Source organism: Rhagoletis pomonella, unplaced genomic scaffold (genome assembly GCF_013731165.1).
Source record: "Rhagoletis pomonella isolate Grant_MI unplaced genomic scaffold, Rhpom_1.0 Rhpom_scaffold_00006, whole genome shotgun sequence".
Classification (NCBI taxonomy): domain Eukaryota; kingdom Metazoa; phylum Arthropoda; class Insecta; order Diptera; family Tephritidae; genus Rhagoletis; species Rhagoletis pomonella.
The window spans coordinates 61,909,092-61,979,862 of record NW_023458560.1 but is presented as its reverse complement, the minus strand read 5'-3'; the positions used below and the strand labels follow the sequence as shown (position 1 = coordinate 61,979,862).

The 70,771-nt window shown below is 35.5% G+C and overlaps 7 protein-coding genes across 11 annotated transcripts; 3 read left to right on the top strand and 4 right to left on the bottom strand.

Moving 5' to 3' along the window:
- Positions 1–14,993: 14,993 nt before the first annotated feature.
- LOC118741071 (epidermal retinol dehydrogenase 2) lies at positions 14,994–32,246 on the top strand. Of its 2 annotated transcripts, none has more exons than XM_036472892.1 (6): positions 14,994–15,060; positions 21,090–21,156; positions 30,942–31,095; positions 31,172–31,326; positions 31,448–31,808; positions 31,886–32,246. In XM_036472892.1, the coding sequence occupies exons 2-6, from the start codon at positions 21,134–21,136 to the stop codon at positions 32,144–32,146; spliced, it is 954 nt and encodes a 317-aa protein (XP_036328785.1). In that variant the 5' UTR covers positions 14,994–15,060; positions 21,090–21,133; the 3' UTR covers positions 32,147–32,246. The 2 variants fall into 2 exon arrangements, with proteins under 2 accessions (XP_036328785.1, XP_036328787.1); XM_036472894.1 differs by lacking the exon at positions 14,994–15,060 and adding an exon at positions 15,112–15,154.
- Positions 32,247–35,466: 3,220 nt separating this feature from the next.
- LOC118741070 (rab3 GTPase-activating protein regulatory subunit) lies at positions 35,467–40,494 on the top strand. Its single transcript, XM_036472891.1, has 9 exons — positions 35,467–35,804; positions 35,874–36,180; positions 36,260–37,185; positions 37,254–38,115; positions 38,182–38,398; positions 38,472–38,599; positions 38,669–39,809; positions 39,881–40,078; positions 40,145–40,494. The coding sequence occupies exons 1-9, from the start codon at positions 35,729–35,731 to the stop codon at positions 40,319–40,321; spliced, it is 4,032 nt and encodes a 1,343-aa protein (XP_036328784.1). The 5' UTR covers positions 35,467–35,728; the 3' UTR covers positions 40,322–40,494.
- LOC118742017 (WD repeat-containing protein on Y chromosome) lies at positions 40,422–49,758 on the bottom strand. The gene is made up of 4 exons (XM_036473986.1): positions 49,161–49,758; positions 44,055–44,298; positions 43,785–43,956; positions 40,422–40,960 (listed from the first exon to the last, which is right to left on the bottom strand). Exons 1-4 carry the CDS (start codon positions 49,756–49,758, stop codon positions 40,598–40,600), a joined length of 1,377 nt encoding a protein of 458 aa, XP_036329879.1. The 3' UTR covers positions 40,422–40,597.
- A 984-nt stretch (positions 49,759–50,742) lies between these two features.
- On the bottom strand, positions 50,743–51,881 carry LOC118741067 (60S ribosomal protein L7). Its single transcript, XM_036472888.1, has 4 exons — positions 51,752–51,881; positions 51,394–51,690; positions 50,994–51,339; positions 50,743–50,936 (listed from the first exon to the last, which is right to left on the bottom strand). The coding sequence occupies exons 1-4, from the start codon at positions 51,760–51,762 to the stop codon at positions 50,823–50,825; spliced, it is 768 nt and encodes a 255-aa protein (XP_036328781.1). The 5' UTR covers positions 51,763–51,881; the 3' UTR covers positions 50,743–50,822.
- A 125-nt stretch (positions 51,882–52,006) lies between these two features.
- LOC118741068 (vesicle transport through interaction with t-SNAREs homolog 1A-like) lies at positions 52,007–53,052 on the top strand. The gene is made up of 2 exons (XM_036472889.1): positions 52,007–52,191; positions 52,252–53,052. Exons 1-2 carry the CDS (start codon positions 52,101–52,103, stop codon positions 52,845–52,847), a joined length of 687 nt encoding a protein of 228 aa, XP_036328782.1. The 5' UTR covers positions 52,007–52,100; the 3' UTR covers positions 52,848–53,052.
- A 353-nt stretch (positions 53,053–53,405) lies between these two features.
- On the bottom strand, positions 53,406–54,654 carry LOC118741069 (ras-related protein Rab-19). Its single transcript, XM_036472890.1, has 3 exons — positions 54,386–54,654; positions 54,202–54,281; positions 53,406–54,123 (listed from the first exon to the last, which is right to left on the bottom strand). The coding sequence occupies exons 1-3, from the start codon at positions 54,483–54,485 to the stop codon at positions 53,668–53,670; spliced, it is 636 nt and encodes a 211-aa protein (XP_036328783.1). The 5' UTR covers positions 54,486–54,654; the 3' UTR covers positions 53,406–53,667.
- Positions 54,655–61,608: 6,954 nt separating this feature from the next.
- LOC118741066 (zinc finger protein Xfin-like) lies at positions 61,609–67,033 on the bottom strand. Of its 4 annotated transcripts, none has more exons than XM_036472885.1 (5): positions 66,719–67,033; positions 65,155–66,664; positions 65,008–65,043; positions 64,560–64,943; positions 61,609–64,487 (listed from the first exon to the last, which is right to left on the bottom strand). In XM_036472885.1, the coding sequence occupies exons 2-5, from the start codon at positions 66,275–66,277 to the stop codon at positions 62,110–62,112; spliced, it is 3,921 nt and encodes a 1,306-aa protein (XP_036328778.1). In that variant the 5' UTR covers positions 66,278–66,664; positions 66,719–67,033; the 3' UTR covers positions 61,609–62,109. The 4 variants fall into 4 exon arrangements, with proteins under 4 accessions (XP_036328778.1, XP_036328779.1, XP_036328780.1 ...); XM_036472886.1 differs by having other exon boundaries at positions 65,155–66,423; positions 66,766–67,033; XM_036472887.1 differs by having other exon boundaries at positions 65,155–66,286; positions 66,766–67,033.
- Between the last annotated feature and the right edge of the window lie 3,738 nt (positions 67,034–70,771).

The window sequence follows — 70,771 nt, the reverse complement described above, 5'->3', positions numbered from 1 at the left end:
CCCAAATTTTTTCTAGAAATTCTAATTAAAAAATTTTAAATTTTGATGACCATTTTTTGAACTTCGTCGAAAATATGGGAGGAACCTTATGTATAAAAACCGATTTAAATTTTTGTTGCAGGGTGCCGAGAAAAACATTGTACCTACATTCCTGAAATAGACATTTTTTGTGATACGGTCTAGTGGACATATTCCGATTATTAGGTGGTAATTAAGGCCCTTGGGCCCTTGCTGGTACGCTCGAAAACTTTCGAGAACTTCCCGACATACATACATACGTCTCGGTCGCGTCAGAGTACCTATTTCTCTATCAAATCCAAGTGGGCTCCAGGCCATAACGATGATATGTATGTACATATGTATGTATGTACAAACTTCGTTCAATAAAATTATTTGCTTAAATCAGAGATTACACGATTTGTACATTTGTAGAGATTTGTACATTTTGACAGTTTCAGTGTGGCGTTGTTTGGATAATTTTTTATTAACTGAACTCATTCTCGATAAAAAAAAAGTTCTAGACAACACCACTCTGTGACTGTCAAAATGTACCTACATATGTACAAATCGTGTGATCCGTGCTTAAGAAGCCAACGTCCGCCATTGTTATATATGTATGTATGTAATCCATTTTGGGGCGTTCTTTGATCAAACAACTTATCTAATTTATTTATTATGTGAAGTGACTCCTCGAACATGTTTCTTTGCAGAAGAGGGAGGAGCATACAATAATACATGCATACACACACATATCGCGTTTATACATACATATGTAAGTACTAAAACAACATTAAATTTATGCCCCACCTACCAAAAGACACTCAATTTTAATTTATTTTAAGAAATATTGCATACTTATAGGCGATTGCATGCTGCACTTGTTTTTATCGCGATCAAACTGCCACACGCAATGATTGACTCAGGCGATTGAACTTTTCAAATCGTGGCATTATCCTTAAGTTATCGGTTTAATTATTTTTATGGATTTATTTATTTGTTCAACTGCGATAAAGCCACAGACTATACACACACGACTGAATACTTCAGAAATTATTTTCCACTTTTCTGCTGTTGTTTGTCATATTATTACCGCTTTTAGCTGCCACTGCAATGAAAAATCAACACAAAAAAAAAACAAAAAACGAAAATAGGGAAAATAAATTCATGTTGCCGAAGCGACATTGAAGTAACAGTACCAATGCCAACAAAACACCAGCAGCAGCACACACTCACTCACACATGCCTGCGATAACCCAATCGGCAAAATAAGTTGTAAAGCAGCATTCTAGGAGTACTTCCCTCTGACTAGTCTGGCGCATATTATGGGTATAATGATCTTCTATAAAATTACGCAAACTTCTTAATTCTTACGGCGTATTTACCTTTCGCATCGCATTGCTCTTTCGCATCGTATTACAGAGTAGCCCCCCTGAAGTCACACCAATTAAGGATGTCACTGGCCAAAATACATCGATGTATTTCTTTGATTCTATGCATCGAAATGTGCATCGATATTTTTCGATACATCAAAGGGCACACATGGATGCATCGTTTTCCATTAGATTTTTCAGATAATATTTCAAAACAAAATTTGTTATTAAAAAAATTTCAAACTAATTACTGCAACTAACCTAATTATGTTTCTAATGGAACTTTTTGAATCCATTTACATTTTTTGGTGAAAGTCACTTCCCTCTTTTGCATAATGGAAAAACTGAAATTGGGGTTCAATGTATTAGAAATTTCAGTTTTCAAAAAACATTGATACATCGGCTATTTAGACATCGAGTAGAAAATTTTCGATGCATCGCAGCAAAACATCAAAGTTTTCGATGCATGTTTTCGTGACATCCCTAATACTAATCCAAGCCTAGATACTATTTTTTGGGCTAATTCCTTACATCCCTTACTTGTATCCTTAGTCATTCCATGGTAAAATATGATACACTTCTAAAACATTTTGCCTTCCAATTACTCAAGCAACAAATTTTCCAACATTATTTGATAGATTTAGCTCATTCATAAACACTGCCAGGGGCAATCCCAACTTGCCGATCGCTTGGGCTCTGCGTGGGAGTGTGCGTATTTAGTATATTTGGAGTATTGTGTCCTACTAATTTTCTTGAATTTTTTTCTTCTCTTGATTTCTTAGTTTAATAATTACTGCTCGCTTTTCAATAAATCGATACGTTTATTTACCTGATTATAAAAAACGAGCACCATACTTTTAGTACTTTTACATTAGAGGTATTTTTATTTGGTTGCGTTTTTCATGTTCAAAAAAAGTACTGGAAGTTTATTAAAGTTTGTAGCTCATCAAAAAAAAAAAAAAAAGAATATTGAAGAGTTAAATTTTCTTTAAACCAAAAAATTAAGAAGAAATTTGTACTTTTATTTGCTTATGAATTATGTAATTACATGTAAATTTGTTTTCTTTATTTGTGTTCCATTGCTTTAAAACACAGCTCCTCATCTGCCTTCAAATGATAGGACCAGTTGAAGATTTACGAAGACGTTTACTTAGAACAGTGACGAACAGAGAGAGCTTTAACTCTATGCGTGCCCGTACATATAGAGAGCTTTAAAGAGTTCCGCACGCGGGTGCTGTTTTGGGTATCAATGACTTGTTTAGATGTAGTACTTCTCAACTTGCCGACTGGGAATGACACACTCAGGTACATTCATATATACATATATATGTATGTATGTATGTATGAATATTCACATATGCGCTCAATCTACGTCACTCAATTGCGCTACACGACGACCCTGTTTGAATGTATTCGTATTGGGTGCTGTACATGTAAACAACCAACTACTCCCCGGCCACAAAGTGCAGTTGAGTACAATGGCACTATTTTTTTTTTTACATAAAAAATGTTTGTTATGTGCTTTGAGTAGCTGATGTGTGCTTATTTTCACCGCAGTGGCTGCATTTTTCACTTCAATATTTATTTTGCTACGTACGGACGCGAATACTACGGACGAGGAGTACTTCAATTTGAAGGCTCTTATTTCCTGCGCTCACGAAACTCGACTGAAATTTGTTGATTTCTTGGCGCGTTACAAAGCTCTCAATTTGCATGTATGAATAACTAGGTATGTATGGATGTAGATAAATTTTTAGTTTATTGTTTTATAGTCTATTTTTAGGCGGAATAGATGCAACCAAACTTACCAGGCGTACATACATACATATGTATGTAGTGCCCTATGTGTGTGTTTATTGGCGAAATTAAGGTCCATGTAAGAAAATGTGTTCGTGAAAATACATATTTAATGTACACTTGTACATGCATATGTACATAATTATGATAACACTCGGCGTCATATTCGACTTTTTTCCAAATAGAAAATCAAACAAATGTATCCCAAAAACTCATACCTTATTTGATGGAATTAATTATCGCTTCAAATTTAACGCTATTTACTAATAACTGTAAGACTGTCACAGCAAATTGTTAGCTATTAAATCTTGTAGCGCTCAGCAACACTGCTCTAAGTGGTCGAAAAGAAGGAAAGAATCAAAAAAATAGCTTTTATAGTAGATATGACAATACCGTCACATTTGTCCCGAAAACAATTTGTGCCGAAAATGCCGGTACATATGTATATATACATATATACATACGTATGTATGCATTAGGGATGTTAGGGTATTTTTAGGTCCCGATTGTCCCGGTATTAGTCGATTAAAATCCCGCGATTGCTGAAAACAATTTTTTTTAATAGCCAAATAAATATTTTTCACAAATACCCCCTTTCAAGGGCAAAACAAGCATTATTGGTTGCGCTTTACGCGTTTGCAATACTATTTTGATACTATTTTTGATAATTTTTTTTATTTTTTTCTGACGGTGGCTCAAACTGCATGAGCTACAAATTTGCATACTCGACTTTTTTTTAAAGATTCTGATTTAAAAATTTTGCAGTTTTGTTGAAAATCTGGTGAATTTTCCTCAACTTTCTCCAAAGCTGGAAATTTCAATTTACTTGGTTATTGTTGAGGAATGAGCTATATTTTTATAAAAAAAATCACGAAATTTACCATGAAAATTATTTTGGTTATTGCAAAAAAAAACAAAAAAAATGCTTCTGTGTTTGTCAACTTTATGTTCGTTTTTTGTTGATTGAAAGGACTAATTTATTGCCTTAATAAATATTTGAATTACTACAAATTCTAAAAATTAAATGATTATTTATGAATTAAGAAATATATATTTTTTTATTTAAAACAGAAAAATCTAAAAATTAAAAGAAATTGAATTAGAAAAAAAAATTTAAAAAGAAAAAAATTCCGTTGGCCGAGGACTATAACCTGGGATCTCTAGAATGCTCACTCGGCCATTGCGACTGTTGGATCAGCGCGAGCAAAATGCATCTCCATTTCGGACATGCTGAAGTGCTTTTCTTTTAAAAGCTCTTTTCACTATAAATAATCGAAATATTTATAACGATATTGCCTACTACCTTGCAATTGTCTTACAAAAGACTATCTTAGCCAGAATTTCGGTGTAAATTTTATCCACACGTTTCTTTAATTCAGTACCAATATTAAAGCAACAATTTAGGAGCATTTCCGTCCCCTAGCATCCACCTTTACCGCTACATTCGCCATGTTGACTCATCGCTGTTTCACTTCAAAAAGAGCAAATATTTTAGTTTTCAAAATATTACTTTGTACGTAAAATCATAATAAAGATATAGTAAGGTAGAACCGGTGAGAGAAGCTTTTAGCATTTTTGACAACCTGGTAGGCAGATTTATATATTGAAAGTCCCGAAAATAAGTAATTATGGAATATGTATCCCGAAACTGAATAGTTGGCATTCAACAGAGACTTCAAATATAATATTTCAAACGCCTTTACCCAAATACAAGCATACATACATGTATGTATGTATGTACGTATGTGCATACCCAGTGGAAATTGCAGTGTATGGTAATCGATAAAATCAGGGCTTCGGAGCAAAGGTTTTTTTTCATCGCTCCCCTCTAGTTCCGCTCCGGTATTTTATTTCGCTCCGAGCTCCGCTCTTGCCCCACTCCCGCTCCCAGTAAAATTTATTTGTATTAATTTATTTACATATCGCGCCCTATCTGCCAAAAAAAGGTTGGCGAAGTTTTTTTGAAAATATTCTTTTTGATGAAGAAATGGATGATGCTATAGGAAAACTTTTGCATCCAAAAGAAAATTAAAAAAATTGCCAAATAAATAAAATAGAATGGAAAAACAATAATTTAAGTACGTTTATTAACTGAACATTTTTTTTTTGTTGAGCCTGAGGCCGTTAATATCAATAAAAACATTCCAATATAAATCGTTTCTAGGCCAGAAAAATATTGAAAATTTTTCTTTTTTTAGCTCTTTGCTCCAGCTCCACCCCACCTAAAATCCTTTGATCCTTGCTCCTTTGCTCCGCTCCACTCCGAAGCCCTGGGAAAAAATATGTAGTAAAACAGTGGTTTTCACATTCGAAAATACATTTTTCGCCCACGACGATGTCCTAAGAAAAGTGGGGCATTTGGCATTATCTAGTAATCGAGGAATGTATGCGATATAATATGAAATTTTTGGGAGGTTTTGGATACATTAGAATGCTGTTATAGAATCTACAACTCATAAGAAACACATTATACATTATTTATCATGCATGCAATGCATTACTACTTTTCCCACTGGGCTTGTATGGACATGTTAATGTGTATATGTAGCAACAATAGTTTTGTGTTGTAAGTACTCGTACGCTATTATTATTTCGTGTTTATTTAGTCAATATCAATCATCTTTGCTCGAGTATTCAATGAAACACTAAAGCGCAAGTTCCCACACCATTACTGGCATGGATACTTCAGTAATTTACAATGTTTTGTTTTATGACATTTCAACGCACTTAGTCAGTTTAGTTATAAAAAAAATCCCTAACGTGACAGAAAGTAAATGCATATTTTATTAATTAATAGAAATAACAATAAATTTAAGGAAAAATTAGATTAATCGCTACAATGCGCTACATAACACCCCGTGTTAAAATTATAACCGCACCAAATATTGACAAGTTTTACCACTAGATTTTTTTGTTATTTAATTTGATTGGAATTTCATTTCTTACATAAAATGTTGCCCTACCCGATGCCGAATGTGTATGATGTATGACACTCAACCCTGTAAAAGGGCATGTTTTTGCCTTCTTGTCCTTGTCTAACTCACGAATTTCATAAAATTTTCGTTTTAAACAACCATCTGATTTTCAGGGCAATCATCTCCCCTGACAAGGCTTCAAAGGGCAGAGAATGTGACTTTTGTTTGTCTTACAAGAGTGTACCATTTTAAGAAACGAACACCAAATTTTCTCACTGTTTGCCTTTATTTTAGAATCGAACACGAAAAGAGAAAGGGACAATCAAAAAGCAAAATTTTTTGGTAGAAACGAAATCACCTTTAGTTATATTATTTAAATAAATAATACTCCACAATTTTATTGTAATTATTAAATTTCCTGAGATTTCTTATTTCCAAAATTTAAAAAATGAGAATATTTTGAAATGTACAAAATTATTGAGATTTTAGAAATTTTCCAAAATTTTGAAAATTTTATTTATTCTGAAATCCATCCTAAAATGTAAAGATGTGAAACATCACAAATTGTTGAAAAACTCTTATGTTCATAGTTCTTGTGTATAAAACCTAGAAAATTCTTCGAATTGTAAGATATAATAACATTTTTGAAAAATTCCAAAAATTTTCCACTTTTCTGAACATTTATTTTGCGTTTTGTGTACTTCAGTACATACTATTTTAGTATGTTATTCACGATATATGTTTCAAAATTATTACCACCCCCCTTCCAAAGAGTTGCTGCTCGGTCCGCCCCTGGCCTTGCCTATATAGTAAGTGTTATTTCTTAGAATATTGGTGTCAAGTTGCCATTTTTTATCAATTATACTAAATTTAACTAAAATAACTCAATATGGATATCAAATGGAAGGTATTTTTGAGCAAAATAATAAAGAATTTGTTTTCGTAAACAGTAAACAGTCTTAATAACAATTTTTATCTTTCTTTGTATGTATGTATGTAAGTATACACAGTACATATAAACTCAAAATATGTACTCTTCTTCCGGCGCATTTCTTAATGGATATTTATTTAATTTATTAGATTCAGAAAGAAAATGTTTTTAAAATTGTTTCCAAAATAATCCCTTTATAGAATTCTGAGGAACTCAGTAGGCTACAATATTAACGATATTTTTTTGTTATCAACATTGTATTTTCAAAATATTTTTTCAATCATAAAAAATATTTATAAATTAAGCAATCTAAATGACCATTATGTCGTTCCCACGACAGTCGGGTCTACGTAACCGGAACGACCCAGATTTATATCTGGCCAAGGACTGTCACTCCAGCAACACTCCCCAAAAAGTCTTTGGGGAATTTGTATGCTGCTACAACAACAACAACAACCATTATGTAAGCGAATATCACGAGTTGTTTTTTTTTTAGTGTCACTCCCTCCTTCCAGCAGAAAAAAAAATGCCAAAGCATTATTCTTGCATTTATTTCAATCAATGGAGTTCAAGAAACAAGTACAATAAAAAATAAATCAAGTATTTGGGCCTTAAAACGTTTATTGAGGCGAAAAAGTACCGAAATTACTATTTTTTTCATTCTCACTCGAAAAAAATCATAATTTTTTTTAGTAACTTTGGGTACTTAACAAATATAATGTTTGTATTACACGCAATGGCATCAAATACAACATATCTGTGAAGTTGCAAGAGTGTGCAACCAAATAAAAAATAATAATGGCAGCATGTGGAATATCTGTCGCGGCTATTCTGTACGTCTTTGTAATTTTACGATTTTTTAACCGGCTTCAAAAAAAGGAGGACCGTATCAATTGGTCGGAATATATATATATATTTTTTTTTGTATGTTACCATAAAACTTTGGACCACGTTAGCCGATTTCTTTAATTATTTTTTTCCTCAGAGGTGGTTCCCATACCAATTTGTTAAGATCCGATCATTGGATCATGAAGAAATTAACGGTACTCTTAAATTTGTATATAAGAATTGAAGTGGGTTTTGGTTTTTGCTTAAAAATTACTTGTTTAGTTTTAATAATTTTAGATACTCCAAAATTGAAAAATTAAACGGTGAAAATGTTCTTCTTGCAAAAACGAACGAATCTAGTTTAATAAAACTAGTGTAACACCAAATGAAAAAAAAAATTACATTGAGTAAAAAATTACTATGATTTGTTAAACTAAAATACCATTTTCATAATTTTTATTGACACACTCGAAATTCATTATAAAATTGTCATTTACATGAAGAAAGTAATATATGTATATGTATATGTATGTGCATAAGGAATACTGTGTAAAAATCTCCCACACCAATATTTAATTACTTTTAAATTATATGACTTTTAAGTTAAGGCGTGCGAGTAAACGTGTTAGATGACTAAGTGTGGTGCCACGGGGCGTATACGTTACATACGCAACTACGGGTATATTTATGAGCAGTAGTAGTTATTTTTATTTTTTTTTTTATATGTAGTATATCTTTTTCAAATTTTCATTTAAATACAATTTCGCGTTGGCATCTTGTTCTTTATACAAATTTGAAGATAATGCACTTTCTAAGATAGGAGTATTATTATTTTCTAAGAAAAACACGTTTTAGTCGAAAAATGTAACAACTCGTGAGATTTGTTCATATGCACTCCGAGCAAAGCTTGGTCGATGATAAGAGTAACCTGATCTCAATGATCAATCAATGTTTTTCGCCTGAGAAATTTAAAAAAAAAAAACGGATATCAAATGAATGCCACTAAAACTTCTGTTTTGAGAAAATACATACTTATTTATAATGAAACTAAGAAATGTGGTTTGTTGAATACATACATATGTACGTACATAAATGACAAAGATTTATGCTTATGTAGGTACATATGTACATACACAAGTATATCTTGTGAAAAAGTGTAATTAACAGTAATTCAACAACTTAATGAATGGGCATCCATGAAGTTCAAGTTCAAAGTAATGTGTCTGCAGAATAATTGCTAGTCATCGCAGGCGAATAAGTGTTTAACAAAAATTGTAGATGAACGTCGTATTCCAACAATTCAAATTAAGATTATTTTGTATACTTAATTTAGACATTTTTTTTTTTTTTTGGAATGTGACACTCTTCCTGAAAACATCGATGTTTTAGCAATTACATACGTTTTAGGATAAGTAACCAAACCAGTATGTAACAAACTTTTACGTAGACATAAAATAGACTGAACGGAATTTACTATACATCTGCTATTCCCTATCTCATGTGCTGTTGATTGTTTTTTTTTTTTTGTTTTTTTTGACAACACTTTCAGCATAAACACAACTCACTTTGCTGGTGCATTCTGTTACATTCCTAACCTTGAAAAGTTCAAAAGTTGTAGCGATAAGCAACCATTCGGTAAACAGGAAATGTGAGTGGGCTACAAAGGAGTTACCTACAACAATTCAGTGAATGCTTAAGAGAAAAAGAAAACAACAACAAATAAGAAGCATACCATTCATGCAGTTACATATGTAGCCCAGGCAACCAAATAATAAAAGTTGTTTTTGGACCGACTTCAAAAACCGACTTCAATTCTCATATAAAAATTTAAGATTATCGTTAATTTCATCAAGTTCCAATGATCGATCTAAACCAAATTAGTGTGGGACCACCTTTGAGGTAACACCTTTCCTCTAAAAAAAAAAAATATAGAAATTGGTTAACGTGATCCAAAGTTATACGGTAACATACATAAAAAAATAAATATTCCGACGAATTGATAGCCTTCTCCTTTTTGTGAAGTCGGTTAAAAAGTAAATATGTGACATGTATAAGGTTAAGAATCAAAACTAGTTTAAGACTGAACCTAAGACGAACCTAAGATGAATACGAATACGAATATGACCACGAAGATGCATACGAAAACGAACAAAAAACCGAACACGGAGACAAAGGTGAAGACGAATAAAAAGACGACGACAAGGTACATCTTCATCGTCATCTTCAACTTCATCTCAATCATCATCTTCATCGCCATCTTCCTCTTCATCTTCACTCTTATCTTTATTTTTATCTTTGTATTAAACTTTTTCTATGTGTAGGAATATCCGTATCTTTGGTGTTTCCTTGCCTTTGTTTTCGATTCAGTCTTTGTTTTTGTCCTTGTATCTTTCTCTCTCTCTCTCTCTCTCTTTTCGTTCCCCATTAACTTTCATTGCAATCGTCCCCTGTCTATCCACGCGGTCGCCCATTCTTCGCGTCCTTCAAAAGTTTCAATAGTCTTCTTCTTGTGTGTTGGTGTTGGTTGATTTTGCCGACAGGGTGGTAAGATGATTTATTTTGGAACGAATTTCCGTCATCCCTTGTCAAGTTTGGTTTGCAGACAAACCGGTTTCGGCATTGTGCCATGTTCAGTGTCATTTTTCGGTAAAGCTCAACAGTCGTGTCCCATTTGGCCTAAAAGGTTTTGGGCCAACTGATTCCAATTAGATATCACTAGCGGGTACAGTGTTGACTACTTTCAGGACTGGGGCGTTTCTGTGCATTTGCTTAAAAAATACCCAAAAATTAAGTTTTATTTTCTGAGCAAAAAATAAAGCTCTGAAAAGAGTCATTAAGCTCGATTTTTTTAATAAAACTTAAAAAATTAAAATCATTGTCTATCACGTTTTTCATTCCAAATCTCATTGTTTAAAAATGACTTTTGCTAAAACTTTAAAATCAAAACTTATCAAGACATATTCTATGGGTTGAGAAAAAATTATTTTCTACTTTTAGGTCCTAAGGCCGTTCACTTGTAAATTTTATAAATGCCATAGAAATTTCTGTAGTTAAGTTTTACGAATGATTTAACTTTAACTTTCAAATAGCTAAACTTAACTTCATGCATATTGGAGTCATTAAGTCTGCTGGGTATTCCCCAAATACTGCAGAAGAAAATAAGTGCATAAGGTGCAAAAGCGTTGACAAGCTACGAGTACTGTGTGGCAAAGTGAATGTTGTTGCTTTGGCTGCTACTTGTTTAAAGGCGCTTTTTTGGTTTCTTAATAAAAAAACAAGGTGCTAATTGAAGTTGGTGTCATCGCTGACGTTGAGCAAGGTCGGTTTGGAGGAGGGCAACAGCATCTGGTTTGCTAAAATAAAATATGCACACATTTTCACTACGTAAGTAAGCTCATACGTTCACTGTAAGCATAAAAGCGTAAACTGCGAAGAGGAAGAGTTGGTAAATTCTTTTCTTGCTATGCATGTAAAAATTAAAAGATCAAATGGGGTCAATTCGAAAGTGAAATGGATAGCTCACATGTATGTGCGTACATTGGCGAAAACAAAAATTGGAACGCGACATTTTAAAAAGTTTTGGATATTTTTCTTGTGATTCTTTTCTGTACAAAAATTAGCAAAAATTCTACCGAATTTCATCAAAATTTCGAGCGAGAAAAAGTAAAAACCTTTAATGCAATTTTGTAAAAAATTTACCGACTTTTCCTAATTTTTCTACAAAGTTTAAAACTCGTACTTACATGGTTTTTGTTAGATAATACGCAATACTTTCATAAAAGTAGTAAGCATTAAATAAAGAAAAGAAAAATAGCCAAAACTTTTTAAAATGTCGCGCCTCTATTTATATGTTCGCCACCTTATGTATGTACATACATACTCATATTCTACATATACATATATATATAAAAAACTTATAACCCTATTTTTATATTTTGAAATCCAAAATATGTAGAGGTCGCTCAAAGCGCTAAAAATTTTCAATGTATACTATTTTATATGCGGGAAAAACAATTTTTCGTAGAAATGGTATAGAATTCTTGAAAATCAATATTATCAATCGGTGAAATTTTGGTTATCTTCAGGAGACTTCCAATAATAATACCCAATTGTTGATTTAACCATTGTTTAATATTAATTATTTTTTATAGGTCCCCTAAAATCCCATCAAGGCACCCATAAAAATCGGTACAACTGGGTATTATTGTTGGAAGTCTCCTGAGTAGAAACAGAGTTTTCCGATCGAAAAATATTGATTTTAAAGATTTATAGTATACCATTTGTACAAAACCTTGTTTTATCGCCCATATAATATATGGAAAATTTTTAGGCACTTTGAGCGACCTCTAAATATTTTTTGATTTCAAAATAAAAACTCAGGGGTATACATATTTTTTCCATATAGAACAATCCTAGGGAGTGAGAGCATTTAATGCGAAGAATAACAATGCAAAATTTCAAAATATATATTCCTTTTATACATAGATTTTCTAAGAGATCGGATGCATAACCAAAGCATAAATTGGTTGCTGGTATTGGGCTTGGAATATTTTGCTGAGGCTGAGTTCGAGCTCTTACTTAAACTGAACTCTTAATAAGGCCACTCAAGACATAAGGGACCTTTTGGATGAGCATAGGATCTGAACTCAAAATTAATCGAGTGGCTAAGCTTTCTATTGAAAAATTTAAGTAAATAGATAGGACAGCTAAACAAAAATAAACCTTGGAAAGGGTTTCAAAATCGTTTTCTTAGTTACCGTGGATGACAAAGCGGCTATCCAATAAAATTTTATAAAGCGAGGAATGAGTTAACACTTCGCTGGATATCAGGCCACGGTGTTACAAAAAAAAAAAAAAAAAAAAAAAAATTTTACGAACTTTTTAATCCACCTAGTACAGGTCGTCGAGCTGACCGAGTAATTAACGAAACTGTTGTCAAAATTTTTCCAACATCCTCAAATGCTCCACTTATTCTTAAAAAATCATTTTCATATGACTTCCGGCACTAAACAATTTTTAGCGCAGTTATTTAAAAACCAATTTTAAATTTTTATATGGCCTTAGAAAGAAGAATATTTGTACTATCTAAAGAAATAATAAGTTGTGTGAGCACATTGTAATATGTGAAAAATTTGTGGAATAAATCTGAAATTTAGACCAAACTTTATTTTTTCCCCCTTCTACCACATTTTTTGCCAAAATTTCACAAGAAAATAGTCTATTTTAGTCAATACTTCGGAAAGAATGTTTAATTACGAGTTAAACTAGGTACCATTCATTAAAATCAATACAAAAAATTATGAAGTTATGACATCTTGTATAAAGAGACAAATTCAAAATTCTCTAGGTAGTCGAACTATTAAAACCTCAAAGTGAATCCGATTTAACTGATTCAAATTTTCGGTGAAATTACATCGAAGTAATTTTGGAAAAATCATTACAAAATTCATATCTGCCCAAAATGTCTATTGATTTTTATAAATAGTACCTAGTTTTACTCGGAATTAAGCATTTTTTTCGAAATCATGACTAAAAGATCTTTTTTTGAAAAAAAAATATATAAAAATTGGTGTAAATTTCAGAATTACTTCAAAAATTTTAGACATATTTACAATGTGTTCACAAAACTTATTATTTCCTTAAATAGTACAAATATTCTTCTTTCCTAAACCATATAAAAACTGAAATTTGGGTGACAAATAACCGAGCTGAGAATTGTTTAGTGCGGGAAATCTTGTAAAAATGGTTTTTGAAGAATAAGTCCAGAATTTGAGGGCGTTAGAAAAATTTTAAACGCAGTTTCGTGAATTACTTGACCAGCCCTATGACCTGTATTAGGTCACTTAAAAAGTTCATAATCAGTGTTACACCGTGAACAACGTATCGGGCGAACAGGCGAGACCTTTTTCGAGACTTAAAGTCAGAGTCAAAAGTTAGTATATACATTGTTATAATATAATATGCACAATTATTTTAATGAAAAAATATGTACATAAATTTTTTATGAAAATATAGTTCATCCTATACCATAAACCACACAAATCAAAGTTTCACTATTTATATAAAATTCACTAAACTTAAAAAAAATACTCATCAAAATTGAGAACTTTTTATTAAGAATTTTTAGAAAATTTTGCGAGTATGCAGTAAGTATGATCAAAATCTTTTTATATGGAGGAAAATGCGCAAAACCCTACACAAAAGATATTCTAAAAAATCAACGATAATTTTTAGCGATTTGACATTTCCCGTTTTATTGGTCTAAAATTGAAATGAAAGATTCTGAATAAAAAGTTTTAAATTTTCGTGAATTTTATACAAAGTGTGAAACTTCGATTTATATGGTTTTTGTTGTAGAATGAACTATGCATATTTGTATAAAAAAGGTGTATGCTAACTTTTGACTCTAACTAACTGTATAACTTCTGAGTGCGTAAACTCCGGACGCAGTAAGTGGGTACTGAGGACCTTACAAGGGCCGGCCCTTGGTATATCATTTAGCTAGAAAGAGAATGAATCATCTAAACAGAACACAAACTATTCTCTGCGTATTCAATTGATAATTACCGAATGCATTCTCGTATACCTACTCGGAATTAGTCTATCGGAAGAGACGAAATGCAAGCTTTATCTTGTCGCCAATTTAAATTGATAATCCTTTAGAGAGAGCTTTGCCATCGAAATGCGCCTATGTGCATAAACATTAGGGTGTACCAATATAACATCCATCACAGTTATCAAATTGAGAATATGATTAGCATCGCGGGTTTAAGGGTAACCCTGAAGTCAACCTCAGTTTTAAAGTGCTATTAAAAATAAAACTAAATGACTACGCTAAAATTATGTTTGGCTATTAACATTTTGCAACCTATTGTAAGTGGCAAGTTGTTTTTGGTGATTTGGTGACAGCACGTTTTCTTGCTTCACTTACCACCGCCTTTGAGCTTGCAACCAACAGCTTTTTTATCTCGCTACAAGGAAGAAGCAGCGCAAGAGAAAAAGATATTAAAATAAAAAAATAAAAATAAAAAAAATATTGCACGAAAAGCTTGCTCTAAACAATGCTTGCCAAAAGCCAGTCGTCGCAATCTGCAGTTAAACCAGCGGGCACCAGCGCAGCTCAAAACAGTTTGCATCGAACGGCGGGCGATGCAAGTTCAGTTGGAAGTCATACAAAATAAACGTGTTAGTGTCAGTTATCGCGCCATTAAACAAATAAGTATGCATACATACATACATACATATACATAAGTATTCTTCCTCAAAAACGAGTCATCACAGACTTTGTGTGCAGAACTTCAGAATTTACATAAGTGAGTCAAAAAGTGAGGAGGTTTTTTTGCCTACAAACTTTGAACAAAAATTTAATGCGCAAAATACAACTAAAACCACTGCAGTGATTTATTACATTCTTTGCGAATGCGCGGCACATACATATATTCGAAAAAAGGAGAGGCAGAAGCAATAACAAAAAAAAAATGAGTGGCGCAAATACGAAATTAAAATTCAACGTATTTTGTTTTTAATTTATACTAAAACGAAAACAAAGAAACATATGTACATACATACATACATACATACAAACATATGTATGTAAAATTGCACATCCACGAATATCGATCATGCATTTCGTCTAACCGTGTCTGTCTGCCTCACTGTCTGCTTGCGGTTTTGTTACCCACTGGGGAAACCAGTAAAAGGTCCACATTTGCAGCAGCAACAACTACTACGTCCGTCCACCATCCGCAAAATCGGCACTTCCACTTCCGCATTTCAACAAAGCTTTTGTTTTGTATGTACGTTAAGGCATTTTTCAGTTGTAGCGAACGTGTGTGTGTTGTTGCTGCTGCGATAACTTAGTTAAGCGAGCAAGCGTTGTGGCGGTGGGTTGTGCTGCTGTTAATGTCTGGCACATTATGCAGGTATTTTCGTACACACAAAATGTGGCCTGTGTGTGCTATTTTGTAATAGAGAGCAATAGACGGCCGGCGAGTTTGCCTCATGAAAGCGTGTTGACAAATGGACAATCTGAAATTTTATTAAACAACCTGAAATTTTATTAAACAACCTGAAATTTTATCGAATGCTGCAATATATAAAAAAAAAAAAACGAGAAATATGTAGTGGCTATTGGCTTTAGAAGAAGTGTTGTCGAAAGTATCGCCACCCTCTTTTCTAATTTTGGTTGTTCGGAGATATTTAAATTCCAGTTGAAAATGTTTAATAATTCATGTTTGCAAGAACTAACTCCATTCCTCATTGTTAGCGCTCCAATTCCGGCTGCCTGCTCAAATCCTGGCGATAGTTCGGCGAGAGTACTATCACATTATACTCGTACATCGCTCTACGGATTGAGTCTGAAGACGGCGTAAGACATTATTTTTTTTTTTAATTGCGTTTATTTAAAATTTGCCTTAAAAATAGTTATAGTATATAAGGCATATAAAAGGTATTTAAATTATCTTTAAATTGGCATAAATACCAGGGACCGAACATAACAGTTATTGATGAAAACTGTCATGGAAAAATTCACTATGAAGGAAATGTTCTACAACTAAGTGAAACATACCCATCGATTTCGTTTTGCACCGAGACTCAACTTTGAAAATAAATTTTTATTTGCAATTTTTAAAAAAATAACAATTATATTTGATTTTTTATTATAAATCCAAAATAACAATTATTTTTGATTTTTATATTATATGGCTTAGATAACAGTTATTGAAGAGTTTTATTTATAAAAGTCATTAATAAAAATCAGTCAGTGACTTTTACTTTTAAAAGTCATTAATATAAATCAGTGACCGACTTTTATTTTTTAAATCAATCGTATAAAAGTCATTAACATTTTTCGCAGTTAAGAAGGTGTTGGAAAACAAAAGGTTACTACGACTTATTCAAATGACTTTTATAAGTATGATTGAAAAAGTAAAGATCAGTGACTGATTTTTATTTATGACTTTTATAAATAAAAGTCTTCGATAACTGTTATTTAAGGCACATAATTTAAAAATCAAAAATAACTGTTATTTGCAGATTATTTAAATAAAAATCATAAATAATTGTTATTTTCGATTTATAAAATAAAAGTCAGAAATAACGGTTATTTAAAGAGTAATTAAATAAAAGTCAAAAAGTAATTGTTAAAGAGTGATTTTTTTAATAAAAGTTGTAACTGTTACGGCCCCGGAGGTGACCTGCTCTACACCCCCAATGACTCTCTTACAGAAATTAAAAAGTGATAAAAAAAATTTTAGCAGAGATCGTCCGTCACCATTGTATTTTTGAGGTACTAGTTTTCGAAAAAAAAATTCAACGGATATATTGATAAATACACATTTAGAAAAACGCATAGGTACTTTGAGCGCTGAATAAGAAAATTTGGATTGTGTATGTATCAGCTGCAATGAAAATATACCTCAAACAAAATATTACTAAACTTGGCTCAATTTTTCAGCTGCTCCGTGTTAAAAGTTATTCTTCAATCTCAATGTTTCTTGAATTTTATGAATATATAAGTCATGGTTAGTTATCAGAATTCCTCACATGTACATATGTATGTACGCACACTACCCTGCGGGAAATTTATCTAACTTTAAGTTAACTTGAAGTTGATTAGGAAGAAACTAAAGGTCTTTATTATCTGTATATTTTCTTTGAGGAAAGCTAACTATATTTCTATGGCGATGGCCACGAAATAGTCAAGGTCACGAACCTCTGCATTATAATGTACTATGTCTACTAACTTGTACCTAACTACTTTTGCACATAAAATGTCAAGAAGAAAAAAAAATATACATTTTGTTTGTTTCTTTACTTGTATATATATATTTACTTTATTTTATTGCATTACTTATTTGCCTACATATTCTTTTTTAGGTGGTCCCATATTCGAACTGCGTCAGACTTAACTTGAAAATGATAATATAAAATTTCGATATTCCTTTTATTTGTCCTCAATTCGAAAAAGTATTTGTGAAGTGCAGAAAGAAAATTGATTCAAAATAAAATTCTTATTAGTATATCTATGTAGAAACTTGTGTAAAGAAAACAATCCCCCGATTACTCCTGCATTACTCCTTCAGTTAGTTTCAAGTTAGCTTTATGTAGTTTACTACAGGCTATACATTTTATAGAAATCCCGCAAGATGGCTAACTACAAGTTGGTTATTTTTTATCAATTGATAATTTTTTCTGCAGGGTAGACAACTGTGTAATATTACACCGTACGACAGTAAATTTTACACACACAAAAATCAATCAATTTACGAAGCTATATTCAAAATATAGTAAAATTGCGTGTTTAGTTTTTCGCTCTGACATTAGGAATTTTTTCAAGGGGCTTTGAACTTTTAAATATATGATTAATTCAAAAAATTATTTTAAAAATCCGGTGCAATGTAAATACCAATGTGGGTATCAAATAAAAGAAAAAATTCTGTTGAATCAAAAAATACTAAATTTTTTGGTGCATAATGGCAAATGGTTATGGAAAATGTCCTTTTAATATTTTGTCCTTGAATATCCTTGAAATTTTGCAAGATTTATTTTTGAAAAAATTTATGTTAAGGACTAATATACACGCCCTCACATCCTCTAATTTCGTCCTCCTAACTTTTTTTTGCTTAAAAAAATAAAATAAATTAAAAATCGCCCTTGTAAACCAAACAACTTTAATGTTTTTAAATTCTGCAGAGTTTTTTCTTTCATTTGGTACCCATATTGTTATACTACATTGCACCTATTGTTTTTTAATAATTTTTTGAGTTAATCATACTTTTAAAATGCCAAAGTCATTTTCAAAAACATCCTGATGTCAGAGTGAAAATTTAGAAACGTAGGTTTACTATATTTGGCCCATAGTGTCGAGTGTATGTAGTACATTGATTGTTTCGTGAGTTTTTAATTTTTTTTGTTTTTACCGCACGGTGTTATCGTAGAGTGGCCAAGACAACTAGGGTTGTCATATGCACTAAAGCAAGCCGTTGTACCAAAAAATTCTTCACCTAAGATATACAGTGGGGAACAGTGATGAGAGCATGGTGATTTTTGTTAAATATTTGCCTGGTTTTTAGAGTTAAACTTTTTTTGTGATTTTCTCGTAAAAATATGGTTCATGCTTTAACCAAAACCATCTAAATCAAACTTTCAAACTTTATACAGAGCTTAGAAAAATTTAACAAATTTTTATTAAAATTTTGAGCTTCAACTTCAAACTTTATACAGAGCTCAGAAAAATTTAACAAATTTTTATTAAAAATATGAGCTTTTTAATCTGATTTTTCAGAATTTTTTAAATATGCACTTTTGTAAATCTAATAGTTTTAGTATAATTAAGTGCATGTTTTAAGCTGCTGCAAAATCGCGTTGTTTTTTGAGAATTCTTTTTCGGCTTTTTGCACTTTTTTGCAATTTTGCAATACATGAATTTCTTATGGAAAAAAATTCGCAAGACCGTTTGCAAGGAAAATTGAATAAAATCGAAATTTACAAAACTGCATAGATACCCAATAAAATTCTAAAAAAACAGATTAAAAAGCTCAAAATTTTAAAGAAAATTTGTTAAATTTTTCTAAGTATAAAGTTTTAAAGTTTGATTTATATGTATGGTTTTGGTTAAAGCATGAACCATTTAAAAAAAATAACAAATAAATTTTAACTTTAAAAACCTTGCAAATATTTAACCAAAATCACCTTATACACATCACTGCTCCCCACTGTAGTTCCAAAACCTAAAACTTTTACTTCGATTTATTTGCTTATGAAAACGTGATTTCGACCATATTTCCCCATGGCTTTGGAAAAAAGTTTTCAACATTTCCACTTTTCCTTCCCACCTCTTCTTTCATGAGCAAACCGGCTTGGGGTGACATGCTTTGCAGCAACTCTAAATGCGGATCGTATCAGCGTTCAGAACTATTGTTCAAATTTTCTCATTTTAATTCGTCAATATTTTTTAGGTACGAACCTACAAACAAACATAAGAAAGTAGGTATGTATGTGTTGAAAAGGAGTTTTTTAGGCCTTAAGGTACTTATACCCGAAAGTCAACGTCTGCGACATCCACAAATCACATTTTTTGTTAAAACCAAACACGAATACGAAACGAAAAATACAAAGTTTAATTTCAAATCTATAGGAAGTTTTCTTTCAGCTCCCTCGATGTGCTCGCCTCGCACGTAAATATACTTAGTACAAAAAAGAACGAATAATTAAAGTGTCGCAATGGTGCACAGTGGCCGCCGCAACGTTTATTTACTTACAACATGCATACACAATTATCACGTCGGCAAAACCAGTTGTTGCATCAACACCACCGGCAGAAACGTTATTCGCCACTCTACGACGACAACATAGAAGCCAGTGGTGAAGTGAATGCTGCATTGCCCGGATAGTGTTTGGACAAGTTTTGGTTCGTCTAGCCACTACTTATTCGCTTACTCACACCCGTTTCCCCTTTTTTCAAAAACGTCTAAAATCGGATGCACCAAAATAGTGCTGATTTGCGCAAACCATAGTCGAACTAATAGCAAATTGCGTTAATTTTTTGTTTTTTTTGTTTTTATAACTGCACTCATATGTAGATGCATATCGCTACCTAAAAGTAAAAAGGTGCTAAGTCGCCTTTTATCCAATTTTGAATTTTTCAAGCATGCATAATGACAGATAATTACAGATAAGAAGGTTTTTTGTCTGTCCTGAACAATTTAAAAAAAAAACGGACTTAGCACCTTTTCTCCTTTAGGTAACGATATACTACATATGTATGTATGTATGTATCTACTCAGTCTTTCCTGCACTGCTAGAGCATAATCGTGTTAGTAGCACCGCCGCATTTTGCAATAACCACTTGCAATAATTGCTCTGACTTGGTCTTATCGACCCGTTTTTGTGCATTGCATTGCATTGCATTCGCGCAAATGGTTCTCTGTCTGCTTGTGCAAACGAAAGTGAACGCGCTTTTGCGGATAAAAGCCGACATATGCCGGCAGGAAAATATAAAAATAATAAATATATCTATTTGTATATAGGCATATGCAGTCCATATATATTATGCGTACATATGTATGTATGTATATATGTGTTGTTTCGTATAGTTAGACCACCGGTAGACGAAACCATATAAAAGTTAATCACGTGTGAATGCGCACCTCCGCTGCTGACCACGTTTTACAGTATATTCGTAATCAACATATTTATATGTAAATCAATATTAATCAATCATTTTGGTGTAAAACTTCGAAAAAGAAATAAATTAAATAAACAGTGGCACACAGCTATCGGAACGCAAGATGATTGAGCGTGAAGTCATACAGTAAGTATATAAACGCCATTTCAATGCTTAATATTACGAGTATACATAGTATGTGCGGTGACCATATTTATGAGAGCCGAATATGGGACAAAAAATAATTTTGCAAATTTTTTCCACAACAGCTTACAGATCTTAAAGCCTTCTTCAATGATCCTCGATGTATTAGCCCTGAAACAGTATCCTTTTAGTAACATCACAAATTTGTAGGATAATTTTCTCGAGATTTTTACCCGTAAAAATTAAAAAAAAAATCGTTAAATTTTAGTATAATAAAGTGCAATTTTAAGTTGCTAAGGCTTACCACAAATTTTTTGCATTTTTTATTTTTTTCTTTACGGTGTTACGCATTTTTTTCATGCAAAGTAAGTATGTTAGACCATTTTTTTGAAAGAGAAGCAAATGAGCAGCACTTTCCACTCGCATTTTATTATACTCAATCTTAATAAGTTTTTTCTAAAGATTCTAAAGATTAAAAAGTTTGAAATTTTGTTGAAATATTGCAGAATTAATTTTTATAGTTTTTTGCACAAAGTTGGAAATTTGGTGTTATATGACTTTTGTTAGGAAAGTGCTTTAATTTCATAAAATAAATAACAAAAACATTAAATAAACGAAGAAAAAATAGCCAAAACTAACTAAAATGTCGAGTCCTAATTTCTGTAATAATAACTGTTTATGGAGAAAATTACGATCACATACCAACATCACTTAAAACTCGTTCATAGGCATGCCATTTTAATGAGCTCTTAAGGCGTCGAAACACCGAATACGGTGCATATACAGGACATTAAAAGAAATACAGAACATTTGGCGTCCCGTATAAAATAAATAAATTACGAGGACAATGGGTCAAAAAAGAGGACTGTCCCGTATAATACAGGACGGATGGTCACCGTAGCTATAAGTGCAATTATGGATGTATATGTATGTATACATATTAGGGTGGTCTATAAAATATCAACATCATGAGCATCCGCGAAAATTTTAAAATTAAAAAAAAATAATAATTTTCTCTACCAGGATTTGAAAAGTTCAATTTTTTTACCGATGCCAAAAATTCTACCAATTTTCATCTTTTACCAGCTATAACTCGGCGAGAGCTGCTCACTCCATAAGCACATTTGTTTTTGTTTTGCCCTGAAGTATAGGCACATATACAAAGTTACACTTTAAATATAACAAAAAAAAAAATAAAAAATTGATCGCCCTCCCGCATGAACCAACGACTCCATATCACGCGATCAGTCATCGTTGTAGTTGTAATCGAATTTCAGAACAAAAGTTGTCGTAGCATTTTCATCGTCTTCTATCGCTTCGGAGTGGCTTTTTTAGCAATTTGATGTTTTTTATAAGCGATTTTAATTTTAATTTTGATTTATTACAAATTTATGATATAAAATTAAGTGCTTTGTGATTGGAACAAGTTTGTGCGTTTATTTGGTCTGCCAAAAGGCCGAAATTTGCGTGAAAAGTGGGTGGACATTTGTGGTCAGAACGTTGGCATTGAAAAATCGACCCGTGCTGATGATATGCGGTTATAAATAAAACACTTTCAATCATGGAAACCACATTTTATGAACTTTTTTTGCTAATTGTCATCAAGTTTCATTTCGTGTATTTTATAATAAATACCAATATAATCTCACTCGATCACCGCCTTTTTCGTTTTCTTTGTTTGTTTTCATTCTTAGGCAAATGTCAAAAACGCTCAGAAATTTACGTTTTTCATTCTTTTCCGATTGCATGATCTTGTAGTTGGTTCATGGCCCTCCCGTATGCCCTGGCACATAAAAACAATTCATTTGGAAGTGATTGAGTTTCATATGTTTCACAAACAAATATAGAATGAAAAAATAATAAAAAAAATTACAGCACTGAAAAAAATTTATATTTTAAATTGATTTAATATTCGTATATAGTGAAAGTGAACCCGAAATTTATTGAAAACAAAACACCTGGTGTCCATTAAAATGTGGAAGCGCGAGTTTTTTTTTGCAAAAATTCTGAATGCAAAGCGCAGGGTATGTTGTGCTTTGTAATTATTAAACGATTGGTGAAATATTACTTGCAACGCCATTTTGTAACTAGCGACCAAAACTTTTTTGGAAAACTACAAAGGGGGTATAGAAAAAGATTGCTTGACAATCTGGATTCAATCTAAAGCCTTTGGAGCATCACATCGCGTAAAGTTAATAGGATTGCAGACATTTTTCCAACGCCGGATAGCAGACAAAAAGAAATTTCGCGACTTTGAGAGAAAATGTCAACAAATGTCTGGCAAACCTCGCGCAGCCTGCCACAAAAAAAAAGTAAAAGTAAACATTAAAGATGGGCCAAGTCCAATGTCCTGTCCACACTTGATTGACGGTGCCTTCATTTAGGGTTTGAAATTGTTTGACTATTTGCAATGCATTCGCACACAAAATTTAGATGTTAATATTTTTAAAGACCACCCTAATGTTTAATGTGCTATATATATTTGATAAAATGAAATTAAAAAGTGGAGCAAATAAGTGTGTTAGATTACATTTTTTTATAGATACGACCCACTTATGAATCTTTATTACCATAAATTTAATTATATTTATTTAGGATATTCACTAATTTTTAGATTTTCTCACTATATGGTTACAATAATTTCGGTGCTTAAAGGCATATACCTAAGTCTTTTCGCCAGGGACCGGAAATAACTGTTAAATACCAATAGCATAAATAATTCATAAAAATTAAAGTAGCTTTGAAAAGCTTTATAAAGTGACATTTTCATACTCATTTTCGATTTACAAAGCATTTAAAGTCTTCTTTATTTTTATAAATTTGGGTTAAAAGATTTTAATTTATCGATCATTGCAAATCGTAATTTCTTGAATTGGTTTCGATAAAAAATAATCGTTAAATTTTTACTTTGGTTTTTCGATAAATTTAATCGCTATTTTCATGTTTAACTGTTATAATGGAGGCCGCCTGAAAAAAACGGTTATAATATGATCGAAAAAACACAAATCCGAATATAACAATTAGATTCAGGAGCCGAGAAGGCGTTCCAGTTTTGATTTAGTTCTGCACGAGAGCAAAATGTAATTATAAGAACGTTACCACGAAAGAGCCAAACGGGAGCATATAAGTATTGAGAACAAAAGATTCGGCAACGTTTCCGTAAAGAACAAAATCCGAGCAAAACTCTCGGAAACGTTCTCAAGAACAACAGAATGAGAACGAAACTTTCGGAAGCGTTTACAATGAGAACAAAATAAGAACGAAAGTATCGAGAACGTTTTTTATTGGGATCAAATAAGAACAAACGTCTTGGGAGCGTTCTGATAGTGAACAAAACGAGAACAAACGTTTTAAGAACTTAACGTTAAGAATGAGAGGTTTCAGTGAGAACCACGATTGTTAATTCTAAGCCAGTGTAAAGCTGGATCATATCAACTGCCAGATCGTTTGTCATTACGGTGAACTGTCCAACGGTAGAGCAATTTAATTTTATATGCAAGGAGAGTTCGTGTCTTAAGTCTTTCGTTTACTTTATTAGCATAATTACCTTCCAATTCGTTTTTGATTAATTTTAATATTCAAACATTTTAAACTATTTGAACGCTATGAGAAAAATTTAGTTCTCGTTTCCATTCTTCGCGAAAAGTTCAGAGAATATTTGTTCCCGATTCGTTCCCTGTCAGAAAGTCCCTGAGACTTTAGTTCCCAAATGGTTCTTCGAGAGAAAGTTCCTTAGACGTTTTTTTTTTTCGTTTTCTTCTTTGCCAGAACGTTCCGGTTATCCATTTTGTTCTCTTAGAAATATTCCCGAAAATATTGCTCGCATTTTATTTTCTTTTGGAACGTTTCACAGTGTTTTGTTCTTAAATATATAATTCTCGTTGATAACGTTCTTGACAGTTTTGTTCTCATTTCGGTTTTGGTTTTGAAGCGTTCGATCATACCTTTTGTTCTCTGTCCCTGATTACTAGACTGCGGATGATATGCAGAAAACGAAGCCTAAAATTTATATAAATTTATTTAATTTACTTATAGTTAAGTGGTACATATTTCTAGGCTTCGTTTTCTGCAAAAAAATTTAATTTTAACTGTCAAATTATATTTTTATAATAAACTAGCAAATACCTGGCATCCTTCACTGCGTCTTAAACGTATTTTCTGGAAATGTGTCTTTGGGCATACCATCCAAATGAGTCGCGACTTTTCAAAGACAGTTCTAAGCAAAGCCCTAAGTGCGTCCTTTTATACAATGATAACAAATATGGCTCAGTTTGCGTTGCTCATTCAACAAAATTAAAATAAAATTAACAAAATATTGTTAGCGATGTAAAATTTATATATATATATACATGTAGTATTTTATACGCTCAAACCAATTAATTTAAATTTCCATATTAAAATAGTATTATCTAACTATGCTGGCTAACTCGTAAATCGTTTGGCAATTTTATGTAGTATATTTCCACTAAATCATTTACGATCGAACCCCCCGACTACGCACAACTCATATGAATGACTATTTTTACCGGTAAATCAATAAGCATTCACTTTTCTATGCCCGCTTCTGCTAATTGAAATTACTAGCACGCTCGTGCTGAATTTATTACGCTGTACATTGGCGCTAAGTAACTACCTACCCACTCATAAAAATCTAAATAAACCAAGCAGCCGCGTACGTGTAAATACACTTAATAACAAATTTGTCCTATATTGCAGTTTGAACTTGAGAGTGCATAGGTATTATCTTAAAACTTAGCTAAGTACTTAACACACTTTCGATTTCCACGCCACTACCTATTCACTGCATGGCATTTCGTAATTCACATTTTCCGCAAGTGTTGCATACAAATTTGCTCATTAAAATTAAATGACGAATTATGTATGTATGCGCATGCGTGCAGGCAAATGCATTTACATATTATGTAAAAGAAGAACGATTAAATACACTTTGTCAGTCCATTAAAAAGGTTAATTGTTGCAAAATGTTATCATCTTCTATAAGGTTAATTACATTTCAAACCAATACAGAAATACTATTTTATACATAAACGCGGTTGCAATTGCCGATGCGAATGCATATTTAAACCATAAAAACCATTAAAAACAATTAAAAGCAAATTGCACTTGTTGCAACATCACTGCGGTATGTCTGTATGTCTGTTTGTGTGTGTGTGTGTCAATGTGCCAATGTTGTCATTTCACATCTGCACTCTGCTCACCATTATCATGACGTTGCGTGTGCATTTGTTTACGTTTCGTAAACATTTTTGCCGCCCACTTGTTGCGCCAATACGGGTAAGTGTCAGATTTGTAAAGTGAGTAGCCGTAGAGAGAGATAGGCTGTGAATGCACGCTTTTAATGCGGCCAAGAGTGGGATGACTGGCAGCAGCGTAGCCGGCCGGCTTTCTGTCAATTACCGGCAATCAACCACTAATAAATATTTGCTTAGTTTTCTTAGCCATAATATTTATTTGTTTTGGACTTAGATTTTCGTTGCTCGCGTTTGAATTGTTTTGTTAGACTTTTTAAGTTAGTTAGTGGTGTGAGAAGGTTAGCCTTTTTCTTTAACCATAACAAAATTCTGGCCGGTACTTATAAAAATAAATTGTCATACCAATTCTTAATTGACAAAATGTATTTGCCTGCGAATCTTAAAAAAAAAAAACCATTAAAAACCAGCCTTTGGAATGCTTGCTTAACTCAGGAGCTTAAACGTGGATTGTTGGGTTCGGCAAAGGATGAATTGATGCTTCTGGAATGAAACAAATTTATCTATATTTACGGTGACCAGATTTCTGTGGAAAAAAATCGGGACATATTTCTAAAGCATCGAATACGAACCTAAAACTTTGTGTTTAGAATAAAAAGATATAACATCTTTTAATACAGTTTTATTTAAAACAAAACAAAGAGAGCAACTTGCAAAATGATCGCAATAATGTACGCAATGGCGCGGTGGCGAGAATGTAAATAGGGAAGCAAATTTTAGCTACTTTTCTTTGTTTATAAAATGTTTATTATTTTTTTTATGAAAATATAACCGACTATCTAAAAAAACATGTATCTAAATCAAAATTTCAAACTTTGTAGAACATTTATAAAAATTCAACGTTTTTCTACAGAGAAAATCAGCAACACGTTCTTCAAAAAAATTTACCAAAAATTAACCGCCAAAGAATGCTAAAATGTCTCTTCCCTATTAATGTTTTCGTCACTGTATCTACACCTTAGTTTTTTTTTGAGGGAATTAGTATTATTTTTTTATAATTATTATTATAATTTCACTAAATTCAAGTTAGAATCGTTACATTAAAAAAAAATAAAAAAGAAAAACTTAACAAATAATTATACAAGTCATTTTTAAGCAAAAAACAAAACCGACTTAATTTCTCATATAAAAATTTAAGAGTACCGTTAATTTCTTAGCGATCCAATGATCGGACCTAAACCAAATTAGTGTGGCACCACCTTTCCTTATAGAAATCGGTTAACGTGGTCCAAAAATATGTGGTAACATATATAAAAAAAAATATATTCCGTTGAATTGATAACCACCTTTTTTTGAAGTCGGTTAAAAAAACTTAAAAAAAATTTAGCGAAGAATGATAGACTGCAATATATCGAGAGTACCAGGTTGACAAAATAAAACATAGCTAAAGATAGTATAAAATACGGATGCTGGCTATGTTTATGGCTCCCTTATATTCTATGTCCTTTGTGATAATGAAAGTGCTGTCACGTTTGAAAAATTGTTTTTGGGCGAGAGTACAGGGAAACTCGTATTAAATTAATAAAGAAAACACTGAAAATCGGGCCTTAAACGGTACAAATATGAAAAATGCGGACACTTATACGTCCTGACTTTTAAAAAATATTCAGCGGGACAATTTTCTCAAAATCGGTACTGTCCCTCCAAAATCGGTACGAATGGTCACCGTATCTATATTTCACATCGCCCACTATTTTTTTTTGAAAATGTAGACTATTTTTTGACACCAGAAGAAACAAAAAAAAAATATACGCAAATGCTGTTTTTGTTCTAATTCTAGTACCTGTTGGATGTGCCTTGAGCCATATTAAAAATCTTTACTGTTTTAAGAACGATTTACTGTGCATAGTAAAATTTCTTTGAGAAATACTTTCTTAGGTTTTCAAAAAAAAATAATAATAATACTAACAGCCGGCTTCACCAGCAATTTAAATGGAAAATTATTTATTATTTTCTGTCAATTTCTATATAACATTAAAAAAATTAAAATCATTATTCACTTAAATTGCTTTCGTAAAATTGGCTGCAAGAAATTTGCTTTAAACTGTATTTTTTTTTCTATAATTTGATTTCTTGGCGTACTGTGATATAGAAAAACAAAACCATAATCACAAGGCGAATTCATATAAGGTGGTGTTGTTAGAACAGCTGCTTTAATTCGCCTCGGTACACATATGTCAAAACTCCTTATGAGTTAGAGCGAAAGTAAGAGCGTTGGCATTTTCTTTTCCGCTTCCGCCTTGAGCGAAGAATAGCTGAAATTTGACATTTGTGTACCGAAAGCGAAAAGAAAATACATTTTAGTTTTTGTTTTTGTACTACCACTTTTAACTTATGTATATGAACTCGCCTTGCATATTTCTATTCACAAAATTTTTGCGTTTTTTCCTTTTTGCATACCTTGAAGTAATGTAGGTGTTTTGATTAGCAAAATTTAAAAATTTATTTAAAGCAAATCGGTTTCTCGGTACTAATCTAGTTGGCCAAAAATGTTTTTAAGGAATAATTTAAATAATAAATAACTTAATTTTTCATAGCACATAACTTTTCCTAACCCTTTTTCAAAACCAATTTAGCTTCACTTTCTCTTATCATCCGCAAATCATCGCGATTTTATAATCAATATATTTTTTTTTCTCCTCCGGTGGCAGACAAGTTTTATTACTGTAGATTTATTCGTTTTGCCAAGAACATTTTCACTGTTAGGGTGTCCATTTAGAACTATCTCAAAATTTTAAAATGAAAAAATTGCTAAATTTCAAAAATTACAAAATAGCTGCGTAGAATATTCTGCATGCTGCCATTTGGTTTTAGTATGGTGGCACACCCTTGAAACTTCACGGATATCATTGTATTTGATGCCAAATTCTATTGCGTCTAATATTTATGAACCTTCTATTTAGAAACTTCCCAAAGTTATAAAAAAAATAAATAAATAAATAAAAGAAATTTATATTTTTTATTTTAAAATTGTGCAAATACTTGATTTATTTTTTATTGTACTTATTTCTGGAATTCCAGTGGTTCAGTTTCAGGCGAGAGAAGGGAGTGACACAAAAAAAAAAGTAACTCGTGAATTTGCTCATATACTGAAGACCTCGCATCTGGAATATGTTTTATGCTGTCATAATTTGGAGCTTGGCACAGAGACTGTGAAGGTTTCCTATGTGGAAAATATATACTGAACTGCGGAATTTTATACGTCATTTTATTAATGTTATAAAAATTATTGCTGTGTTAGCAACAGCACATATCGTCGCCGCCACGGTAAAAGCTGCTAACTCCACTTTTCGGTCAAAGCAACTTTTTGATACTGACGGAAAGGGGGAAAATATACCTAAATGGTGGTAAAAGTCAATATTTTTATGGTATTTAGAATCGCTAAAAACTATCTATGCATGTGTAAGGCCGATGTCTGTACATTATACATAGATATTGAAGAAAAATTAATATGCGGGTCTTTATTAGAGCAACAGAAGCCAAATCAAAAATTTTTAGAAATTTTGTGTGTCTGTATGTTTGTACGCGCATCACTCGAAAACTAATGCATGGAATTGAATGCAGTTTTCACCGATGTATTAGCAATACATAGAGGTCTAACTTAAAATATAGAAAGGAAAAAAATTAGAGGGTTGCCAACTGCTTGAAAATTTCAGTTTACGTAATTTGATAATATGGCAATATGGCTGGCAAAAGAAAGAGATTTAATAAGGCTTACAGCCGAAAATATTTTTGTGGAAAGTTGCCACCTGTTTGAAAATTTTAATTCAATTTAATTGATGAGATAAATTGATTATTAGCAATATGGGTATCAAACTGAAGAGGTTTTGGAAATTTTACTGCCAAAAACATTTTTGAGGAGGGTTGCCACATGTTTGAATAATTTTATTCAATTAAATGGGTAAAATAAATCAAATATTACAATACGGGTATCAAAATAAATAGTTTTAAGAAATTGTACTGTCGTCAATATTTTTCAATTGGGTTGGAACCTATTTGAAAAATTTAATTCAGTTAAATCTATAAGATAAGGTAAATATTAAATTAATAAATATTTGAAGAAAGGACGCAATATGTAGCCTCGAGTTATTAGATTATAAATTAAATTTCCAGGAAAAAGTCGGTACATTACCTACTTTCTACATGCCTTCGAAAGTATATTAACTGAGACCCACATTCATAAGAAATAAAGAAGGCTTAATAAATCGAAAATTTTTATGAAAACCTATCCCTTTAAATATTGTTTTATTATTTATGAATGAGGCCATAACAGTTTTGGAAGGGAATAAGGCGCAATGAGACACGCCGGGTATTTGCTAGTTTAAAATATTTAAGTTTTCGATTAACTCTCAAAATGAAGAAAATTTATATGCATATTAAATGGCATTCCCCCGGAAACAAGACACGATTTTGAACATGGCATAACGGATAATTCTGTATGATTAGCTCAAAAACCCAATACTTGAAATAAATACACTTATTAATTTCCTAAAATTTTTTTTTTTTTTAATTTTCCAGCACAAACAAAGTATCGAAACGCATCATGGACGTTGTTCAGGACGTAAGCGAATTCTTTGTGGTATTCGTAAAAATACTTTTAGAATTATTGCAACGCCTTTTCGAAAAGATGATGAACAAAAAACTAAAAGACATAAGCGGTGAAATTATATTGGTAAAAAATATAAATACATATATTCACGGTGTTCAGCAAACTTTATTGCAATTATATTGCAAATATACTTTCGCAGATAACAGGCGCTGGACATGGTATTGGACGTGAATTGGCCTTGCATTACACCGCCTGGGGTAGTGTAGTAGTGTGTGTGGACATAAATGAGAAGAACAATGAAGAGACACTGAAGAAAGCTAAACGACTTATGCAGAACTCCGTCTACGCGTATACGTATGCTTTTTTATATTATTTTTAAAATTTTAAATTATTTATTTTATTTTTTTTACTGATAAAAGTGCCTATCTTCAGACGTTCATTAAACCCTTTTCTTGTTTTTTTTTTCTTCCTGCAGCTGTGATGTTTCCGATCGCGAAGCCGTTCTGAAGCTAGCCGCCAAAGTAGAAGCCGAAGTGGGACGTGTTTCGGTGTTGGTGAACAATGTCGGTATTATGCCAACACATCCGTTGGAACAACATACAGCCGAGGAGATAAAGCGCGTTTTCGATATAAATGTATTATCACATTTCTGGACACTCGAAGCATTTCTGCCGCAAATGAAGCAACAGGGACGTGGCCATATTATCTGCATTTCCTCGATTGCTGGCATTGTCGGACTGACCAATTTGGTGCCATACTGTGCTACAAAGTATGCGGTACGTGGCATGATGGAGGCGCTGCATGAGGAGATACGCGATGGACCCTACAAAGATTTTGTAAATTTTTTTTATAAAAATTTTGAATCTCACGAAAAAGAGCGAAGATATTTCAATGTATACCTCTTTCATTTTAGATAAAACTCACCGTTGTTTATCCCTATATGACCAACACTGGCCTTTGTAAACGTCCGAAAGTCAAATTTCCCTCAATGCTTGGTCTTCTAGATCCCAAGGAGGTGGCCAAGCATATAGTTGAGGCGCATCGCTCTAATGTCAATGAAACCACAATACCAACTAGTCTTCTGCATATCAACAATTGGTGTCGCCTACTGCCGTTACGTTGCGGTCTCTTGTTGAAGGATTATATAGACAGCGGGGTAGAGTCGGATCTGTGAGTGTAGGCGTTGCTGCGAGAACAAATAAATTTGTAAAGGACGTTTTTTTACTTGATTTTATATTATATTTAGTAGTTGCGGTTGTTTGTTGTAAGAGTTTCCAAAAAAAAAAAGTATTTTGTTAATAAAAATATGTAAATTAAACGTTGTGTTTTATACATAGATGAAAAAATGTATTAGAAAAAAATTGATCATAAAAAAAATACAACTGATGTAGATCAACATTTCTTTGTATAAAAGTACGTACATACATACGTGGGTAAATGATTGCCAAAGTTACTTTCGGCAGGTCTTGGAAAATCGGAATTGAAGTTTGAAATACAATTTCTTATAAATGCGACCATAGATTTTCTTTAAAGTCTCGGAGAATGTAACTAATTCACGAAATTCCTAAATTATTTTATTTTTACTGTTTATTTGCTAATAGCCATCATCGATTCGCCAACAGTTAGCGAGTGGCGAAACGAACGAACTCAATGAGGTACAACCAAACTCGCTATTGTCCATCCTTGCTAGCTAACTTTATTGTTGCTTTCACATGCAAAATTTTTCGTTGAGTGACCGGAAGAAGTGGCGAATCGATGACGGCTATGGGTAATTAAACGGTGTTACACTGATCATGAACATTTTAGAGATCGTAGGGCTGGTCGAGTATGGGTGGAGATTGGGTTGCGATCACGGCATTCATAAGTCGAGAATCGTGGAAAATGGTGACCGACTCTCTATGAATGCCGTTGATCTCTCGTCGGTACGTCGTTGAGTCCAAAGGTGGTTTGATGTGGTTGTAAACCATGTCCATATATTGGAGAAGATGCTTTCTGAACTGTCTTCTTCGTCCAGGTGGTGAAGAGGATCGCCGTTGATTTCGTTGGGGTTGAGGGTTGAAAATTAGGCTCCGTGAAGACCCAAGCGAGAAAGTTCGGAGAAAAAACCGTTTAAATACCTTCATACACAGGTAATCATTTCTATTGCCGGACTAGAGTCCGGCCGATTCCCAATTTCTGTCCGATGCCGATGCCGATTTCGTAAAAAAACTACCTGAATATAAATTCATTCAAGAACAAATGTTTTTATATACTTTTCTAATAACAATAGAAGAACATAAACAAATAACATTACAAATCAAATAATCATTCAAGAATCTATTGACTTATCTATGTACATACGTAAATATGTATTGAAAGTGGTATATCGCTTATGCATACATACGTATCATTGCAATACTTTGTTCCATAGTCTTTTTCTTATTCAATGTTAAAAAAATAGTTCATTTCTTTGTTGTACTCGCAGTAGTAAAAATATGCAGCTTCTGCTAACTATTAAGGTGTTGTATTGAATACAATTTTTGTAACGTAAAAAATTTAACAAGCCAGTGAAAAGAACCCGAAGGATTTAGGAATTCAGCGATTAATTCAAGGATAATCGTAACAATACTTACAGCAACGAGATGCCGATGCCGATTAATCGGTCGGACTCTATGCCGGACGCCAATATCAACAACACATGAGATCAGGGAAACTCCTTCCGGTGGTTGAGGAAGGTTCGAAATTAAACAATTACAATGATAGAACACCACCCTGTAGAACTCCGGGCTTCATCCTTCTTGGCTTGAATCATGATTCGATAATACAAGGTTCGATAAACTGACAGTTGTCTCTCTCGCACCGCTCCCTTAGCGATGGCACCGTGTCGCATCTTTGCAAATTTACTTGAAAAAAGTGTAGCTTTGCTGTGAAATAGAAGTATAAGCTTTTGTCCAATATGTTTATTTGTATATGCTTATGAAGCACCTTTAACTGATGAAAACATAAATTGTTTTTAAATTGGATGATTACATAAATCTCATAGTAATTTTATTTTAATTTTTAGTCCTTTGCAGTTTTTATACAGCTAAATAGCACATAAATTACGTAATTCACGTAGATATATTAAGATTTCGTCTAAAATGCCAGATTTCCTGCAAATATTTTAGAATTTACAAAAGGAATTTCACCACTAATTGCCTACTTTGCGTACTTTTCTACTACCATTTTCGCAACAAGGGATTGCATTCTTCCCCTTTCTCTGTCCTTCGTAAATGCAACCTTTTGAGCCGACGGCTCAGTCTCCGTGGAGAGAGAAGAGTCCAGAATGTTTTCTAGTAGTGTGGAATCACAAACGGTGGCCAACGTCTATAATAAGTTTGAAAACCTCTGACCTAGAATAACGGAAGTAAATTTATGGGAAAATTTTAAAATAAAAGATTTTTTATCCTCATCATGTACTAAAATCTTTGTGTTACCCTGTGTAACAAAGCTGTCAAAACCAATCAGCTGTGTATACAAAACAAAGAAAAAGAAACGAAACTATACGTCATTTTAGACCAGGGATACTATCGATAGTACCGCCACTCGATAGTTTTCAAAACGATAGTTGAAAACATTGATAGTATCGATAGTACTATCGTCGTGAGAGGTATTGAATTGAAATGCTAAATTGCTTGAAAATTAAATATTAAATTCATAAAATTTATAAAATACTTTGTGAATCAAAGAAATTATATAAAGTTGTTTAAATTTGGGTACATCAAAAAGAACTTCTTATAATAATAAAATAAACTTATTAATTTATGCGTCTGCATTATATATACTTATATACATACACATGCATCCACCTGAATAGCGACAGGCAAAATCTGAATTTATTTTTTATATGGAAAAATTAAATTCGGATTTTGTTTGCCCCTTTTGTCGTGCAAAGCAGAGAAATTGGCTATAAAAATACATTTTTAATACTACAAAACAAACAAAACAAAAGATATTCGTTTAAATTGACAACTCATACTTATAAAAGTGCAACTGAGATCAAATACGGAGGCGCATATCAAAAACCGGACAAAGGAATTTATTAACATTTTACCATATTATAAGAAAACGAATAAAGTACTGGTCAAAATAATAGCACCACAACATTTTTAGCAGTTTTGACAATTTTTTTTGTTTGTTTGTTTAGTGTCTACTAATTTTTTATAAAAGTTGTACAAAACATAAAAAACTGCAAAATCATAAAAATTTCAACCTTTTAATACGAATTTCTATACAAATTTTGTGTAAGCGGTTTTATATTTTATTAAATTTTACTATAACTCAGTGTAAGCTTATAGTTGCTAAAAATTCCAACAACCACAAATTTTTTTTGCCGACTGTATTGTTAATTTTCTTGGATAAAAAAAATAATAATGTCATGTTAAGAGATGTAAAGTTTCGCTAAAACCGACATCGATAGTTTTCAAAAACTATCGATATAGGCGACAGTTTTCAACTATCGATGCTATCGATAGTATACCAGCTCTACGTCATTTGTGCCACAAATTGGTGAATTTTTAACTTTCTTTGCTTGCAAATTTGTTAATAAACAATCTGGAGCACTCAATTCAAAAATACGTGAACATTTTCCAGGAAGCATAATAAAATAAACTTCATTTACATACGGCAAGTCCCAAAGGAGCTGGACCTTAGCAAGGTGCTTCGTGAATTGCTGTTCCCGACTGAGAAACTAAATTGCTATTTTTAAATATAAATTTAATGCTGTGGAATTCCAAAAATGTCTTGCGAAGTAAAATCTTATGGACAAATTCGTGATTTTCGCAAAGTGCAAGAATTTTTTGGTTTAGGTCATGGTAAGTGAATAATCGAATCTCAAAATTTTCAATTTTAATGTTTATGCCTACTAAATGCACACTTCCCAGATGAGAATTGGTTAAATGCTGTAAACTATGCAATATCACCAACGGGTGAGCTCATCGCTTTTGGTCAGGGCGAAAAGCTGGCACTACTCTCATCCCAATGGGATAATAAATCTCAAGTTAGCACTTATGTACTAAGTTGGTGTGGTGAACTTGATGATCCAAATCAAATTATCACGGCCCTACTTTGTTTACCTATATATGGCAAAAGTGTTAGCGCAGGCGCCGAATGGACTTGCATTGCAATCGGTCTTAATACTGGCAAAGTGTTATTTTACACAGATGCAGGCATTAAAATATTTTCGCAAAGGTAAGTAGAATGTATGTACAAACATAATATGCCCATTTATATTTATATGGAATTTTTATTAAATTATATTACCTTGCAGTTATCATGAAAATCCAGCATTGAGCATCAAAGCGTATAGTCCACCACGACATTCCGAAGCTGATTCTTTTGTATACATTACTTACGATGACTGTATGTGCATTATTAAAGGCAGCGATATGTTTCCATTGCTTGTAAATTTACGTTACAATTTTAACCGTACATTTGGTCGTAATACGCCTAATGAAGCGTCAGGCTTGCCTACAGCAGATTTACTAAAGTACCAAAAATTTAAATTTTCAAAACAAAATGGTACTATTATTAACGACGCCGTATTCACTGGCCCACGTTATACCACCATGTATGATCACATCATTGAGCAGGCTGTTGGTATTGGATGTTATGCTAAAGTTTCAACTACGCCCATTCAACATTCGTTGGTGCTTGGAGTAGGTGCAGATCCATATATGGGATTTTATTATGCAGAAGAAGGCTACCGTACGACAACGTTAAGTGATGTAGCAAAAGGTGTCTTAGATTTGACTTATCGTAGTGTTTGGGGAAAATTATTTGGACAGCCCGAGAGGAAAGAAGATGATACACCTTCTATAGCAAAGGAATCAATGATGCGTACACGTTCGCAATTATATGATAAAAAGCGTGATGGCTTCAATGTTGCGCTCGCACCAAATGGTAGACTGGCTGTCGTAACTGATAGCTTAGATCGTCTTGTTCTTTTCGACCTGCAACGTGGAATAGCGTTACGTGTATGGAAGGGCTATCGAGACGCACAATTTGCGTTTGTGCCTGTAAAAGAACGTTCACTGAAAGGAGTACAAACACAACATCGAAAAGCACTGTTTCTCGTTATATATGCGCCACGTTTGGGTTGTTTGGAGATCTGGGCATTGCAAAATGGTCCAAAAGTTGCCGCATTCACGGTTACCAAAAATGGACAATTAGCATACAATACACATGGTTTAATGGGTGAGTAACGAGGAGAAAAAAATATCTAACTGAATATATTTACTTTGTTTTCATGTCTAATTTTTTAGGCGTACCACCAGGCATGAAGGTGAAATCATCCTCACCGAATTATTGCTTGTTTTTAGATCCCAGCGATAGTAGCGTCAAAGAGATGCAAATACCCTTCCATTTTGCGCTAAGTGAGACCAACTCGAAAACTTCACGCGATGTACACTTGTTTCGTCGGCTCAAGAATCTTTTGCGAGAAGGTGAAACTTCTACTAGCATGGACGAAATTACCCAAGTAGCCGCAGGCTTTCAAACGATCGAAGTACGCCAACAATGCCTTGAGATGTTAAAGAAAAATAAGCAGTTAAAACCGCATATATTTCAAAAAATTGTATCCGCCTTTGCCGACTCATTATGCACAGAAACGCAAGAGGAGGACGGCGACGCAAATGCAGAGCACGGTAGTTTTAAAATTATGGTTGATAATTACAAACGGCTCGCAGAATTTTATTTAACAATGAAGCGGCCAAGCGAAGCAGAATTCGATGACTATTTAGAATTAGATGATTGTGATTTGGTAACTATCAACCAAGTCGTTTTATTACTGGGCGACAAATGTGCACAACCAACCCAAAGCGATATCGACGAAGGTGCTCATTTTAGTGGACGGGTGACATTTCAAGAGCGGTGTCAGGAAGATGGTGACTTTGTTGACTTTTTAAGCATTTTTCAAGTTGATATTGAGGATAAATTACCGCTCCTACGCGAAAAAATCGAAAGCTTTGGCTATATAAGTGGGCGGCTTTTTAGGGAATTTTTCGAAAGCGGTTTGTGCTTTGAAGAGTTAAAATCGGCAGCGGTTAAAGCAAAAATACCTGCTGAAGATTTGATGGTTTTGGCGCTACACTTTTGGATGGAGAAGCCATTCCGATATCAAAACTGGTTAGTACAGCTAGAAGGCAGGTTTGGTATTTTTAAACTTTACAAAACTATTTACTTACTTTTCAGTGATGAAGTTATTGCTGATATGTCACGGCTGGCAGCTATGATCAAAGCGTTCTGCGAATTAGCAGGCGATCGTGTCAACGACTATGCATACAATGCCATCTCACAATGGTGGCAGGATGTGCGTGAAATACTTTTGGAAAGTCCCAAATCACTTGGCTTACTTGCGGCCATTGTGTGTAAGTCAGTGGCAGCCAAACTTCGACGGGGCTTTAAAGAAGTACGATAAACAGTTGTGATATTGAATTGTTTGATATTTTATTTAATATCTTTTTCTTTTTAAAAATTATAAGGGCTCTTGCGACGAGGGTTCGCAGGCAGAGGAAGAAGAAAAGTGGGAACAAATCTCACACGATCAAGCACAATGGGGTTTACTCATCGGCAAATTGGAAGATATTTCAATATTAGGCGCCACTGTAGAGTAAGTGCATAAAATTTATATATATGAACAGTTTTGTGATGCATACGTAAACTATTGACATTATTTCAGGCATCCAATACAGAGTACTGAACCCGTTATGCCCGAACTACCATATAAACCACCAGATTGTAGTTTAAAATTTATTGTCAACGGGGGCAAAGGCATTGTCACGGATCTTACTGCCCAATGGTTGATCAACTCCCGCATACATCCTTTGAAAATTCTTGAAACCGAAGTAGTACTAGTAGACGAGATTGGTGTGCAAGAGAAAAGTCAGACTCCAACTATTACGGATACAATCGAAGACAACGAGGAGTTAGCTATTAATGTAGGTGGGGGTGATCAATGCTTGTCAGACAAGAAACCTTCTTGTCGAGTCGAGTCCACAGATGATCCAGTACTAAAAAAATTGGCACTTCTGCGCGAACATTTTCCATTTAGTTTGGAATCGGGTATGCTGCTCAGTCTTATGTCATGGCAGTATATGGTACATTGGAGTAAAAATTTACCATGCTTGCAATATATGCGCGCTGCACTCACATGCATGTCCAACTTCAAGCCGGTAGATTATGCGTTGAAGCATGGCATTTGTTGTATGCTTTGGAATGCCACTCTTAAGTATCCACTGCAATCGACTATGAAACTAATACAAAAGGCGGGTCGCTTGCCGAAGGATAAAATGTGCCAACAGGATATCGAAATGTCTGCCGCTTTGGTGCCTGAATTTCTCGAATTAAGTTTACAATTTTTAGAACATTTCAGCAGTTCACTCGACCACAACAGCCGTGAATTGAAGTTCGAGGAGTCGCTGACGGATGGTCAGCTTCCCCTGCAGTATCTCGCGTTGCAACAGCACAATGCTATTGAAGAGTTGTTACAATTGCACTATGAGTTATGCGCTGTATTACATTTGATAGCAGAATTTCAAATTAAAATGCCTAAACCCATTACAAATGTATTCGATGCCATGGCAAATAAGGCTTTCTTCAGTGATATCAATAAAGAGCTGCCTTTTGAGCTGCCAGAAGCGGATTTGGTGTTGCAACAGCAACGTGAGCATTTCTTATGCAAAGTAATTACTGCCTCAATGGACTTAATACGCGAAGACTTGGAGCAGTTGTACGTGCTAGAGCATGAGGAGTGTATGCAGAAGATTATGGCATTGGCAGAAAGTTGGAAGTTGAAGAAAACGGCGCTTATACGTCAACAAGTTAGTGTTTGGTTTTGCTAAATCACCTGTATAACATTACAAAAATTGTTGTTTTTTTTTTGTTAATGCAGGCAGTGGAAATGTACGCGCATGGTTACGACGCTCACGGTGAGCCGCTGTTAAAAGAGTTGCGCGACGATGAACATATTGCACGTTTGCTTCTGGAGGTAGCGGGCCGGCGCCTAAACTTGATTGCGAAGGCATCGCGCGATGCCTACATGAAAATTGCGTCTGTGGGTCATGTGCTTTTGCATTTTCTCGATAGACTGGTATGTGAGACACACTTTTTTATATCTATGCTATTTATAAATTTTTTTTTTTATTACATACAATAGCGCGATGCACCGAGTGGATACGTTCAAATATCCGCTACTGACGGAGATGAGATTAATATCATTGCTTTAAAAAAATTAGTGGCACACTGCTTCCATTTACTCTCGCAGAAAGAGCCAACCAATTATCTACATATTGCCGGCCAAATGTTTGATGCGTGTTCTTTATTACAAGAGTAAGTTAGAGTGTAACATTTACCTATGAAAATTATGCACAATTCTTTTTTTAACTAACTATGTATATAGCTCATAAGAAATATGCATAATGTTTAATGACTTGTAATGAGTTGAAAATTTTTATTATATAAAGTAAATACAGAATATAGATATTATGCTATCAATATACAAATGTATGTACATATGTAGTTTCAAATTACTAGAAAATTTGCAATAATTCCGGAACACCTGTGCGATTATTTGCTGCCATTTCTTTCTTCTAATTTTTGTCTTTATCCATTATTTAAACTCTTTTGGTTTTTTCTGTCCTGGTCCCCACTTCTTTTTCGGATTATAAAACTCCATATAGTCTTCATTGCCTATGCGACGTATTGTCGGTGGTGTGGGTGGCCGTTCAATATCATCGGCTTCGTGTATTTTCAAATGTGTAAAAACCGGTATATACGAAAGTGATGTATCCAAATCGATACGCTGTTCGGTAGCACTCTTGCCGGGCAATTCAAAGTATTTACCAAGAATGGGTTCTTTCAAAGGTTTGCCGTACATACGCGCTGTAGCTTCTGCTGCAACGGCTTCATCATCATCCGCTGCCTTCGGATCGTAAGGTGCTGGCATTTTATCTTCTTGAACGCCGCTAATCACCTGAATGTGGAAGAATTTCGAATGTATTTGTTGATTACTAATTGAAGTTATTGAAACGATATTTTTGATAAATTTTTGGTGGTATAGTTTTTGGTAAATTCAAGGAAGTAAAGCGTTGGGTGCCTTTTATTAGGCTTCCAGCGTATTTTTGAACTATAAGTTGTTTGTGTGGCAAAAGCGCTAAAAACTTGGTGTGACGTTTTAACTTAATAATGCGAGGTTGTTGCTGACTACATCAAAGGTTCGACTTGTCAGAGAAGCAGCGCGAAATTTCTACGTAGCTGGGTCAAAAGTATTATCAACAGATCATGAATTGAATAACGAGTGCATAAAGCTTAAAGGTCTGATTATGCATACTTCGCATAACTTTGCACAACCATTTTTACCAGTGCAATAAAAATTTAACTTAAGAAAATATGAAGCAAAAACTAAACTAAACGTATCCCTAAGTTTTTAAAAGTTCTGCTAATTTATGGGTAATAGAATACATACAAAGTACATACGAAATTACAGTTTAAAGTTTATGCGAAGTTGTGCGAAGTTATGCGAAGTATGCATAATCAGACCATTAGAATCACTTCAATCGCATATTTTTTGTACTCAATGTGCATGGGTAATTAATTTATTACCTATATTTGATATACATATAATATTTTCTCATTGAAGTTTTTATTCAATTTTTTGCCTTTTATTTCCGTTTCCTTTTATTTTGCGCCTTTCCTTTCGAGTTGTTTCCTACTACGCTTATCGTTGTAAGCACATACCTGACTAACACCACCCTGTAGTTTTTGGCATTTCCGTACGGATAGCGGTTTGTACATACACCACGTGGCATCGTACGCTGCCGCGGTCATTTCGAACAGTTAACAAAACTGTCATGTGTGAAGGCAAAGGCAAAAAGCAATTTATAGTGCATTATTCGTGAATGAATTTTCGCAAATATAAATAAATAAAGTGAGGGCTTACTTCACTTATTAAAAAGTGATAAATAACACAAATACATAAAAGAAGCTAAATGCTAGCAATTGTTAAGGAAAAAACGCAGTATCAATTTCGCTAAAATGTAATTATGAATAAGCGCGTATTTATAAGTCACTATACGTCTATATAGTACAAGTGTCGTATGATGTCGATAAAGTGCAAGTGTACAATAATCGTAGATCTTTAGTTCTCAATGTATACCCAATAAATGTAAAAAGTCTGAATACTCAAACTAAAAGTCCTTTGATGAGTGCTTAATTTCCAGTTCGGTTCCTTTCGCAAATGTCTCGGTTTGTTCGATTAAATTTTGTACTGTAGTGTTTTATTTAAAATCGTTTTATTTGATCAACAAACGCTGATGAATGTTAATTTATTCAAAGTACATATGTACATATGTAAGTGCGTGCTTGGTAATTGATACCGGCACCACCGGTGTGAGGTATTAAATTCGGGCGCTGCTCGTCAATAAAGCCACAACTATTATTACAAATGATACCACAAAAATGTTCCCCAACATATAAAATTCAGCAAAGTGGGATGAATAACTTTGGAACTTGGAAGTTAGAATATACATACATACATACATTAAATGGTGAGTGCTTTCTTTCAAATACATGTTTTCGAATATCCTATTTCCGCTTTGATTTTGTGCAAACAATTTCGTTCATCCGATGCATAGCGAAAGACCCAAGAGAGGGACGTTTTGCACGCTCCCTCTGCAGTGGGGTCTAACCTGAACGATCCAGATTCATATCCGGCAAAGAACAGTCACTCCAACATTAATTGTGTTTTTTTACAAATTATCCAGTAACTTGCCAATAACTCTCCAGTAACTTTATTTCTAAGAATTCGCTCTCATAGAAAAAATTTGCAAAAAAGTACGCGAACGCTTTTCCAGTAATAATTTGCAAGTTTCATGAACAGCTGATAAATTGGTTGTTTATTCGCAGCAAATTCCTTATAAAACAATCTATTTTGTATTTAAATAGGTTTATTTTGTGAAATTCAACAATAAGAGGCCACAAACAGTTTCCTTATTAGTTTAAATTTCATCCAGCAACATGCGATCAGCTGTTTTTCGTACTGGCAAATTCTTACAAGTAAAAATTTATCCAGTAAAATCCAGTAAAAACTTGCAACTATTCTTAAAAGTAAAAATTTATCCAGTAAAAACTTGCAACTTCAGCTGTCATTTTTCGCTCTCTCAATTTCCCCTACTTTGCAAGTTTTTGCGTACGAAAACGCCAAAACATGAAAATTCGTAAAAACTTTTACTGGAAATTAGTAAAAAAACGCAACTATTATTCCCCAAAAACTCTTCGGGTGATTTATGTGCTGTTAGAACAACAACGCTCCGGTTTCCGATTGCCCAACGACAGGTTTGCCGGCAGAAAAAGTATCTACATACACTTGTGGTCAGCTGATTAAGTTAAGTGACAATAGTTGTGTTTAATGAAACCGAAAAAAGTGCAAAGCAGCTCAACTTAGAGCAGAATAGAGCAGCTGTCAAAAAAACAATAGAGCAAGTCAGATCATAAATCTCATGAAACACTTTTCAGGTAGAAATTCTCAAAACAGTTGATTGCTCGACAGTTCAATTCGTCAAATGTAAAGTGTGTATGTGTGTTTGCTTGCTCTAAGTTACTCCATAAAAAAAGCTGGTGCAGAAAATCGTGCTCTAAATTGCTCTAGTCCCATTTAGCGCAGGCTCATGAAACAAAAAGTAGAGTAAGTTAGAGCAAGAAAAATCCACGTTAAACACAATTTTGTGAGATATCTCCATTTGTGCATATGTGTTAAAATTTATGTTTCTACACCCTCGAAATTATCTAAGTAAATTTACCTTCATTGTTGTGGAGCTTGCCACTTTTTTGATGTCGGGCGGCATACGATATTGTTGATCTTCCTCCACTGCTTCGAAGGGTGATAACCTAAGCCAGGGTAAAGGTGTGCCCAAAGTACCAAGATAACGACCGCCAAGTGACCATAAGCGGCAAGAACAATCGTGACTGCCGCTAAATCGGAAAAAGTATTCAATAAAACAGCGATTTTAATACAATTTTAATTACCAAAATAATACACAAAAAAAAAAAAACAACATGCATTTACTTACGATATCAATATTTTCGGCGTATTAATGTATACGATGGAATTGATTGCTTTAATATGCGCCTTATATGAACTCAACAGCATAGGCTCCGGTTGATGTCTAATCACTCGTTTGGTGCGCGTCAAGAAGCGCTCCTTGCGCAAAAATATAAACAGCAAGCGAAGTAGTGGCATACAAATGTGCTGCTCCGCTCCTCCTCCGGTATGCTGTGATATATATGTATACGAGTACCAAGAAAAGAAAATTACTACAGAAAATAACAAGTTTCTTATTTGGTATGTGGGTGATGCAACAGGTGCCATCCATTATTGTCGCATGCCACATGCGACATGCCAACGAATAATAACCAAATCAAATGCCACAAAAGTCGTTAAAACGTCAACAGTTGTTTGCGAATGTTTTTACATTTTGACATGATTGTGAAAAATATAACTACATAAGTAAGAACTGCATGTACATATGTATGTAAACATGTTTGCACTAATGTAGCAGCATGTCTTAAGCAATAAATTTAAATATTGCATTATTTATTCGTTGGTACGCCCATCCGCCATTCGCCATTTATGTACTAAATTCCTTTGCAGCTTAAACGATTTCTTCTCAAATCAAACACGCGAACCTACATAAGTTTACGAAATGATATGTAAATTACCTTTTACGAAAGTTTGGTTTACGGACATGTTGTTACATATATACATACATACTTATTTATTACATAAATAAAACGTAACCCATATTTTCTTCTGTGACAATTTCATTATTCCAGTCATTGACTCCCACGGAAACTTTATTTAAAAGTGAACATACATACAAACATATACATATGTACATGGAGACACGTACAATTTTCGTGTACACGCTTTCTGGGAAATATTAAAGTTTAAGATCTGCATAACTAGGAGATTCACAAGGCATCAAAACGATATGTGATAGCTTCTTAAATTCTATAATTTTTCCCAGTTTGTGTTTAACCCTACATATATGTATAAAATGACAATACAACTCTTATGCTGGATTTTCACTAGGCATTAAATTGCAAAAATTTTAAATGACAAAGTTAGGCATTAAAAAATAATCATGTCATTACGTTAAAAAAATAGTCATTAAGTTCATTTCCACATGGAATTTTTTAAATAGAATAAATTTTTTGTCATTTCAATGCCTAGTGGAAATTCGCCATTATGATCTTCGTGAATCCCCTCTGCAGAGAGAAGACGTTCTGGATATCACTCTTGGTTACAACTCGGCTGATATCTGATCTCACATTGGGGGTCTCTTCAGAAGCCTTAACGCCAAATTACAGAGATATCCAAGAAAAAAATACACTCATTAAGAATTCAAGAAAGACGAATTGGCATAATTATTATAGACTTCTACAGTTAAGGAGCAAAAACATCGAGAACAGTAGTGGACAAAAATCTAAAAATTCTTAGTCTGCAATGTAAACGTTTGTGGTATTTTTGTAAAGGCAATTCATCCACAAACGGGAATCGAATCGAAATTTCTCTATAAAATAATTTATATGTCCCAAGGAAGCCACTAAAGTTCTTAAATTCAATACTAAGAATTTTAATAAGAGCGTGGGCATGCGTAGGTTCTTCACGAAAAAAATTCAAAAATACATTTTTTTAAATAACTTGTTGGTTTGATGTTGTTTTTTATTTTCATATCGACACCTGTTATAAATTGGGACTCGGAATTTTAGCAAGTTTTGAGGTATACTTTCATAAGAAAATAATAAATGCATTTTTGTTGCTGTTAAGTGTTACTGTTACTGTTACGTAAAGCAAAACTGGAATTGAGTTGACGATATCGCACAAATGATCAAACAATTTTTGATTTTTATGAAGCAAGACAATCTCGACACGATATCGTTCAGACGATTGTCGCCATACGTGATTCATGCGCTGGTTTTGATATTCGTAGAGGGTTTTAGGCATAGGCTTAGTAGTCTATTTTGATAAAAAAGCAAGGCGAAAATTTAAAAAAGTGCTGAAATCATTTTAACTGGGACCGTTGATAACTGATGAACATACATGAATATATGTATGTATAATATGCATATGTATGGATGAAATAATAGTTCTGATCCAATACTTTTCGTGTCAAAAAGCATCGGGTAAAATCCTGCAACTTCAATCTCTACACAACTCTCCCGAAAATCGCTCTCATTTACATGAACCACAGATTATATTCCGAAAAGAAAAACTAAATTTAGGAATATATACAAATAGAAATGCTCAAACTATAATCAAAAACAATAACTGATGCGGTGTTTCCAAGATATTTTAATGTTTAATTTCTAACCTAACCTACATTTGTATGTATGTAACTGAATCGCCTAATAATAGCTTTACATATAAAAAGATTATCCAAATTTTCGAGCTTAACTCCCTAATCTGTTATTAGAAAAAGAGATTAGCCATGCAAAATTATAATTAAAAATATCTCAGATTAACCCGATAACTTTTTGGTGTCCAACCTAGTTTTATCGATTAAACTTGCGAAGAAGAGGTGGAATGTTAAATGTTAAAGTAAACAAAAATTGACGCTTGTAAGGAAAATAGGTTTGTAAAGGTATTTTTAATAAAATATTCAGTTAAAATATATTTAATTGGCATAATATGTGTTGCAGAAAAAAGTGACCACGGTGGCACAGAGAAGAAGTTTAACTTTTCCTCGAGTTGTGTGAATAACAAGCACAACAAATTTGACAGCTAACGAGCTTTGATTGAGATTATATTTATATGTAAACGTACTTTTATGCTTTGCCGTTCGAATATGTTTACACATCAAACTTCATGAGTACCTAGTACTCACTCCTTTTTTTTTACTATGCGCGTATAGCACATAGCTTGGGTCTAAAACCAATTTGGAGTTTGCCAATTTGGCTAACTTCAAATTCATTTTAGACCCATAGTTTCTTCAGAAAATTTGCTTAGAATTACACGTAGAATCCTCCTATGCTATACGCGCATAGTCACCGCCCGGCACCCTGAAATTGTGCATATGGAAACTGTGCATACGAAATAATGCATATGAAAAAAACCGAAATAATGCATATATGCACAGTTTCGGTTGAAAACCGCAATAATGCATATTAGAAAAACCGAAATTATGCATATGCATGCTTTCGTTTGAAAACCGAAATAATGCATATGAAAAAAACCGAAATAATGCATATATGCACAGTTTCGGTTGAAAACCGAGATAATGCATATGAAAAACCCGAAATAATGCATACATGCACACTTTCGTTTGAAAACCGAAATAATGTCTAAATGCACAGTTTCCATATGCGCAATTTCGGTGCCCCTCACCGCCCTAATGTATGTACATAGATAAAGTAAAGTACAAAGTAAAGAGTAATAATTTAAATACTTTACATAAGGAGAGTTGAGATGGTTAGATGATTATAATAAATATAAATATAAATATAAATATAAATATATATAAATATAAATCTATACATAGTACAAAGGAAAGTCGAGATTGTTTGTACGGGGTAATCTCGAAAACTACTGAACGGATTTTGACGAGATTTTCTCTAAAATATTCGCTATCGATAGGACAGTGGCCTTTTTTAAAAAAAACTATAAGATCCGCCCCGTTCGTTGGATTACAAAAAATGAGGTGCCAAATGAAAATAATTGGCCTCTAGAAAATCACTAATCATTTATTTTTTGAATAGGGTTGCCATCTGTTAAGAAAATTACTATATTCAACCCTGAGAAAAGTGACCTTATGCTTTTCACAAATAAAACAAAATTACCTAATTTTACTAAACCAAAGTTCTGAGGAACGGAACTGGATCTGTCAAACAAGGTGAAATACCTTGGAGTTGTTCTGGATCCCAAACATTGAAGAGTGTGCTATGAAGGCCACAGTGGCTTTCTATGCAGCCAAGAGAAAGTTGGGCAACAGATGGGGTTTGAAACCAAGAATTGTGCACTGGATGTACACGGCTATAGTCTGACCCATAATCTACTACGAGGCGCTGGTCTGGGGGCCAACCCTTACTAAGTTACGTAGTTAAAAAGCTAAGCGGAATTCAAAGTATTATTACACATAATATGGGCTCACCATAAACCCCGCTCGAAATTCCCAAGCCACAGTGACTGCAATCAGGAAAATTTCGGGTTCTTTCCGGACTTAACTGTGTTTACGGATGGGTCAAAGAAGGAATGCGGAGTTGTTGCAGGGGTTTTCATTGAGCAATTTAACCTAAAGTTATCATTCTGCCGACAGAACAAGCAAGCATTTTCCAGGGCGAGACGTTTGCTATTATGGAGGCAGTAAGGTACATCAAAGAGAATGTACTCGAGAGAACGCAGGTGAATAACCTCTCAGATAGCCAGGGGAGATTAAGAAAAAAATTACTGAGATTTATCATTCGCAAGGGCCAAGCAAAGGTGGAACTGCGCAGGATCTTACAGGATTATCCGACAGTTCTGGGTGACCTACGACACACTTAAAAGCAAAGCTCTTTTAGGAATGAGCAGAACAGATGCCTACAAACTTTCTGCAGTTTGCACAGGGCACTGGACCGTTGGGGTGCATGCCGAAAAGATAGGACTGCCCTTCAATAGGTTATGCCGCAGTTGCGATGACCCGAGCTCAAAAGAGACAGTCGAACACTTGCTATGTGAGTGTCCAGGCCACGCAAAGATGAGGCTAAAGACACTCCGCAAACCATTCCTGCAGAGTTCAGCTGCCTCTCTCTGTATGACGTACTGAAATTTAGCAAAGCCGCCAAATGGCGGTTGCACGAGTTGTGAAATCGAAATGGCCAACTTGCTAATTGCTTCTCATCAGGGTAACAATCCACTTAAACCAACCAACCAACCAACATCCGATGAGGCGGCTCTTGGAGTATTCGAGAGAAAGATTTTGCGGCGAATACCGCAGACGATGGAACGATATGCTGGATGAGCTTTACCACTGCGTTGACATAGTGCTGCAAGACCAAGTGAAGGACTTGGCATTTCCAATTGGCATCAGTCTGCACAGAAAGGAACGACTGGCGTACTTTGTTCAACTCGGCCAAAATGAATGTATATGCATACATATGTATATCCCTTTCACAGTTTAAACAGGTCGAAAACTTACTACTTTCCGAAGTGCCACTACGCAGCGGCTCAAGTGTATTAGACCAGAAACGTATTTGACCCTCATGACTAGCTGTTATCCACATCCCACAAGCTTCTGGCGAATCTTCAAGAGCCGGATTTATTTGTTTGCCACCCTCATCATCCTCGTCCATCTCGTCTGCTTGTGCGCGTAATAAACTTATAGAGCAAATGGGTGAGCGATGTTCAGATTTTTTAATTACTGGTGCAGTCGATATAGGTAGAATGAGTGCCTCCTTCTGGGTACTCGGATCATCTTCTTGGAAACCAAATATCAAGTAGGATACAAATTCATTCCAGTCGCAAAGAAAGTCCCGATTTTGATTGATTTTAAGAAAGAGACGATTGTATTCAATATCAGTAAATTTTATATCGAGATTATCAAGCGCTTCACGTAGTTCTCGAAGATTGAGTTTTTGTAGAGGATGTGTAATGCATTTGTGACGTATGTATTCGATATCATCAGCTTTGAGCCATTCATGTAGTCGTTCGGGACGTTCAATGCTAATGGAGTGGCCGGTGGAAACTGTTTGATAATCAATGTCCTCGTCAATAAGCGAATCATTTTTGCTGGACATTTGAATAGTTGTCGAAATATAAATTCTTGTAGTTTTTTGAATGAACAATTATTTTTATTTTTTCTTTTTAATGGAGCAAAGAGAGAATTGAAATTAAATAAAATTTTCCAATGATGCCTTAAGAAAATTCTGAACTACATATCGATGGTCCTCGGCAATAACGACACAATTCAAAATTCAAAAAATAAAAACCCTTACTACTGTTAAGTGGCTCATGTCTCTAACCCTTGTCTAATCCATGTCCCATCCCTACGACGCGAAACATTTCTTCGCATTCCCACTAAACCCCAATCAACTCCCGCCTCTGTCCCTATGGACGGACCCCATACGACAACGATTGAGGGACTAGTCGAAGTGGGCGGGGTTGTTGTAGCCGCTACAATAACAACGATTTCAAAAGTATTTTTTTTTTATTGCATATTGTTAATTATTAACTGGAAGAACTTCCATGTAGCTGGTTGGTTTATGAACGCGCTTCGCGAAAGATAAGACCCGTATATTTCGAAGCAGGCATAACCCGCCCTAATACTTCGCCAAGAAATAAAATACAATACTTTTAGAGAAAATATGTCTAATATATGGGTTCGATTTTAATCTTTGACCACAACCAAAATTCCATATTCACATTCGTGAATGACCTGTCAGTTTCTCAATTAATTTTACATTCCTTCGAGTATTTGGAAAAACTAAAATGCCTGGAAAATTGATTATATTTTCAATGCTTTTCAAAGGAATTGGAAAAAACTCACATTACTACCATGTAATTAATTCCAATTACAATATGCAATTCCTTGTAAAGGAATTAAGAGAAAAAAATTCTATTTGAAATTACTTCTAAGTAATAGAAAAAGTAATCAATTCCTTTGCTGTGGATTGAAGGAATTGAATCCTAATTACAATTACTGAGGAATGTAATGGTAATTGCTTTTACCAAGCTCTGTTGATCAGCCATAATACAAATTAAGAGTACAAACATTTCATTTATATTCACTTATTCTAAAAATATTTTATTTTTTAAGAAAATAAAAATATTTGAAAGCCACTGTTAAACTAAAACGCAATGCTTATATGCAACGCATTATTAATTCATTGACAGCATCGCCCCTGTCGCCATATTCACCACCACGTTTGTACGGTACTGAAACCTTTTTTTTCCAACCTTCTCGTGGACTAGTAAGCTATGTAAGAAATCAGTGGCATTATTCAACTAGATACATGAATATAAAAACATTTACCATGAATGAACAAAGGAACTCTTTAACCGCATCAAAGTTAGGTCCTACTGTATAAATTTCATGAATAATATCCTCCAAACAAATTATTCCTTTATCACCAAGATGTTCTTCAACCAAAGTGTTGGATTGAATGGGCGTTTTTCTGCTATTAACGCGAGCAAAACCCCTCTTAAACAGCAACTCCCGAATTGTACTCAATGAAGGGTATCCATAAATTACAAACGGTTCAATAACCTTCAACAGTATTTGTGTTTCTTTATCATTTTTTAGAAATACAGCATTGTGGCGATTAGGCATGTGCAGAGTGTTAAATATTTTATCCGTGGTTTGGTCAAAGATCTTTTTACTGCAGAATAAACAAAAATTTTAAATGTTTATGAATTTAATAACGTTTGCTTACCCGGCGTGTCTCATAACTAAAAGTAGTTTCTTATTGGTTTTATCGGCATCTTTCGTTGCCACCAAGTTGGTGCGTTGAATGGTTCGCTTGATGCGATTAGCCGTTCTTTCTGCTTTTAGATAATTCATAACAAATGATTCCGGGCGACGGAATTTATGGTGTCTTTTCGCACTTGCAACTCTTTTGGTTTTTAATGCTTTCTTCTGCTCAATGGTAGCTTTATCTTGAAGGATACGGCGTTTGCGGTGCGCAAGGACTGATACAGTTTTGCCCGGCAACTTGTTGGGGACAGCATATCTGTAGGCAAGCGAAGATTTTAATATATAATAAAAGTTTTAAAACAAACATTCTAACTTACTTGTCAGACATTTTTACAAATTATTTAAAGAAATTATTGCGAAAAAACTAAAAAACTAAGCACTTCAGGAGTTTGTAAACACGTGTGGCAGTCCAGTGACAAGAAAAACAACTTTTTGACAATTCAAATCGATAACATTTCGGTGAAATATGATTTTTATCGATATTTTTGTGTCGATCAAAGTTTATTTTCATTTTATTGTGAATGAGTTGTGCCAAAAATTTTTATCAGCTGATATTGAATTTATCTCTAATTGGGCATAATTCATAAATAAATTCACTAATTGGAAAAATTCTTTTGGTTCGCACTTGTAATCCTAAAAACTATAAAGCAAAATATCCAAATCAACATGTTACTAATAGAACAGTATGAACAGCAATATGCTGTACTGATTGCGGAGATCACATCTGAAATCGCACAACTAAAACAATTGAAAGGAGGTAAGAATGATCCGAATACAGTGCAAAATAAAAACAAGTACATATGTATTTCTTTTGCAGTGGAACGCCGACACCTAAGCTCCAAAATCGATGCAAGTCTTGCAGAAGCGCATGAACTTTTAGAGCAAATGACCTTGGAAATACGGGATGTAGATGTTACGTTGCGTCCAAGTTTCCAAAATAAAGTCAGTTGTGCGCAAGTGGAATTGAAAAGACTACAATCCGATTATCGTGGTGCCAAAGAAGCTCAGCAGAAACAACACATGACAGTCTTAGAGTTGGGTGGTGGTGATGGCGATTATTATGATGATATTTCCATAAGTAATGATCAGCGACAACACCTATTGGAAAATTCAGAACGTATAGAACGCACGGGAAATCGTTTAGTGGATGGTTATCGAGTTGCACTAGAAACAGAGGCGTTAGGCGCTCAAGTGCTTAATGATTTGAGCCATCAACGTGAAGTTTTGCATGGCGCACGAGCTCGTTTACGAGAAACCAATGCGGATCTAGGACGAGCTTCGCGTACTCTGAATTCAATGATGTTACGAGCATTACGGGAAAAATATGTTCTATATGTAGTCGGTGTATGTTTTGTGGTAGCTGTTGGTGTTAGCCTTTATTTGACGTTCTCATCAAGTGCACCCACTGCTTAGTTGGTAATTTAAGAGTGATCTTTTTATTGTTGTAGTATTATGTATGTTATCGCGTATATTTATTTAGTGCGTGTATTTGTGGTCATTAAAGTTATACATTCCCTTCTCGGCTATGTAATGGTGTTTCTTTGTTGAAATGCACAAAAAACATCTAAATAAATTAGTTTAGAATAAATCATAAAAAATATATACACATGAATAATGCCATGAAATTCATGCCTTTTAATGAAATTAATGGAATGTATCCTAGAAAATTATTAGATGCTTAAGTTATTTACTTTATTTAAATTTTTCACTTTATTTTATTCAAAGGTAAAATGCTGCTACATTTCACGTCTACGACTATGAGTATTTGAGAATAGCTGGGTCGCAGTGTTAAAACAAACCCAAACTAAATTTTTATATTGTGACACCTGTTTTAGTAATGTCCTTTATTTTCGTACATAAATATAAAATAAGAGTTTCATACACCTATACACCAATTACGACAATACATACGTATGTATATAAATAGTGATGCTTCAGATTTCTGTTTTGCTCCGACAAAATAAAAAAAGCCCTTTAGAAAATGTAATCAAACTCAAAGTTTCAGGAGTTTGGACGGATTGTAACAAAAACTACAAAATTAGCGTAGATAAGCTCATTTAACAATTTTTAGTCCAGAAACTTAGTCACCTTTAAGAAAGCACAATCGAAACGAAAAATAAATAAATAAATAAATTTTCATTAATACGCATAAAATGCCTACAAATATCCCTCAATCTTTATGTATGAAGTTCGCATTCACTCTTATTTAGCCGAACTCCACATTCCCCATTTGCTAGCAAATACATTGCGAACTTTCTTCACCTGCATCAGCCTCAGCAGCTGAATCAATTTTGAAACTATGTTGCTCCAAAGCTTGGAGTTCCATTTTAGAACGATTGGCATCGACAAGTATACGGGAGATGTCGCGAAACATTTCCTCAACACCCTGCGAAGTTTTGCAAGAGGTCTTATAAGTGGCACTAATCAAGCTGTGGCACTGTTCGCAAAAGGCTTCTACTTCAGCGTCGGTCACCTGTGGCTCACGCTCTGCCAAATCACTTTTGTTACCACAAATGAAAATTTTCGCATTTTCGGCATAAGTAACAATGTCGAGTAGATGTTGTGACAAGGAATGAAAAGAAGCAGCATTGTCCATGGCGAAAACTAGTATGGCACCCTCAGCGAATTTGTAGTATGATGAGGTAACAGATGCAACACGCTCCATACCGCCAGTATCCCATAGTTGTAGCTAAATTTGTGAAAATGTTAATTTATATATCCATATGTATACATATTCAATGGGTATGGTATCAATTTTGCGGCTTACCTTGATTTGTTTATCACCAACCGTGTAGTCACGGTCTATGTGATCCAAGCCCAGTGTAGATTTGCGATCAGTATCTGTCACTGTTATGATAAGTGTCAGTGACCAATGTGTTTATGTGTGCCAAAGAGAATTACAAATAATTTTTTCACTTCCCATAGTTCAAAAAACAATTATGTCTACAAACCAAATGTGTTGGTGGTAAAACGACGAAACAATGAACTTTTTCCCACTCCATACTCGCCACAGAGGATCACCTTTTGCTTTGGAATGCGTACTGACGCCATACTAAAATAGCACTACAATAATTTTCACCAGATAAAATACAAATTTAATGTTTTCCGGGCGTTATTCAATTTTAGTCGCTTGTTCTCCGACAAATTGCAAATTTTCTTAAAAAGGACTTCTTGTTTATGAAAATTTTATGCTGCTTCTATTAAGGTGCCGCATTCACAATTGATTCTTTGTTAAAGAGAACAGTTTTTAACCCGCGATTCTCATATGGACTAGCGGAAAAGGAAAAAATGTAAAAATTCTAATTTCAACTTTACATGCTTATTTCAATACTTTTCTTTGATTAAGGCCTGTATGCAGCTCTCAAGAAAAGCAAAAACTCCATATAAAATGACGTACAAGAAATGGCTAAGAAATTTTCTTGAGTCAAATTTCCTTAAGGCAGTACGCAGTTCTTAAGAAATTTAGTACGCTTTCTACTACGGTTTTCTAATGTTTTTTGTGAAAAAAGAGCACAAGGCAACCCAGGTTTGCAACAGAAATATATGCCCATTCCATTATTTCTTGAGGAAAGAGTGAGGCAACAGGCTGTGAGGTATCAAAAATGTCAAAATCCCTTGGACGCACACGCGAAATAATGGCAACTTTTTCTTGACCGCTTTCTTGAGAGCTGCATACAGGGCTTTAATAAGTAAAAAGAAATCAAGTCAACTATTAATTTAAAGTTGTTATTGTAACAGCATACAAATTCCACAAAGAGTTTGAGGGGAGTGATGCTGTAGATCTGGGTCGTTCCGGTTACGTATACCCGGCTGTCGTGGGAACATTGGGCGCGTTTATAAGACGTAGCTGTTGCCCAACCGTTGGCTATTTGCCTTAGAAACGCACAGTTGGTAAGTTACGCTCAGCCCAACAGTTGGCAACTTTCTGCCATTTTTTCCAGCGGAAAATTTTTACGCTACCTGAACTCAACGTGTTGGGCTTAGCCTAAACAGCTGATCGAAAAGACTTACGCCGCTTATATTAAATTTAACGGCGCTTTGTTAGGTGGCAGTGCAAACAAATTTATTATATTTTATATTACTGACGTGATAAAGTAACTAAAATATTTTATAATAATACTACGTTTCTAAATATATGTTTTTAAGATGTTTGTTATATAATTTACACTGTTTAATTCTTTGTAACATTGAACGATTTTTTCAACACGGCGGCCGTTCAGCGTTGAATTCTAAATAGTATCGGCGCAACTATCTCTATTTGTTGCAATTTCATTTGTTTACATTTATCAGCTGTTCATTTGGCAGCATATTCATCAAGCCGTTTCTAAGACGTAGCTGTTGGGTTCAACAGTTGCCAGCATTTTCGTAGCAGATGAGCTAAACAGCTACGTCTTATGAACGCGACCATTGTTGTTGTAGTGGCTGCTTAGCCCTGCCTAGAATGGCTTGTACTTTAACCGTTGTCGTCGAGCTCAACTAACGGGGGACTTAGGCAGTCTGAAACTCCAACTGGTTTGGTCCATAGAGAGAGGGGCGTTAGTTGAGTTAGGTTTAGGGGGCATACCAAGAGGTTTTGCGAGTCGGTGGGTGACTCGGCATGCCGTGCACTCTTTGTGCACATCTTCTTTTATCCTTCTTAGATAGGAGTTTAGCCTACTGCAGTATCCAGAGCGAAGTTGGGCTATGGTGGTACGATTCTCCCGAGTTGTTGTTATTGTTGTAGCAGCATACGAGCAAAGCAAGAGTTTTTGGGGAGTGTTGCTGGAGTGACAGTCCTTGGCCAAATATAAATCTGGGTCGTTCCGGTTACGTAGACCCGACTGTGAATTTCCGGCTGTAGTCGGACCTCCTTCGTCCAGATGGTAAAAAGGGTTGTCGGGAATTTCGTAGATGAGAGGGTTGGGCTCATTACAGTAAAGAAGCGAGAAAGTTCGGAAAGATAACCGTTTACTTTCGAAAACAAGTCATCAATTCCATTACCGGACGCTATTATCGAGCAGTCGTCAGCATAAGAGATAAGGCGTATTCGAGCTGCAATAAATGCTGTAGGGTTACTTTTTATGAAAGAGTATCACGTTCTACGCGAAAATTTGGGCGACGCTGCCTACATGAAGCGTTCGAGGAACAAAATTTTGACATTCAGTTACTCATCATTGGCAAATCGAAAGCAACATACTGCGCAATTTCTGCAGCATTTTAGAAAATTTTCTGTTGAGCATCAGCAGCATGTCATCTGGATAGCAACAAGGCTGCCATATTGCGGTAATTAATACGTAGCTCGAACGCACCCATGATAGTAATTAAACAGAAGCGAGGAAAGGACACCAACGTGTGGAAACGCCTGTTTAATTTTTCATGGTTTGGTGGTTTTATCTCTAAAAAATGCTGACGAATTTCGACCACTCAGATAATTCGCTTATCATCATTTGAGTGCTTGTGGGAAAGAGGTGGCTTCAATGTGTTCTGGCAGCGGGGAGTGGGTTACGGTGTCAAAAGCCTTTGACAGACCCAACGCTACTAGGATTGTTCTCTCACAGGGACGGTTTCGTTTGGGCCACGAGTTATCTGAGTATTTATGGCGTTATGTGCTGTCGTTGAGCGGTGCACTTTACGGAATCCATGCTGATACCTCGCTGGGGTCAGGTGGTTCGTATAGTGCGGGAGTAACAAGGCCTAAATAGTATTCGCTACAGGGGAAATGGATTTGAGCAATGGGACCAATCTCCTCGTTTTCCAAATGTCCGGAACGATGACGGAGGCCATGCACCTTGCTGAGATAATCTACTCCCGCAGGAGCCAATTTTATCAGCATCAGCATGCATATTTTGTTGTTGTTGTTTTAGCGGCTACAACAACCCCGCCCAGGACGGTTTGGTATCTCAGTCGTTGTCGTCAAGTTCCACTAACGGCAACCCTAGGAAGCGTGCAGCTTCTGTGGGGTTTCTCCACAGGGACAAGGCCGTTAGGGTTGTCGGGTTTTCCGGGCATGCGAAGAGATGTTTCGAGTCATGTGGGGTCTCTCCGCATGCCGGACACTCATTCGGCACATCCTCATTCAACCTACTCAGGTAGGAGTTCAACCTGCTGCAGTAGCCGGAGCGAAGTTGTGCAAGTGTTGTGCGTGTCTCCCGAGGCAGATGAAGCTCCGTCTCGTCTATGTCCGGGGGTGGTATGCCTAGAACGGCATTCACAGGTCTAGAGTCCACATAACTCGAGACTGAGTCCCTGTGAATGCCGTTCAGGGCCTGTCGGTAAGCTGTCGGGTCCAGAGGTTGCTTAATGAACCTCTGGACTTCGTCCGTCAGTTCATATAGATTCCTCCTGACGTGCCTAGGCGAGGGCTCCTCTGCAAGCAGCTGTCTGCTTGGGTGGCCACTTCTGTGGCTCCCGATCAGGAACTGCTTGCAGAGCATTATATTGTGCTCCTTTACAGGGAGCATTTGCGCCTCGCCGTGCAGGTGGTGTTCAGGCGACATCAGGAGGTATCCTGTCGCTGTCCTGAGTGCGGTGTTCTGTACAGTCTGTAGCTTCGTCCACTGCGTCCTACTAGTCCCTGGCGACCACACTGGCGCTGCGTAGTTCAAAACCGGCCGGCCTATTGCCTTGTATGTTGCCAGCAACGTTTCTTTGTCTTTGCCCCAAGTACTGCCGGCTAGCGACTTGAGGACCTTGTTGCGGCTCTGTACTTTATTGACAATAGCGGTTGAGTGCGCAGAGAAGGAGAGCAGGCTGTCGAATGTTACTCCGAGTATTTTGGGTTTATTCACCGTCGGAATTGGTGTGTCATCGACGTGAATCCCCAGCGGTAGCCTGACCTCCTTCGTCCAGGTTGTGAACAGGGTCGCGGAGGATTTCTTAGGGGAGAGGGCTAGACACTTTGCAGTGAAGAAGCGAGAAAGTTCGGAGAGATAGCCGTTTACTTTCGAACACAGGTCATCAATTCCATTCCCAGTCGCCATGATCGAGCAATCGTCGGCATAAGAGACAATCGAGACTCCCTCTGGTGGTTGAGGCAGCTTTGAAATGTAAAAGTTAAACAGTAGCGGGGAAAGGACACCACCCTGAGGAACCCCCTGTTTTATTTTTCGCTGCTTACTCGTTTTGTCTCTAAACATTACCGACGAATGTCGACCACTCAGATAATTTGCCGACCACCGTTTGAGCCTCTGTGGGGGAGAGGAGGCCTCTATATCTTCTAGTAGCGTGGAATGGCAGACGGTGTCAAACGCCTTTGACAAGTCCAACGCTACTAGAATCGTTCTCTCACAGGGACGGTTTCGGTAAGGGCCACGAGTTATCTGAGTGTTTATGGCGTTAAGTGCTGTTGTTGTACTGTGCACTTTACGGAAACCATGCTGATGCTTCGCTGGGGTCAGGTGGTTTGTGAAGTACGGGAGTAGCAAGGCCTCGAGTGTCTTCGCTACCGGGGAAAGGAGTGTTATCGGATGATAGGAATCTCCTTTGTTGGCAGGTTTCCCCGGTTTGAGCAGTGGGACCACTCTCCCCACCTTCAAGATGTCTGGGATGATGAGAGTGGCCATTGACAAGTTGAAGACCTCCGTTAGGTACGCTACCCCCGCAGGACCCAATTTTTTCAGCATCAGCATGCATATTCCGTCGGGACCCATGGCTTTGGAGGCTTTCGCCTTCCCGATGGCCACCTGAACTTCACCGCAAGTGAAAGCAAGGGGGCACAGATTGTTGGCAGTTTGTGCAGCCTTCTGGTCATTCGACGCTTGGCTTTGTCCACCGGAGGATGCAGTATGAACTGCCGGCTAAAGTAGCTCGCGCATCGCTCCGGGTCCGACGAGGCATGGTCGCCGAAGGAAATTTCGACTCTGTCGTCGTGCGTCGTCGGATTAGACAATGACCTCACGGTTGACCAAAGCTTGCTCACACCAGAGGTGATTATCTCAGAAGTTGCATATTTTGTCGGGTCCAATGGCTTTAGAGGCTTTCCCCTTCCCGATGGCTACCTGAGCTTCACCGCTGATGAAATTGAGGCGCACTGGGTGTTGGCAGTTTGTGCAGCCTTCTGGTCACTCGACGTTGGGCTTTGTTCACCGACGGATGTAGCGGAACTGTCGGCTAAAATAGGTCGCGCATCGCTCCGGGTTCGACGAAGCGCGGTCAGGAAAGAGATTTCCCACTCTATCGTCGCGCTTCGTCGGAACATAGCTTACTCACGCCGGAGGTGAAGTTGCAAGCCATCAGAGGCTCCTCCCACTTTTTCCGCTTACGGAGGTTGACTATTTGCGGAATCTCGGCGTTGAGATCCCTAAACGTTAAATATTTCTAGCTCATCGCCTGACCGGATAGCAATACCCTGACATTCTAGAATAGTATCCCTGCAGTCATTGTCTGCATCATTAAGACAATACTGTACGGTGGCGCATGATGAACGCACAGCCACCACCATAACCTCGCTGGGAGACGGTTCTCTCCTCAACCTTGCTCTGAAATTCGTTGCAGTTAAATTTTAGTATCTTCGGTTGTCTTGGGAGGCTGGTGGCAATGCGCGTTGTTAATGAGGTGTGGTGTTGCCTTCCGGGCATTTGTTATGTGTGCTGTCGTTGGGGGTGCTGCCTTTTGGTGGTAGTAAGCGCCGTCGCAGAAGGGGTTTGTGAATGAGCAGCACTGCAACAAGAGCCTATGAAATTGCTCTTCCATTTTCGGTTGGTGTGCTGTCCTGAACATACCCTGAAGTGAAACCAGTCAAGCAGGAATTGCATTTGCTGATGTAACAATTTGGTATATCCTGGACTAACACCGAGTGTGAGGAATTAGGAGCTGTTGCTACGCTATTGGGTTGTGGCGGCGTGTAGGATGGGGTATGGTTGTGTCTGTGGTATGTTTGTCTGAGTCATTGATATGCTGGAGAGTGATCGTGTTGAGGCTCCGCTACTCAGGTGAACTCCGGTGAACCGGTGATGTGCGTCACTGAGACCGCCGCGCTAACTGTTCGGCTAGAACAGCACGGGGCCACAAATGACGGCGTCCACTGCCGGTGAGTTCTAAGACCTGAACAGGGTCTAAGCAGACTTCACCTGTTACAGGTATTCCACCTAACTGAGGTGGATTTAGGGCGTAATCGTCACTGGCATATGCAGTAGATGTAGGTTTCTGGTCCAGGATTTTACTCGGTACCAATCCTGAGTAGAAGAATGCGGAGCAGATATTGCCTTAAGAGACTTCGCCGACCTAAATAGTGTTAGATTGGAAGAAAAGTTCTAACTTACGCAACCTAGCATCTGCCCTTGGTTGCGCCCATTTGGCATTCGAATCTACAGAGCTTTAGAAATAAGAGAGACTGATGCTTTATATTTTTTACATTTGAAATTGTGTAAGAAATTTTGCTACCGAAACTACATTAGGACACGCAATGAGCGGCAAAGCGGCGAGCGGTTTAAAATTGAAACATTATGAAATTCTAATGAAGTGGCCACGCGATGAGCGGCATATCTGAGCGGATGAGCGGCATTTCTGTATGGCGCCTGACTGCCTGACACCAAATGTTTGAGTTCGGTACATTGAAAATCCACATAATAAAAAAGGTAGTTCTACAGTATCTTTCCACTAAAATCGCAGTGATTGAACAAAACATTTTAAGTTGTTTTATCTAGTATTTATTTATCTCAATGAAAATAAATACAAATTCACATCTAATCACTTATGCTACTGTTTCATTGTATTTTATTGAAATTTACAGATAATTGTTTGCGTTTTAGAGCCTATGCAACTGGTGGAAATAAAAAAATTTTTGATGATTTTTTAGTGAATAAAACTCCATATATTTGCAAGTAAGCAAATGCTCATTTCGTGGGCATTCCAAAACGTCAAAATACAAAGCATCATCCACTTTTATTTCTAAACCTTACTAAATTGTAATGCCAAATGTGCGAAACCACGGTTAGATGCTTGTTTTAAACTAGATTGCGCAAGTTAAGACTTTTTGTTGTTGTTGTTTTTCTTCTAGTGCGGTTTAGTGAAGAGACTGATGCTTTGTATCTTGACGTTTTGGAATGCACACTTCCTTACTTTTGCTATCATCTGTTCTTCAAATCCCTGCAAACCAAAGATCCCGAAATCCTAACGAAATCTTTAGGAGTATCTCATTTCTGTAACGATTTTTTTATGAATTTTCAAAGTAAATTATATGAAGTGGTTGACACGAATTCGTGAAGAAATTTCTGTACGAAAAATTAAGAAAAATGTCTACAAGAGATTCTTCACATAGCAGCGCTATTTTCATTGCTTAACCGATTTTCTACCGAAATTTCGTAAAAGAATCGAAGTGTGCACAGTTTATATCATTTTAGAAAATTCGGCGAAAAATCTGATGAGATCTTTACGAATTCCTTAATATTACTTTACAATTCAGAATACTGTAAACCAATGGTTTGCAGGGATATTAAGTTTCCATAAAGTTTGTATTTGTGTAGTTTCTTTTTGAATATTTTTCGATTTGAGAAAAAATTTTTTTTTATAATTATCGCTTAAAATCTTTTCGAACAGAATAAAGGCAGATTCATCGTTTTAGTTCAGAACTTTTTTTCCATATGGTTGTGGCGTTTCTCTCTCTGGGAGAAAAACCCAACAACAATCACATAGGAAAAAAGTTTAAAACTAGAATGATGAATCCGCCTTAAACATTATTTTTATTTTTTTCAAATATTTACTTATATCCACTGTCTCCAGCTTCTTGCTCGGGATGTTTAGCACGCACATGTAAATTTAATTCCCGTTTATACCAATAAGAACGATCACAAAATTCACACGGAAAACTTATCCGATCGGGATCGTGACAAGCCATATGAATATGCATATGTTTGACTGAACTGAAGTGACTGAAACAAACCCGACATAATTCGGGTGTATATTCACTGGGATCATGATCACCTCTAATATGTAAGATCCTTTCGCATGAAGTATTTAAAACAAGCGAACAAAGACCGCATTTGAAAGAGCCCTTCGCAAAGTGCCTTCGCCGAAAATGTTGAGTGAGTACACCTAGTGTGGTGGAGCGATGCTGACACAAAGTACATATAAACGATTTATACTGCATGTGTGTTAATTTATGACGCTGTTCAGCTAATATGCCTCCACTAATATTAGTGCCACATTGCTTACAGCGTTTGAAACCATCCGGTGTTGCTTCGATATTCAACTGCTCATGATCAAAGAAATTATGCTCACCATTTATATGCAAATGCCATTGCTCGGAAGTGTCGAATGGTTCATTGCATTCCGGGCATGCATATGAAATATATACATTGAACTCATTGAATACAGTTGTTTTGTTGGTCTGTATTGCCATTGTGGTACTTGACACTTTTGAAATATCTACGGATGTTACTTTTAAAGGATCTGCCGGGTCAGCTGAATCGAAAGTGTTGCTCCTATCGGGCTTTTGTGCTGCAATTACACCTTCGTGGTCATCTAAAAGATGCGATCTCATAGACTCAAGGTATAACGTTTTCTTATCACATAGCCGACAGCAGAAGCATGTAGCGCTTATTTCACTCAAATAGTGTTTTATCATGGATTTTTTGTATAAAACATTGAAAAATTTGTCGCACGACTTACAATTCGCAGAGTTTGTTTGATTAATTGTAAAGTTATCTCGGAAAAAATCATGCGTGTCTTTGAAATGCCGTGTTAAATATAAGTTGGAATCGAATGCGGTGTCCGGGCATAATGGGCAGCTAATTTTAACGAATTTGGCGAAATCTTTATCGTCTGCAAGTACCACACATACACCTTTATTAGTGGTTTCACTTTCATTTTCACAGCCGCTTTCTGATTCCTCTTGATCATGTACATTAGACACAATATGTCTTTTATTTTTTCGTTTGTTGCATTCATTTTTGGTCGCTTTTAGCTCAACTGAAGATTTCACATTTTTCTCCACGCGTCTCGCAGGTACTTTCTTTTTTGAATTTTTTTCCTCTTTTTTTTGTTCTTGAGTCTCTGGTAATTCTAATGGCACTAGTGCGCATTTTTTACAATGAGATTTTGCTTTTTCAACTTCAATGAAATATTCTGAGCAATATTTACATTGGAAAGGCTTAAATGGAAGGTGTATGAATCTGTGCTCCTGTCGTCTTTTATGCGTCATCTGCACTTGGCAAACCAAACACTCTACCAAATTACCTGTGGTTTCCTTCATCTGTAGGCCTGATAGAGTGCCCATTTCGTGATATTTACTCATGTGCCAACGCCAAGTGCTCACAGAGGACGCTTCAGTATTGCATTCGGGACAAAATTTCCTTATATACTTATCAAAATTTTTAGGGTACCTTCTACTTGACGTATTGTTCTCCCCATGGTTATTTTCCTCAAGCAAGTAATTCGGGCATTTGTGTTGTTTTGCTTGCGCTTTTAATCTGAAGCGTTCATTGCATAACTTGCACCAGAAACTCTCAAATGGAAAATGTTCTCTCGCATGCTCTAGCATAATACTCAAATCCAGTTTTGTTGTATAGGTTAGACAAACCATGCAACGATATGTTTCCTCAATAACTTCTTCAACAGGCAAATCTATTTTCTCAAAAGCAAGCCCATCAGGTTTATCAATTCCATGTACTTTGATCAGATGAATTTTACATAAATAGGTCTTTTTAAACGATTTGCCACATTGTGGACAAAAACGTCCCATATTATTTAAACGTGTTTTCGCTAATATATTTTCCTCGTACTTATCATCAACTTCTTTGCCTTCATTTGAACATTCATGTTTACTCGCATGCTCTTTCAATCTAAATCGTTCGTTACATAGGGTACATCTGAAGCTCTCGAATGGAAAATGTTGTCTTGCATGCTCTAACATAGCTTTTATATCTGTTTCTTTCGCAGTAAAATTTTTACACTCATTGCAACAGTACATTTTTTCCGAGGTATCATTCGGTTCACACATTTCAAATCCAAGCCCGTAAGGTTTATTCATTCCATGGGCTTTTTTCATGTGCCTAGTTAGACTATAGGGTCTTGTATATGTTTGATTGCATTTAGGGCAAAAACTCTCTATGTTTGGTATATAGACCTCTTTTGATTCTTTTGAGAGATAGGGCGGAATGTAAATGAAAAGTTAAACTTTGTATGGTAATATAAATTTTGTATACTTACCAGTAACCGTCTGTACACTTTCCTCATCTAAGCATCCGTGTCTACGTATATCCGATTCATAAGCGAACGACATCTTGCAAAATTTGCATTGGAATGGTTCAAATACGGAATGTATTCGCGCGTGCACGAACATTGTATTCAAGTCATAATCGCATGTGAACTCTTCGCATATAATACATTCATATATATCGGATACACCTTGATTTTCAAGCTTTCTAAATTCGAGTCCTTCCGGTTTATTCATACCATGCATACGGAACATATGCTGCCTGCATTGTGCCAGGTTATAAAATATATTTCCACATTTCAAGCAAACATGTTGTATCCATTTATGGTAAATCCTTCTCCTGGTCTTTTCAATAAATTTCTTGTCCTGGTCAGTTTCTAAAAAATTAATAATTAGTTTAATTTAGCAGTGTCTTGGTTTTATATCGCGTTGATTGCTTACTTATTGCTTTCTTCCGCCTTCGACGTAGCAGTCGTGCTGAAATATACAACATCAATACATATTTATATACATATGTATATGTATACAACATAATTCTAATTCAATTATTGTGTTCAACTTATTCGAAGTGCTAGATACAAAACTTACATGTATTTGTCAATCCACCACCATTTTGTAAGGCATTATGCAGCTCTTCGCAAATATGTAAGCGCACACTATCAAATCGCCGAAAACTTTCATCGCAATATCTACATTTGTAGGCACATTTGCCCGAAGGCTCTCCTAAATGCAGCATGTAATGTTCCCTTAAAGATACCATAATCGATGTCCGATTCTTCTTAGTTTTCCGAAAAGACGATGGACATTGAGTACATTTGAACTTAGCTTCTTCATTTCCTTCAGCTGGAACTTCTTTAAAACCCAACTCATCGACCGATTTATGAGCGAATTTTTCATTTACATGGCTACGTAAACTAACATTAGTTGAAAACTCTAAACCGCAGTCCAAGCAAATAAAACATGTCCTATCTTCAATAGTCTGCTCATGTTCTTGTATCATATGTTTGCGCAAATGCCATTGAGAGGAAAATTCTTGATGGCAACTTGGGCAACGTCTTGATTCCAAACTTTTATTTGTCATCTGAAGTTTTTCTGGATGCTCTTGGCGCAAATGTAAATTCATGCTAGGATGTGTTTTAGTTTTCCATTCACATAATTTACATTTTAAATAGTGGCTGAATGGCATGTGCGAAATTTGATGCTCTAGTAACTTGTTATATTCTGGCGCTGGAATTTGGTAATCGCACAACTTGCACTTGGCTCCCACTTCGTTGTATTTAAATTGCAAATCTTCAGACTTCTCTAAATGGTGTACGAATTTAATATGTTGCTTCCAACCATACGCTGAATTGAACTCATAATCGCACATGGGACATTGTCTCATTACATATTTGCCATAAGCAAAGCTCGCACTCCTAATACACGGCCTTTTCTTTACATGCATATTAGATAGATCCAGATATGGCCTCTTCACTTCAGGCTCATAATCGAAATGGCAACTGCTCTCAGAACCCGTATCGAAATATTCCTCATTACCGGCCCCCCTATCGCAATATTCCTCATCATCGCCGGTTGAGTTTGTTTCACTATCCTCTATTATTAATTCGATTTCTTTTTTTACATTTTTTTCGGCATCGATTGTATCCATTTTGGTACTTAGTACTGAACCTTCTGATATCATTTCCGACATTGGCGAAGGAGATCGATCCATATTAATTATCTTATCAAGACGAATAGAAAGATTGTCACAATCTTAAAATCGCAGTTTTGGCAAGGAACCTTTGAAATGGGTGTTGGTTTTACTGAACGGTGACATATTGGTTTTTTAGCAAAACTCTCACGAATTTTCTCATGAAGCTTCACGAGGATAAGAAGAGATTAGGTATAAAAAAATACCACTCTTTTCACTTGGTAATAGTATTTAGGTAATTTGTTGAAAGAAATGATAATCTTAATATTGCAGTTGTTGCGATTAATGCAAAGGAAGCTTTCAAAAGCAAGATTATGCTTGTAATTATAGTTTGCTTAATTCAATTGTTTCGATGTTTTATAACTTATATATATAACTTTATAACTTTAAATGAAACCTTTCTGCCATCTATAAATAGAGTGTCAATTGAAATTCTTTAATATATTAAAATTTCCGATTTACGAGGCTAATTGACCGGAACTGTGAGTTGATAAGAGGTCCATTGGTACCTTCAGAGTCCCAAGAGGTTCAGTTGCTAAGCTGACTGCGTAGTAAAGATGTGATCAATGTTGTTTTGATTTTCATAATGATAACCTCAGATTATATCGTATTGATAGAACGTACACGCAAGAAACTATTACCGAAAGAAAAAATAGTGAAAATCAATTCAACTATTTGCAAAAAATAGTGATTCAAGAAACATATCAAGTATTTAAGAGTGCCGCTTTCGATTATCGATTATCGAAATTTCCATTTCATTTACTTTCGATAATAAAGTAGCGTTTAAGTAGCTATTAGACGAGGCAAGTGCAAATCCTTTTCAAAAGTCCGTCACAATACGTATACATACGTACGCATACACTTGCCTATGGAGTTCCAGCTTATGGGCTGTTTTTGCTTACGCGTAAAAGTACATTTAGCGCATTTAGCTCGAAATGCTACTATAAATGTACATTTATCCATAAAAAATTCGTCACCTAAATACAGCTAAATGCAACTCCATTTTTGCATTAAGAATCTAAATGCTAAAAGCAACCCTGTGATCTTCCAAAATTTCCACGATTCAAACCAGGTTTAATAAGAAAAAGTGGCAACATTGCTTTTACGAGTATACAGTTGCTAGCTGCATTTCAGTGATCGCCGATCGAGATTTCATTTATTATTTTACATTATTTGGGCAAAGAAAAGTTAAGCAAATTCAACATCGATGTGATGCTGACAGAAATCTGGTTCAATTTGTGATCAACTCTGTTAGTTTTGTTTCCTAATTACGTGAGGAAATTTTAATTGACAGCACAGACAAATGAAAATATACACAAACAAATGTTCGGTTATGGTTAAAACAATTCAAGTTTTTGTATTGAATTTTTGGTTTAAAATTTATTTTTTCCTTTTCAGTAGGGTTTTTGCACATTATCTTCTGCGTGAGAATTGATCGTAATAGATACGGATCTGAATAAGCGACTGGAATGTTTGTCAAAAGCATACGATTCCGAACTCGCGTAAATGTACATTTGCTAAATGCGATAGCATGAGCGCTCTTCGAAAACATATGTTCGAAAGTGCTAAATGCTGAATTTTAAATGCAGCAAAAACGCTGCATAAAAGAAGAGTTAATTCAACATGACAACACATTTTAAAGCATTTTAATGCATTATTTTACCTAAATTGTGCGTTTTAAGTGGCTGACCATAACTTTGGCTAATTTTGGTTTTTGTTTTTTCTTTGCTTTGTTTACTTTTCGAATTTTCGTTCTCTTATTCTTACGTGATCTTGTGACATTCGTTTATGTCAAACAATGCGCATTATTGCCAGTATCAAGAATCCGAAGGCGGAAATTGATTTCGTTAAACCGTTCAAAGTTATTGGAAAAACCCGTTTCGTTCAGGTCAACTTTGTTAATACTAAAATCACTTTAATAAATGCACGAAATGAACGCATTTTGATATTTACATGTTCACTATGGTTTACTTTAACTTAATTTTTAACATAAAATTACGAAACTAACCGATTTATTGAGCGTCTCCCTTATTCTGCTAGTTGTAATTTAGGTCGGTGTTATGCAGACAAACTTTTGTTTGCCAAATTAAATGGCGGCTGCTTAGTTTGCTCGGAGGTGGTTATGTCGAGTTTGGCACAGGGTTGCACGTTCATTATGGTTTTCATGGCTATTGCCAACACGAAATGAGAATTTCAGGTATACATAACGCGCACAATTTAAAATTTTTGTATATGACAACACCGAATTTGCTGCAGTTTGACCAAACAAAATTAGTTTGCTGTGAGAGTCGCCAAACTCGCTCTCTCCGAGTTTGGTGCAACAACAATTGCACGCAGTTTGCCAAACAAAATTTCTGCATAACACCAATCTGAAACACGGAGGTGGTTGGTGTTGCCAATTTATTATTATCAGAAAAGGCTTCAATTAGTGATGCCAATCGCAATAAATGTGGAAGATTTTAAGTTATCTGGCAACACAGAAAGGATAATTCGGCGTAGTAAGGGTTATAATCCCTAAGCTTGGCTGAAGGCCGCCTACGCAGAAAGAAGTTCTGCCACTCTCCTCCGGCAACACAGAAAGGAGAATTCTGGGTTATGATCCCTAAGCGCGGCCGGAGAAGAGTGGCAGAACCGCAAAATGTCGAGTTCCTAAGTATTTAATTAGTTCATATCAGGAGAATAAATTAATTACAAGAACTCTTTTTATATGTGATGCATCATTTATAAATTTTATATAAAGGGCGTGTGTGAATCGGTAACAAAGTTCTATGGAGAAGGCTGTTGAATAATATTTTTACTATGGTGAGACAGTTTTGCCAATCTGCTGTGTGAAATGAAATATTTTTTGACAGCAGTAAATTTTTGATAATCGCAGATTTATGAGGAATAAAATATTACAAATTGAAGTGAAATAAATATTTTAAGGAAACCTCTACCATCGTTGATTACAATTTATCAAAGAGCCATGCTTTTTCTCGCCCAGCAGTTGGATAATCTTCTTCAGCATTTCATTTGTCTCGTCCGGTGTTTCTACTTCCACGCGATGTGCTTTGTAGGCTGGTCTACTTAGGAGCGCCGCCGTTTCACGCGTCTGAGCATACGAGACAGTTTCAGGAAATGTTGGCTTTGGATTCGCGTACGTCTCTCGCTTGGTATACATGTCCCGCATTCCGTTGATGAACCTCTGGATTTTTACCCTTTCGAGGTGCTCACCAGATGCGTCTCCAATAGCTAAGTGAGCCAACCTCTCGATCTCTGAAGCGAATTCCTGTAGAGTCTCGGTGGACTTTTGGCAGCGATTCTCCAGCTCCATCTGGTAAATCTGTCTCTTGTGCTCGCTACCGTAACGTCTCTCCACGGCACTCATCAAGGCATCGTAACTGTTCCTTTCACAGTCGGGAATAGTCTGCAAGATTTCTGCTGCAGGTCCTTTCAATGCAACGAATAGTGCAGCGGATTTATCCTCCATGCTCCAATGATTTGCTGCAGCCGTTTTTTCGAACTGGAGCTTAAAGACCTGGAAAGGAATTGTGCCGTCAAAGGATGTAGTCTTTACCTTGGGAGCGTTCGTCGAAGTAGCTGAACGATTCAACTGCAAGTCTCGGAGTCGAACTTCCAACTCGCCCATCTTAGCCTCGACTTTGTCCTGTCTCTCTTCGATTTTTTCCTGTATTTGTGCAATCTTTGCATCCTGTGCTTCCAGTTGGGATGACATCTGCGCTGATGCCGCCGATGATATACGTGTCTCCAGCGCTGGTATCTGCGATGAAATATCCGACGACAACTGCGACCTTTGTGCTTCAAGCTGCGATGACATGCGTGTTCCTGCACTTCTAGCTGGGATGAAATTGCAGCCAATAACGTGTTCATGTCCATAGCTGTTGGTGAACTAGGAGCCTTTTGCTGTTCTTCAACCTTTCCGGATGTCTGCTGCACATCCTTCGACGAACAAGCAGCGTCATCCTTCTGTTCGTCTTTTGCGGATGTATCGTCGGGCTTACCCTGGAAGTCGTATTTGTCCACGTCGATGCCTTCTACTTCCATAGCCTCTCGCAACCAGGATAACAACTCCACTTCCGGAGGTGGCCAAATTACGCTTTTCCAACTCCTGTTTGAGTTCCTCAATCTTTAAGTCCTGAATTTTTGCCATTTTCGGAAATGTCTCCTCTGGGATTTATTTAACAATCCCACTTCTGACACCAATTGTTACGATTATCCTCGAAACCTTGATAGCCCGAACACAATGAAACCGACGAGCTACAAACCACAGCTGTCAAATTATTTTAACACGTACTCTTATATAGATAATTATTTTGGCGACGACCGGGCTACGCGACGGCTGTGGTTGTGGCCAGATTAGATCTATTTCTCTTTTTCTGGCGACAGATAAGGTTCTTCCTCTTCTTTTATGTCAAACTCATACAAATTCATGATGTCGCTGCCGCGTTCAAAGAAAGCATGTCGCCATCGACAAAGCGTTTAGATAATGAAGGTGATAAATTGGAAGCTGTGGTC

Excerpts from the sequence above, each read along its gene's own strand:
- LOC118741071 (XM_036472892.1), top strand. The coding sequence starts at position 21,134 with ATGATTGAGCGTGAAGTCATACA. Across the intron at positions 31,327-31,447 it reads AACTCCGTCTACGCGTATAC|CTGTGATGTTTCCGATCGCG; the intron begins GTATGCTTTTTT and ends TTCTTCCTGCAG. Across the intron at positions 31,809-31,885 it reads ATGGACCCTACAAAGATTTT|ATAAAACTCACCGTTGTTTA; the intron begins GTAAATTTTTTT and ends CTTTCATTTTAG.
- LOC118741070 (XM_036472891.1), top strand. The coding sequence starts at position 35,729 with ATGTCTTGCGAAGTAAAATCTTATGGACAAATTCGTGATTTTCGCAAA. Across the intron at positions 35,805-35,873 it reads ATTTTTTGGTTTAGGTCATG|ATGAGAATTGGTTAAATGCT; the intron begins GTAAGTGAATAA and ends CACACTTCCCAG. Across the intron at positions 38,600-38,668 it reads ATATTAGGCGCCACTGTAGA|GCATCCAATACAGAGTACTG; the intron begins GTAAGTGCATAA and ends ACATTATTTCAG.
- LOC118742017 (XM_036473986.1), bottom strand. The coding sequence starts at position 49,758 with ATGTCCAGCAAAAATGATTCGCTTATTGACGAGGACATTGATTATCAA. Across the intron at positions 44,299-49,160 it reads TAGTGGCACTTCGGAAAGTA|TAATTTTCTTTTCTTGGTAC; the intron begins GTAAGTTTTCGA and ends TATTTTCTGTAG. Across the intron at positions 43,957-44,054 it reads ACGCCGAAAATATTGATATC|CGGCAGTCACGATTGTTCTT; the intron begins GTAAGTAAATGC and ends TTTCCGATTTAG.
- LOC118741067 (XM_036472888.1), bottom strand. Across the intron at positions 51,340-51,393 it reads TTAGTTATGAGACACGCCGG|TAAAAAGATCTTTGACCAAA; the intron begins GTAAGCAAACGT and ends TTTATTCTGCAG. Across the intron at positions 50,937-50,993 it reads AGTTCCTTTGTTCATTCATG|CTTACTAGTCCACGAGAAGG; the intron begins GTAAATGTTTTT and ends TTTCTTACATAG.
- LOC118741068 (XM_036472889.1), top strand. The coding sequence starts at position 52,101 with ATGTTACTAATAGAACAGTATGAACAGCAATATGCTGTACTGATTGCG. Across the intron at positions 52,192-52,251 it reads ACTAAAACAATTGAAAGGAG|TGGAACGCCGACACCTAAGC; the intron begins GTAAGAATGATC and ends TTTCTTTTGCAG.
- LOC118741069 (XM_036472890.1), bottom strand. The coding sequence starts at position 54,485 with ATGGCGTCAGTACGCATTCCAAAGCAAAAGGTGATCCTCTGTGGCGAG. Across the intron at positions 54,282-54,385 it reads TTTTACCACCAACACATTTG|TGACAGATACTGATCGCAAA; the intron begins GTTTGTAGACAT and ends TTATCATAACAG. Across the intron at positions 54,124-54,201 it reads TTGGTGATAAACAAATCAAG|CTACAACTATGGGATACTGG; the intron begins GTAAGCCGCAAA and ends TCACAAATTTAG.
- LOC118741066 (XM_036472883.1), bottom strand. The coding sequence starts at position 66,277 with ATGGATCGATCTCCTTCGCCAATGTCGGAAATGATATCAGAAGGTTCA. Across the intron at positions 65,044-65,154 it reads TGGTGGATTGACAAATACAT|CACGACTGCTACGTCGAAGG; the intron begins GTAAGTTTTGTA and ends TGTATATTTCAG. Across the intron at positions 64,944-65,007 it reads AAGGCGGAAGAAAGCAATAA|AAACTGACCAGGACAAGAAA; the intron begins GTAAGCAATCAA and ends TTAATTTTTTAG.